We start from the raw sequence: 71,122 nt of genomic DNA on the forward strand, positions 1-71,122 counted from the left end.
GCCTGCTGTACCTCTGCAGCATCTTGCACCCCAATCTTGCTGTCCTCCTGTGGCCCCTCCCTGCCCTGGCTACTGCCACCGTATCCAGGCTGGGTTCTTGGCTGCTGTAGCTTCCATTTCCAGCTCCAGCGATGACCGGCTCCGGTCAGGGCGGTCTTGTCAGTGGCTCTGGGCTTCTGGGTCTCTGTGAGGTCTGCTGTCCGGCTAACCAGCTTTCCTTGTGTCTTTCAGCTGCAGTCTCTCTATTTTTATGCTTCTCTGAAATACACTTTGGATATTTTGTTTTGAGTTTTACTCTGAAGGATTTATTTTCTGTGTGCGAGCGTTTTGTCTGACTGTTATGTACGTCTCTGACCTGTGTGCCTGGTGCCCTCAGAGATCAGAAGAGAGCGTCAGATCCCTTTGATCTGGAATTGTAGATGGCTCTGAGCTGTCATGTGAGTTGCTGGGAACCTCATCTGAGTCTTCCTCAAGAGCACCAAGTGCTCCTCACAGCCGAGCCATCTCTTCAGCGCATAAGAATTCCGAAACGTTCTCACATGCCTACTGTACATGTGTAGACCAGAGTCAGTCCTCTCTTGCGGGAGACCATTCTCTCCTTTAACCATGTAGGTGTCTTGGGCTGAACCTCGGCAGCCAAGCTTGGCGGCAAGCATCTTTATCATATGAGCCGTATCCCAGGACCTGCATATTTTCTTTTCACCTATCTTCTTTTAACCTAATTCTTTCTTTGGCTGAATTGAATCCATTCTCCAACCATCCCGGGAATATCTTTTCATTCCTTGTTTTAATCCCTTATTACTGAGGGAGGGAGAGAGAGAGAGAGAGAGAGAGAGAGAGAGAGAGAGAGAGAGAGAGAGGAGGGCGGGAGGATGTGAGTCACAAGGGGAACAGCCCACAGATGTCACAGGAGTGAGCAACACTGAAGGTGGCAGAGCAGGTGGTCCCCAAAGCTTTGCGTCTCCAATTTCAAAGACTGCCGGGAGGCCGGGAGGGGAGGCCGGGGAGACTTCCCTCTTGAGTAAAAAAAGTCTCTGAGTTCTTAAGTGGCAGTGTTGTGTGGCTCTGGATGTGCAGTCCTGAAGGCAGATGGAACACAGGCCCATGAGCACATCTACAAAGAGCTAATGTTGTGAGCACACTGCTCTGCAGTTTAATAATTAGACGCCCAAGTCCACATGCACACAGCACCATCACCACTGGGTCAGAAGTAAAGTCTCAGGGTACTGATTTGTTTACACACGACGGACTGTATCTCCGGGGAGCACATGCAGGCACTTGGATATGCAAGGCTGGTGCTCTACCATTCGGCTGCATCGTTGGCCTCTGAATTTCTTCATTCTAAACTTCACTCTCTGTCAGAATCATTTCTAGCACTCATTATTATTATTATTATTATTATTATTATTATTATTATTATTATTATTACTACTACTACTACTATTACTATTACTTCTACTACTACCTCTACTACTACTATTATTATTATTATTGGTTTTTCGAGAGACAGGGTTCCTCTGTGTAGCCTTGGCTGTCCTGAACTCACTCTGTAGACCAGGTTGGCCTCAAACTCACAGAGATCTGCCCTCCTTTGCCTCTTTCAGTGCTGAGATTACAAGGTGTGCACTACAGCACCCAGCTTCTTATTTATTTATAATGTTATATCTTTATTTACTTTTATTGTTTGACTGTTTTGCCTACAATGTCTGTCTGTCTTTTCACTATGTGTGTGCCTGGTCCTCGTGGGGGTCAGACTAAGGTATCAGGTCCCCTGGAACTGGAGTTCCAGAAGGTTGTGAGTCACTGCATGGGTGCTAGGAATTGATTCTGGGTCCTCTGCAAGAGCAGCCAGTGTTCTTCATCACTGACCGTCTCTCCAGGCCACCTCTATTCTGTTCTTTTATGAGTTTGTTGTATTGCCTTTTATAGCATTTAAAAAATTTTTAATATGTACACATTTTGAGGCAGGAACTTGTTATGTAGCCTGTAAACTGGCCTTGACCTCATGATCTATCTGCCTCAGCCTCTCACGTCACCACACCTGGCTAATCTTTTGTTGCTTTGTGTTCACTTCTGATAGAGCAAACTTGCCTTTCATTGTATTTATTTATTTGTTTGAAAATCTTTAGCCAGGCGTGGTAGCTCACACCTGCAATCCCAGTACTGGGAAGGCTATGATAGGAAGATTGCCATGAGTTCAAGGCCAGCCTAGGTTAGGAAGTGACATCCTGTCTTAAAAACAAAACAAAGAGTAGGGGAGGCTTCAGGGTACATGTGTTTGCTAGGAAGCCTCATAGCAGGAGTTTAATGCCTGGGGCCCACATGGTGAAAGCAGGGAACAGACCCCCACAAGTAAACGGACCTCTGTACACATGTTGTGGTACACACACACACACATACACACACACACACACACAAAGTCAATGTTTAAGAAAAAGGTCTGGCAAGATGGTTCAGTGGATGCATGAGTTACTCTCTGTTGCTGTGATAAAGCACCATGCCCCAAAGCAACTTCTAGATGGGAGAGACTATTTTGGCTCACAGGTCCAGAGGAGGAGTCTGTGGTTGTGAGGAAGTCAAGTCAGAGCAGAAGCTGGGAGGTCACATCTTTATCCACACAGTAAGAGAGGGAACTGAAAATGGTGGTAGACTAAACCTTTGGTGTTCATCCGTTATCCTCCAGGAAGGTGCACCACCAGTCAGGGACCAAGAATTCAAATACCTGAGCCTGTGGGAGACAATTTTGTTGTCAGTAGTGGTGGTGGTTTGCTTCCTGAGATAAGGTGTGTGTATGTATGTATATATATATATATATATATATATATATATATATATATATATATATATATATATATCTCGGGCTGGCCTCGAACTCGCAGAGATCCACCTGCCTCTGCTTCCCAAGTGCTGGGATTAAAGGAGTGCACAACCACCACCCAGGCTCAATATTTCAACTTTTATTTTTTTATTCTATTTTATTTATTTATTTATTTATTTATTTATTATTATTATTATTATTATTTTTTTGGTTTTTCGAGACAGGGTCTCTCTGTGTAGCCTTGGCTGTCCTGGACTCAACTTTGTAGACCAGGCTGGTCTCGAACTCACAGCGATCCGCCTGCCTCTGCCTCCCAAGTGCTAGGATTAAAGGCATGCGCCACCACGCCCGGCCTCGATATTTCAACTTTTAAAGCTCTCTTTATCTCTTTAGTTTGGTCAGAATAACCCAGCATTGTCACAAGAACCCTGTAGCGACCTGACCAGGAAATCCGGCTGCTCCTCATCTGTGTGAGTCCAGGTGGCCCATCGGTGTGGTGTCTTCCCAGGCCCTGGTAGGTCTGGCCTGGACACTTCTCTCCCAGCCTTACTGTTCCTTCACACACAGCCATCTTGCCCCTGAGACGCCGCTCTTGTTTCTGGGTGTGAGCGGGTGCTGAGACAGCAGCCTGGTGCTGAGGTCTGTTTGCTTCAGGTTGGCAACCACCTCCTCCAGGAAGCCTCCCTGGAAGAAATCTTCATTATAAATGTCAGGGGAGGCATAGAAGTGTACAGTCCTGAGCGCAACAGGGCTTCCTCTGGAGGAAGCTGAGAGAGTAGAGCCAGGGAAGCCGGTGAGGCTGGGGCCCAGGAGGAGGCCACAGACACGGAGACCAGGGAAGACTTTGGAGGGAGTCCAGGAGTTGATGGGCAGAGCTGAGAGCAGGGAGGAGTTGAGTCTCTGTTGGGACTGTTGGGGGATGACAGGACATCTTTGTAGATGGAAGGAGGAACTAGCCTGATGGGGTGCCGGAGGGCGGGGCGTCAGGAGCTCCAACTTGAGCCACGGTGTCTCTGGGTCAGCCAAGTGGATATATGGTCAGCTTCCATGAAGGCGGCTGGGATTGAGAGGCCAGGACCGACACAGCTGTAGCCACTCACACGCCCCAGGCTCCAGCTTCAGCAGGCGCTGGGGGTTCTCTGGGGATCCTCTTGGAGGGACTTAGGGTGGGACACTGTTTGTCTCCAGATAGTGGGCAGGTTGTTACCCGGCTGCTTATGTGCAGCTGTTTCTCAACACTGACCACTCAATGAAGCAGTCAGTCAGTGGTCAGGAGCCGGGACCTGCCTTAGTGTCTCTGCCTGTCTTGGGAATCCGGTCAGACTCCCAGCAGGAGCAAAGAGGGTGTAGGCCATGGGGCTCACGCTGGCCCCACTTGCTTTCCCCAACTTGTCCTTCACAATATGCTCCAGGTGGAAAAGACTGAGGCTCGCTGTGTCCCCTTAGGTGTCCCTAGGAGCGTTTACTCCCTCTCTGTGTACCCACCACAGGGATGGGAGCCTTCAAGGTAGGAATCTGAAATGCCTAGAGCAGTGCCTGGATATTAAACTTCTAGAACCTTCTGTTTCTTTGCGCTTCTAACCAAGGGCTGCGCTGGTCTTGCCATGAAAAAGAGCCAGGGACAACTTAAGTCTTCAACCAGATCTGCCATCTAAAACCGCCACGGTGAATGACCCCCCAGTGTCGCCCCACTGTAAAGTGCCTTAACGTATAGCAGACCACTCCTGTGTGTCCACGCGCTCAGGTGCAGAGCACTTAACTGAACAGAGAAGCACAGAGACTGAAGTCCCAGAGTCACTTCTGCTCTGTAGTTCAAGAGCGGGGAGGGCTAGTCTGTTTGCCCACAAGCTTTCCTGAATGTTGGCCTTGGACATAACCTGAGGCTCCATAGACTTTCACATCTGTGGAAGAAGCAGACACGCTTGGAGTGCAGATGTCTATCCTGGGGTTCGGCCTTCACTCTGCAACCTTGAGCCCACCTGCTTTTCCCTTCTTCCTCGACGTCACGTCAAAACCACAAACTCTTGGCTCTATCCGTGTCTTTCTGTGTGTGCCCAAGGCTGCCATCTTGCCTGTGGCCTTACCATCCCACCTGGTAGACTCCACAGAGCAGCCCACTGGTACCCCACGTGAGTCTCCAGTACCTGGCCTTACTACCTCCCGCAGGCCTCTTTTGCCCCTGCCTACCTCACTCAGGTACATGGGCCTCCGGTCCAAATGCGCTCTGAACGGCCAGCTCTTTCCTAACTTTTAGCTCTCAGTTCAGACCAGACTCAGCTCCTTAACTATTTCTGCCTTTCTCTTGAGAGCCCCTTTCTCTTGAGAAAAAGTACAGAACCCCAGGTGTATAAGGTTGGTATTTAAGTCACCGATACATTTGTAGGGAAATTAATTTAAAAACAGGGCTTTGGCTGGGTGGTGGTGGCACATACCTTTAACCTCAGCCGTCAGAGGCAGAGACAGGTAGATCTCCATGACTTTGAGGCCAGCCTGGACTACAGAGCAAGTTCCAGGACAGCCAGGGCTACACAGAGAAGCTTGTCTCAAAAACAAACAAACAAACAACAACAACAACAACAACAACAACACCCCAACCAATGTTTTGGCATACATAGAAGCTTACTGTTTATTAAAGGTGAAAGCAAATTTGCATTTTCAGGAGATGATGGTGCCTGCTTGTCCCACATAGAGTTAAATGTTCCCTGGCTGACCCTGCAGGAAAGAAAGCACCTTCAACATTTTTCAGAGTTGATAACAATTTTTCTTTTGTTTTGTTTTTTGTTTTTTGAGACAGGGTCTCTCTGTGTAGCCTTGGCTATCCTGGACTTGCTTTGTATACCAGGCTGGAACTCACAAAGATCTGCCTGCCTTTGCCTCCCAAGTGCTGGGATTAAAGGCATGTATCACTACGCCTGGCTTGATCAAGATTTTTTTTAATTTTTATTTTTCTTATTATTTATTTATTTATTTATTTATTTATTTTTTAAATTGTATGTGTGTGGGGGCTGAGGCTGGGTGTCTGCACATGTGGGTGCAGATTCTTGTGGAGGCCAGAAGAGGGCGTCAGATTCCCTGGCACTGGAGTCACAGGCAGTTGCGAACCGTCCTGTATTAGTTGCCTTCCTTCCTTCCCCTCCCCCTCCTTCTCCCACCCCCTCTTCTTTCTTTCTTTCTTTTCTTTTTCTTTTTTGTTGTTGTTATTTGTTTTGTTTTGTTTTTGAAACAGGGTTTCTCTGTGCAGCCTTGGCTGTCCTGCACTTGCTTTGAAGACCAGGCTGGCCTCAAACTCACAGCGATCCACCTGCCTCTGCCTCCTGAGTGCGCCACCACACCCAGCCTGGCTAGTGTTCTGTTACAGTGATAAGATAGCACAGCCAAGGCAGCTTACAGAAAGAAGGGTTCGTGTGGGCTTATGGTTCCGAAGGGATAAGAGTATGCCATGATGGAGAAGGGGCCGAGCCAGAGGGCACGGTGCCAGGAACAGCTGAGAGCTTACATCTCAAACAACAAGAAGGAAACAAAGTAAACAAAGAACGTTCCAAGTTTTAGAAACCTCAGAGCTGGGCCACGGTGACATACCTCCTCTCGCAAGGCCACACCACATGGTCATCCCAAATAGTGTCACCCACTAGGAAGCAAGAACTGAAACATCCAAGCCCTGGGGACATTCTCATTCAAACCATCACCACAAGGTGCATGCTGGGAACAGGGTCTGCATGCGCACACACACACACACACACACACACACACACACGCGCGCACGCGCACGCGCACGCGCACGCACACACACACGCACACACCTATGCCACAAGAGCAGTATGTGTTCTTAGGTGTTGAGCCATCTCTCTACTCCCCATTGATCAACATTTTAATTTTGTATTTATCAGTGCTAAGGACACAGCAAAGCAGTGTGTAAACTCATAGTATAAAACGGCAGAGCAGTGCTTAGAGTCATTTCAGCAACTGCTAGAAATTCTGTCTTAATCTCAAGTCAAAATTCATTTAAGCTTTTTTTTTTTTTAATTGAAAATCGGGTGGGGGAAGAGCGTGTATGGTGGCACACATGCCTTTAATCCCAGCACTTGGGAGGCAGAGGCAGGTGGATCTCTGTGAGTTCGAGGACAGCCTGGTCTACAAAACGAGTCTAGGACAGCCAAGACTACACAGAGAAACCCTGACTAGAAAAACAAACAAACAAACAAAAAAAGAAAGAAAGAAAGAAATGAAAGTCATCAGCAGCTCAGTGTTTTGTTTTTAAACCAGGCATTCTAACGCAGCCCAAAACACAGGTATACCAATGCATGCTGAGAAGTGATTGTGGAAAAATATTATATGCGGTTGTTTTCTGTAATTAAATCATGTTTCTATAAGGACAATCAATGCTGTACAAATAATCAAACTGTACCTTGGTAACTTCAAAACAGGCTTGGGTCTGGGCTGAGGTGTTTCTGGTGGCGTTCACAGGCACATTGTGACGAGGCCAGGCCCAGGGCACTATGTTCCTGTCATGTGCCCAGACCTGGGTTACAGCGAGGTTACACAATGCCCCGTGATGCCAACACCTTGCCTCTAATTCATGACCTGTTGTTGATTTGGAGCTCATATTTGGTCAGTCATTCTGCCTTCAGGAACTTTTACTGTGGCCACATTTGTTTTTTGTGACCCCACACTTAGTTATAAAGCCCCGTGTGGGGTCACAGCCACAGTCTCCCAAGCTGTGGTTTAGATGTTGCCTCCTAAAACAGGACAGTCCAGTTTGATGCTGAGCCCTCTGTCCAGTAGGTTCATCCTCTCCTGAGCACCTGAGACCCCGCCCCTTCTCTCTTCCTGTCTTTGTGTTTTCTGCCTCAGAAAGGACATCTTCCAAAGAGCAGGGCAGGCGATGTCTGCACAGGGTGTTTTCAGCCCCTTGGGGGTGCATGTGGAAGCTAAATTGTTCGTTCATGAAACCTTGTGGACTGTCTCTCCATGGGATGGTGCCTGAGGTCACTAGCGCTAACCTCTGCCACAAAGGGCAGCTTATGTCCCAGCCCCCACTTGAGGACCCAGGAAACAGATTTCTGTTGTGTGGGGGCATATTTTGGCCACACACTGCCTGATGCTTTAACAAGTACTTGGAAACCCAGAAATAGGGTCCCCCTGCTGTCCTTGCCCCCCCCCCCCCAGCCCCACTAAGGTTCCTTGGAGCTCTTGTCCTTGGAGGTAACTGCTTAGGGGGAGACGAAAGAGCAAGTCACTGTCCTGGTGGAGGGCTCTGCGGTGCAGGCAGAGGGAGCAGGGAGCAGGGCAGGCCTCTCAGTGTTCTGGAACCCAGGTGGAGGAGGCCCTGGCTCCTCAGTTAGGCAGATGACAATTTTTTTTTTCTGTGATCCACTGGGTACAGGAGCTCACAGTAGTGAGGCGCTTGCCTCCAAAGCCACTGAAAGGGTGAGAAAACAGGACCTAACAGTGGCACCTAGAAGCTCCCAGGGCCTCATATTGACCACAGCTCAGTAGGCAGCCCAGGAGGCTGTCCAGAGCAGATGTCTGCGCCACAGACCCTGAGAGTCCAACAAGGTACCTCAGTCACTCCTGGTCCTGTCATCCTGATGTCCCTGAGTAGGATCCCAGGGCCCATGTGGTGGAAGGAAAGACCCAAGTCCCTTAGGTTGTCCTCTGACCTCTGACCTCTGCACGCGCACTGTGGTATGCGTGTTCCTCCTCAAGTGAAGAAAAGTTTAAATGTAGTTTGTTTGTTTTTTAAATGAGGAGCCAGTAAGATGGCTCAGCAGTTAAGAAGAGGTCTCAGCTCTTGCAGAGGACATGAGTTCAGTTCCCAGCACTCATGTGGAGTGGCTTGCAGCCAACTGTAACTCAGCTCTGGGGAGAGGGGGGGTTCCAAAGCCAAAGGGACTGTGAATAACTGCATTCACTTGCACACATTCACACACACACACACACACACACACACACACACACACACACAATTTAAAAAAATAAAATGTTTAAAGGGTTAGAGATATAGCTCAATGTGATAATGTTTGCTTACCTGGGGTTCTCAGAGCCCTAGGTTCAGGTCTTAGGGCTCTCTCCTGGTGAGTTTTTGGCAAACTAGGACCACATAGGAAGAGGAGCTTCAACTGAGAAAATGTGTCACACACACACACACACACACACACACACACACACACACCCCACCCCACCCCAGGGGTCTGCCCATATGGTGTAATTTCTTGATTTATAACTGATTCAGGAGGCCCAGCTCCCTTGGGGGAGGCACCACCCCTGGCCAGGTGATCCTGGCTGTGGTACCAAATCAGGCTGAGCAAGCGATGAGGAGCAAGCCAGTGAGCGGTGGAGGCTTTGAGCTGTTCAGACCTACTGTATTTGGGGTTCTTTAACGCCTATGCCTCCCTCCCAACCCACCTGCCCTAGGCAGGAGAGGAAGGAGGTTAGTGGGGACAGGAGAAGTAGAGCTTCTTAGACTCGGTTCTAAGTGGATTCCACTCTTCATCGTCAGGATTGTAGAAAACCCGTTAAACAGCAAACCAGCCATTCAGCAAAGGTGGCTGCAAGCGCAGCAGCTGGAACCCGGAGCCTCAGAGCGTTCTCTGGAGCATTTCTTTCTACGAGTGTCTTGAAGGGGAGCGATGAACAGCCAAGCGACAGGGAATGATGCCAAGACCAAAACGCCCAGCCTCTGGTTTTGGACATATATACATATGTGTGTGTGTAGGTATATGTATATTTATATGTATATGTATATATGTATGTATATTCTCAGAATCACTACCAGGATGTTTATCAGTTGGCAAAAACCATGGCCCCGCAAGAGGCGGTTCCTCTTCTAGTGGACAAACACCATCTGTTCTCTCACAAGTCTCTTCCCCATCCTACACTTGGGATCAAAACAAAAACATGTTTACCTGGCCTCTGCATCAGCTCCTGCCTCCAGGTTCCTGCTTTGACTTCCCTTCATAATGGACTCTGATGGGGACGTTTAAGATGAAATAAACTCTTTCTTTCCCACACTACTTTTGGTCCTGGTGTTTTTCACAGCAACAGAATGAAACTAAGATGTTGTGTGTGTGTGTGTGTGTGTGTGTGTGTGTGTGTGTGTGTGTGTAAGCTATGTTGATTCTATTTCATTAGCACCAACAAGAACAAAGCATTGAGAAATTAATTTAACATAGAAGTGTAAGATGGGGCATATGATAAAGTTGTAAGCTCTCCGTAAAGTAGCCTTGATAATGGATTTTTTTTTTTTTTAAACTTATAAGCTAGAGTGGCTTGCATGACTCCTGTCCGGAATCCTCACTGGGATAAGGCTTGGCAGAGGTGGCTCCCATCCCAGCAAGCCAACCTAAGTATGCAGCAAACACGCCTTTAATCCCAGCGCTCGGGAGACAGAGGCAGGTGAATCGCTGTGAGTTCGAGGCCAGCCTAGTCTACAAAGTGAGTCCAGGACAGCCAAGATAACATAGAGAAACCTTGTCTCAAAAGAAACAAAACAAAACAAAACAAAACAAAACAAAACAAAACAAAAAAACCAGTATGCAGCAAGCATCAGGTCTCAGGTGTGAGGGGCTCAGGCTAAAGATTCAGAGAGGTTGGCCTGCCTTGGTGGTGCATTAGGAGACAGAGGCAGGTATATTTTGTGAGTTCTAGGACAGTCAGTCTGATCTACAAAGGGAATTCCAGGCCGGCCAGGGTTATACGGTAAGGAGAGGGAGAGGGAAAGGGAGAGAGGAGGGAGAGAGAGAGGGAGAGAGAGAGAGAGAGGGAGGGACACTGTGCTACTCGGAGCCCTTCACACAGACACTGCCCTCTCATCCTTACCAGGACCTGGGGCTGAACCCTGTCGTATCTCTATTTCACAGGTGGGAAGACTCAGCAGGGAGGTGAAGTGACTTGCCCAAGGTCACCTTGTGGTTCACGGTAGGGGAGGGAGAGACTCCACCCCAGTCTCTGCTCTCAACCTCCCCACTTCTTGATTCTCTTTTGTCCTTGTTGCTCCTGAGCGTGGGGTGGCAGCCCCTCATGTTTCTTCTTTAACTTTCTAAGGCTTCAGGGTGTCGGGGACAACTAGCACTCAGCTGTCCCTAGCTCGGCTGGGCCACCTGACCCTCACAGTCCAACTCAAGTGCTTAAGGTCGTCGGTTTTCTTTATGAGTCATACGCAGCACAGCTTTATTTTGCAAACAGAATGGATCAAGATGGTCAATTGAAACTTCCAGACAGGTCTCATGTAGCTCAGGCTATCTATCTTTGAGTTCATTATGTAGCCAAGGCTGGCTCCACTCCCCGCCACCCCCCCACCCCCCTGCTAGTGTTATTATGTAGCCAAGGTTGGCTCTACTTCCTCCCCCACTCCCCAGCGCTAGTGTTATGTATAGCCAAGGCTGGCTCCACCCCCTATCCCCCCTGCACTAGTGTTATTATGTAGCCAGGGCTGGCTCTACCTCCCTAGTGTTAGTATTACAGGCATACAGACCCATACCTGGCCAGGCCTTTTTTTAAGGTACCTGGTGTTGGGCTGTACTTGAACTTGGGCCTGATACTTCCTCCAGAGCTGTCTCCTCTCTAGTCTGGCTCGTGGCCATCTGGAGAAGGGCCCAGCGTTTTCTCTTTCCTTACAATCTGTGTTATCCTTGATCTTTGCTTACCACCAGGATGTGGCCTTGGTGCGCTCTCTCTCTCTCTCTCTCTCTCTCTCTCTCTCTCTCTCTTTCTCCTGTGTGTGTGTGTGTGTATGCATGTATATAGTAAACCATGTGTATGGAGACTAGAGGACAGCCTCAAATAGCATTCCCAAAGCCCTGTATGTCTTCTATTTTTAATTTTTAATTTTTTTATTTTTGAGACAAGGTCTCTCCCTGGCCTGAGCCTCACCACGTGGGCTGGCTGGGCATTGTGCCCCAGGGTCCCGCCTCTCTTTGCCTCCGCAGTGTTGACATTACAAGTGCATGCAGCAATGCTCAGCCCTGAGTGTGTTCAGAGGATCCTACCCAAATCTCCACGCTTGTGTGGCAAGCTCTTTACCAACCAAGCTCTCTCACTGGTGCTTACCCCCTAAGTCTTTATCATTTTATCCTTTAATGGCTGACAGATGTATGAAACTCTAGGTTTTACTTTTTCTTCTTCTTCTTCTTCTTCTTCTTCTTCTTCTTCTTCTTCTTCTTCTTCTTCTTCTTCTTCTTCTTCTTCTTCTTCTTCTTCCTTCCAATTCCTTGGGTCTAAAAAAAAAAAAAAGAAAAAAGAAAAAAAGAAAATCCTCCCAGGCCTTTCCTTGTCAGGATGTAGGATTTAGTGTATTCTTAGGAACAGAGTAAAAGAAAGCCACCAGCTTGTACTAGCATCCTGGCTGGCGAGCTGTGACCTGACTGTCTTTAGAGAAGTGGCCTCAGCCATCCCTCCTGGCCAAATTCCAGTGGGATGTTTATTTGAATCCTCTCCCTACATAGCCCCTTGACCAGGCTACTCTTCTTGCTTCCCAGGACTAGGAAAATAAGGTTTAAGTGCCTGTTAGATCTAGATTAGAGTGATTGGGTTACTTTGAAAATATTAAATGGACCACAGTATTAAACCTTAGAGCTCGACACCGTTAAACTCTTGGAAAGAAGGGAAGGTAAGATGGAGAAGCTGAGTAAGTCTGACAACATGAGCTCACTTCTGGGACCCACATGATGGACAGACAGAACTGATTCCTGCCACCTGTGTCTGTGCATGAGTGCGGCCCCTGTAAATAAAATGTAATAAAAACCCCAAAATGTTTAAAAGATAGGTAAGAAGACAACGTAATAATGAGGAAAGGATTCGATTGGAAATTCCTCCAAAAAAAAAAATCTCTACGAATTGTCCAGTCCCTTTGTCACTAGGGAAAAGCAGATCAAAACTACTCTAGGACAGTGCTTCACCAGCTGGGGTGACCAGCACAGAAGAGAGCAGGTGTTGGCGAGATTCTGGGGAAATGAGCCCTGGTGTCTTCTGGTGGGGCTGTAAAATGATGGCATTGCTTTGAAGAGCTCGGCAGTTCCCCAAAGTGGTCCACAGGAAGTGAGCCATCACAGTCTGGCCATCCCACTCCCGCGGATGGATCTGTATCAGTCACTTTTCTCTTTGAGGCGAGAAAATCCTGACAAGCACCAACTTAAGTCAGGAAGAGCTTATTTTGACCCATGGTTTCCGTCCCTCACGGTGGGGAAGGCGTGGGACAGAAACACAGGGCAGCGGGTCATGTTGCGTACTCAGTCAAGGGGAAGACCACAAGGTCTGCAGGTATAAAGCTGCCTGCTCTTTCAGAGAATAGGAGGGAATCATAACTGCATGTTACTCAGACTCCAGGGGATCTGACGCCCTCTTCTGGCATTCATGAGCACCTGCACACATGTGTGAATACACACACACACACACACACACACACACACACACACACACACACACTAAAATAAACCTTACAAAAGCCAAACAAGGTGGCTGGATTCTGAGAAGCAACACCTGAGGCTGGCCTCTGGTCTCCACACACTTGGACACCTACGCACTGCATGCATACCTACACACTGACACATGCACACACACAAAAGGGTGAACTTTATGGTGTGTGAACTAAACTATGGGCTTGACTCCCACCCTCAGGAAGCCTAGGGATAGAGGAATGAAGGACATGACACCATGCAGCAGTGCGGACACAGGCCTGGCTGTGGCTCTTCCCTACCACGGCCCACTGGCTTCTTCAGCAAAGCCAAAAATGTGATCACAGAAGTCCGAAAAGTAACAGGCTGCAACAGCAGTGTGCGACATAAAGGGTATAGGTCCTAGTTTGAGTGAATTCTTTAGACTGGCCTGTGGAGTTTCTCTAGAATTAATTGTGTCTGACCATTAGATGGTATAGTAGGGTCTCTGAGCTGTGTTCTCCCATGCTTCCTGTGGCCATGTGGCTGCCTCCCCTTACACACACACACACACACACACACACACACAGAGAGAGAGAGAGAGAGAGACAGACAGACAGACAGACAGACAGACAAACAGACAGAGACACAGAGAGAGAGAGCGTGCACAAGTGTGCGCTCACACACACACTGGGGCGAGCTTGCTCTCCGTCACCCCAGCATCCCATCCTGCAGTGAATGCAGTGAAGTCTTTTTTTCTTCCTTTTGAGACCATAGTGGACACTGGGCTATCCCTGCCTTGGCCACAGTCTCACACAGTCCAAAGTCAGTTCTCCACTTCTGCCCAGGTCACCTTCTGCCCCGACTCCGGATATCCAGGAGCCAGACTCAGCTGCCTGGGAAGGCAGACAATGGGACTCTTGGAAGCCAGCTGGGCTGGCCAGCTTGGGTCAGGCCTGAGTAGTGGGTCGTGGCTCAGGTCCCCACAGAAGGCTGCTTGTGACTAGTCCTGGCAATGGAAAGAGCAAGGCCCTGCTCAGGTCAGCTCCTGAGGACCCCGCCTTGGGCTCAGCCCCGTCACAGTGCCTTTGTGCAGCTAAAAGGAAAGCGTCATTAGGAAAGCAAGTCTATTTTGAGGCCCAATGAAGCAGAGAAGGCAATGAATTCCCAGCTTTTACCCACATCTTTTCTATTTTGTTTTGCTTTTGCTTTTTATTTATTTATTTAATTTTGGCTTTTTTGTTGTTGTTGTTTTTAAATTTTTGTTGTTGTTGTTGTTGTTTTGTTTTGTTTTTGTATTTTAAGACAAGGTTTCTCTGTGTAGCCTTGGCTATCCTGGACTCGCTTTGTAGACCAGGCTGGCCTTGAACTCACAGAGATCTGCAGGCTGCCTGTCTCTGCCTCCCCGAGTGCTGGCATTACAGGCATATGACACCAAGGCTGGCCTTTGTTTTTTGTTTTTTAGACAGGGTTTAAAAAAAAAAAAACTGAATAGCCCTGGCTGGCCTGAACATTGCTCTGTAGACCAGGTTGGCCTTGAACTCACAGAGATCTACCTCTGCCTTCCAAGTGTTCATTTTAAACTATATGTCACCACCCCATCTCTTAAGTCCCCACACTAACTGTGAGCCCTGGGCATCATGGGGCCACTTAGCTGTGCCTACTCATCTGTACAGCGAGGACATAGGGTTCGAGGGGACTATGAGAGAACGCTCTCAGCACTGGATACACAGATGGTGCCTGCTCTCTGGTCGCTCTCACCCCCACCCCCTCCAGCCCCCAACATACACACACACACACACACACACACACACACACACACACACACGAGGGCCCATCCCTCAGGCTGCTGGGCCTGGAAGGCTGACCTGTGTCACATGCAAGTCTCACCATTGTGTGGGAAAGGAGACCTGACAGAGTCCAGCAAGGCCCCTGCTTTTGGGCAACAGCCTCCTTGGTCTGGCCCACGGTCCCCTCCCTGGTCCCCAGAAAGGCTCTCCAGCTGGCTCTGAACCCCAGCCTTCACACCAGGGCTCTGAGGCAATCTTCGAGCTGGCACTGGCAGTGGGAGGGATCTCAGCCTCCCTTTGCCTGAATCTGGAATCAGAGAGATGGCCTGTTGACTGAGGCTGCCTCTGCCTGCAGTCTGCAGGGAGGCACAGACCTGGGTCAGCTGTTAACTGTACCCGTGGCAGGGGGCCCTAGGAGACGAGAGAAAGGAGTCTGCCTACCTGGTTCTCTTGGAAGCTAAGGGACCAGGTCTCCCTGTCCCTGTCCCCTGGATGTCCTTGAAGCTATTTTTATGTGTTGCTGGAAACCAGAATTACAGCCAGAGCTGAGGTGCTCGGAGGTTTCCCCCGGCACTCTCTGGGTTTGGCCTTTATGGGAAGGCTGGTGGAGGTGGGCCAGGAATCCACAGTGCAGGTGGGAGCGTGGGTCTCGGTCAGTGGCAGCCATTATTAGCTGGCCCCTGATTGGCACACAGGTGAGAAACATACAGACTGCGGTGCCTATGTCACTCAGTCAATCACCTTTGGCCTCTGCCCCCCAGTCCCCCCCCCTTTTTTTTTTTTGACAGTATTGCACTCTGTAGCCCTAGGAACTCTCTAAGCAGAGCAAGCTGGCCTCACATTTAGAGATCAGCTCGTCTCCTGCTTCCAGAGTGCTTGGATTGAAGGCGTGCATCACCACCTCAGGCATGGCCTCCTTTTATAATTTACATGTATTTATCTATTTTGTGTGCAGGGTGACTTGACAGCACACACTTGTGAAGGTCAGGCGACAACTGGCGGGAACGGGTTCCCTGCTCCCGCCGTGTGGCTCCTAGGAGTCCCACTCAGATAAGCTTGGTGGCAAGCACCTTTGCCCACTGCACCATCTTGCCAGCCCCGACCCCTAGCGCCCTTGGGCACTGAAAAAAGAGTCCTCCCACGGAGCAGGAAGCAGGGGAATGGGGGGGTGGGGTGTTGTCCAAAAGCAGGTGCTTCTTGGGCTCTGCCATGTCTAGGTACAGGATAAGGGTCACCCACAAAACAGAGCCCTATGTTCCAGGCACCCACACACTCATGCTTGGCCTCAGAACCCCTCGCAGGGGTCCCCGCTGCCCAGCGGAGGCACACATCGCATTCCTCTAGACCACAGGTCTGAGAAGTTTGTCCTTGCTTGCCAGTGCTCACCCCCCCCCCCCCCTTCTCAGCCTGGCTAGCACCTTCTAAGGAGCAGAGAGCAGACTGAGAGGAGGGACCCAAGAGCAGGAGGGTGCACACTGGATGGGCCAGCGGCAGGTTCTGCTTTGCTGGGATCTCTGGGGAAACAAGAAGCAAAACAGCTAGAGCAGCAAAGGTCCTGGAACTGCACGGGGAGAGAGCGAACAGAGAGGTGTGTGCAGGAGCAGTGAGTGGCAGAGTGGGGGGAGGGGAGAGGGGAGAGGGCGTGGTCAGGGCAGAAGCCTTGAGCTACTCAGGGTGCATAACTCAGACTCCCCTTAGTACTGTTTGTAGGACACTGGGAAGGCCTATGGAGAGTTCTTGGCTGCTGCCCCAAACTTTTTTTTTTTAATTAATTTATTCAGATTACAACTCAATTGTTATCCCATCACTTGTCTCCTCCCATTCCTCCCTCCCTCTCTCCTTCTTTCACCCTATTCCCCTCCCCTAGGTCTGTGACTGAGGGGGACCTCCTCCCCGACTATATGGTCATAGGCTATCAAGTCTCATCTTGGTAGCCTGCTTATTCTTTCTTTGAGCTGTCTGAAACTTTAAAGAGGTCACGCAGCAACAGCTCGTAGGCGACAGGAATCATGGGTTATACAGTTCATGGTCAAGGGTGTGCCTGCCCGAAGCTGAGATCCTCAGTCTTTCAGTTTGCATTTCCTTTTTCAGGGATTCTTCCAGGTCCCAGTTCCCCAGTTCCCCTGTCTTAATGGCTGTCCCCAAGGTGTTTTGTTTCCCAAGCTCCCAGCTCCTCATCCTTGTCACTTGCTCATACTTGATGTGGTGTGTGTGTGTGAGTGTGTGTGTGTGGTGTGTATGAGGTATGTTTGTTTATTGTGTATTTGTGTGTATATATGTGTGGTGTGTGGGGGGGTATGTGGTATGTTTGGGTGTGATGTGCGGTGTGTATGTATGATAATGTTTGTGTGTGGGGGTAGTGTGTGTGTGTGGTGTGTGGGTATGTGGTATGTTTGGGCGTGAGTGTGGTGTGTGTATGTGTGTGTATGTATGTGTGTGTGTAGGAATGTTTGTGGGGGGGTAGTATGTGTGTGTGGTGTTTGTGGTGTGTGTGGGGTGTGTGTGTGTGTGTGGTAATGTGGGGGGGTAGTGTGTGTGTGTGTATGGTGTGTGGGTATGTGGTATGTTTGGGTGTGAGTGTGGTGTGTGTATGTATGGTAATGTTTGTGTGGGGGGTAGTGTGTGTGTGTGGTGTGTGGTGTGGTGTGGTGTGTGGTGTGTGTGTGTCTCCTTGGTGCAGGGATCATGGGTGTGTGGCCCCGTGCCTGCTTTCTTTCTATCACAGAGTCTGTGGATCAAAGTCAGGTCCTGGTGCTGGTGCGGCTCGCACTTTACCACCGGAAGCTTTCTCCCCAGCCTCCAATTTCTGTTTCCTACCTTGGTTTTAGTTCCATCTTAGAAGAATATAAAATGTGTGCATGGGGAAGTTTTACCAGCTTGTTTACTCTGAGAGCAAAACGCAGACAGATCGCCACAGTACCCCGGGCAGTGAGGTTCACAACGAGATAGGGATTCATTAATTAAAAAAAAGAAAAGAAAAATCCAAGCTGGGTGTGGCAGTGCACATGTCTGTGGTCCTAGCATTTGGGATTAGCAGGATGATCCAAGGGTTTGAAGGCAACCTTGTCTACACTGTAAGACCTGGTCCCAAAGCAATAGGCAAAAATCCCTCGGCACCCATTGGCCTGCTGATGTGGTGCCCCAGGGATATGGATGTACTCAGGAGAACCCAAATGTCCTGATCCCAAATCCCAGAGAAACCTAGACCCACAGTGACCCCAATCCTACCAACACCAAAGCAACAAAACCAAGTCTAACTACAGCCTCAACCCCAGCTGTACCCACACAGGTTCATATCAGCCTCCGCAGTGACGCTGGATCTGTGAATGCGTCAGAGGAGTTGACTAAGCAAAGGTAAAAATCAGTGTGTGTGTGTGTGTGTGTGTGTGTGTGTGTGTGTGTGTGCTTGTTTGTTCATGTATGTGAGGTTCACAATGTGTGCATACGTGAGGGTGAGAGAGCAACCTTGAGTGTTGGCCCTCAGGCTCTACACACCTTTTGGGAGAGAGAATGTCGCTGTGTGTACATGGGTTTAAGCGTGTGGGGGTCCACGTGGAATCCAGGACACACTCAGGCTTGGCTTTGAGGCAGGGTCTCTCACTGGCTTGGGCTCGCTGATTCAGCTAGGCAGAAGCTGAGGCTTCTCAGGGCTGGCATTACACGCCTGCAGCACCACACCTGGCTGTCTAATGCTCGCTCTGGCTGGCGAGCTCCAGGGTTCTCCTGACTCTGGCTTCTCAGGGCTGGCGTTATGTGCCTGCAGCACCACGCCTGGCTTCCTAACACGTGCGGGCTCTGAAGACGGAATTCATGTCTTCAAGCTTGCAAGGCAAGCACTTTACCACACGAGCCATCTCCCCAGCCTGGAGACTCGTTTCTGACTCCAGGGCACTCTGTGTCTCTCTGAGGGAAGAGGTGGAAGAGGTGGAAGAGGGGAAGGTCAGCTACCTGCCCCAGCCAGGGGATGACAGGGAAACCAGGAGTGGGTGAGCATTTTAATCTTGCTCTCTGAAGGTCAATGCGGGGGCTGTTTTCTTTTCTTTTAAAAAAATAATTTATTTTTATTTTATGTGCATTGGAGTTTTGTCTGCATGTGTGTCTGTGTGAAGGCGTCAGTTGCAGTTACAGACAGTTGTGAGCTGCCATGTGGGTGCTGGGAATTGAGCCCAGGTCCTCTGGAAGAACAGTAAGTGCTCTTAACCACTGAGCCATCTCTCCAGCCCGTGGGGGGCCGTTTTCTAAAGGGAATCCAGATCGCTAACTGTTGTCTGCTGACTCACACCCTTGCTGGCCTCTGGGGCTACAGATCTCCCGCGTCATGCAGCTGAGCTTCTGACTCCAGGCTCCACGGTGCCTGTGTGAGACTCACGTCAGTCTCCTGCTCGGTTCACAGGAGCCTCTTCAATGTCACTTCCCAGTAGAGTGCACCCCCACTTTCTTACTTGCTGAGTGTTATGGCTTCTGTCCTTTTCTTCCCAGGGGCCTCCTGGGTGCTTGAGGCTTGTATTGGTTTGCATGTGTATTTCTTTAATGTCTGTCTCCCCAGCCAGATAGTGGCCTCTTGCAGCCAGCAATTTCTTTGGTCACTTCTGCAGCCCAGTTCTTAGCAGAGCACCCAGCATCCAGCTGACCTGTGGAAAAACTTGGCGGGATGAATGAGTGGATGGACTTCTCACTTGTTAGCAGAGGTGACAGATTCCGGCTAACACTCCTGCCCTGGAGGATGTTTGTCCCTGGCCCTGTGCTGGACTCGGGGAACCTGCCTCAGCCGACTGCGCTGTTTTTTTGTCTGCTTCTGCTGCCGCTGAACGTTCTTGGGCCTCCTCAGAAGAATCCGTATCACCATGTCTCAGATTCTCAGTTACAGTTTTGACTCAGGGGCAAAATTGCTATCATGGGTCCCTGGCTGATGGGCAGTGATGCCCACCCTTGTCCTGACTCCCAGGTCTGGTCCCTGGGACTTTCTGCTCCCTGCACTGAGATGCTTAGCTGTGCATCTGCCTCCAGACCTCCCGCCTGACAGTTGCAATGGGGACGGACTGCCTTGACTGACAGGTTCCGGTCTTGTCCTCCCACTTTGTTGACAGGCACACTGAGCCCATCCCTGGGTGCCTTCTTGTGCAGTGCAGTCAGAAATCAGAGTCCCAGGGTCTCCTCCATCCTGAGAAGATGGGTTCCCTTCCTTAGAATGAGTACCTCCTTCCTGGGGAGTGTGTGTGGGGGGACCTTGGTCATAAGGGCATCTGCGGTGAGTCACCACTAGTGTCGGGCTGGGACTTTTCGTAGCCCCAGGTTTACAGATAACCAAGCTGAAGAACAGAAGGGTCTGGTCAGATGCCCATGGCTCAGGGTGGGTGGTGGCTGGTGGCATGGAGCCTGGGTCCGTAGAATTCTTGAATCTTAACCTTAGAGTTTACAGGCAAAGCAATTCCCAGTACCCAAAGGATGTCATCAAAACCGTGTGGTGCAGGACTTGGCCTGGTGGGCGTCCACCGCACTGCGGACTACCACAGGCCAGGTCCTCTTTTGAATGACGCACAAACCACACCCAAATATGCCTCCTCCCCCAACTCCCTCCCCCCCCCCCCCCCCCCGCGCCCCGCTCTTTAGTCTCCTGGCCACGCCCCAGTCCAGCCTCCCCGCGCTATAGGCTCCGCCCTCACGGGCAGCGCGGACCTCCCATTGGCCTCCGTTTCCATGGTTACACGGGACCTGCGGCGCTGCTGGCTTTCGGACACGTGTCCCACGGAGCCGCCCGGAATTTGACAGGGGACCATGTGCGCGGCAGCGCGGGAGCCAGACAAAGGCGGGGAAGCGGTGGGGGACGAAGCCAGGCGGAGAGGCTGGGAGCAGCGCGCCTCCAGCCTGCTGGACACCTCGCTTGTCTCTTTATATTTTGAAGGGGGAATTAAACAAACAAAAAATAATGGGAGAGTGAGGTGGGAGAGGATCAGAACCAGCCCCACCTGCTGTCTCTTCACTAGGAAAAACCCGTAGGCGAGCATCTTTTATGACTAGGAACACGGATTCACTGCTTATACCTCCTGGCCCTGGGCGTCTCAGCCTACCTTGACTTCAACCCTTTGAGGTTCAAAATCTGTTGGTTTTGCCTGACTAGTTCTAGTAAAGCTTTGGCGGCGTGGTTGTTTTGATACTTGAGTTCCAAGCCATTGTGGGGAACCACTCACCAAGACCTCTAAGGTCCATCCATCCTCCGCGGCTCTTTCTGCCGTCGTATGTTCTCTCGAGAGACCACGAGGTGCTCGTGGGTTCTGGCCCCAGCGATGTGGGGCGTGGGCTTGTGTCTTCTCACACCCCCATTTCTCTTGCAGCCCTTCATGGTCAGTGGCATGTTCTTCCAGCCCCCAGCTCAGAGGCCCCGCCCCTTTCTTCAGCTGATCCCACCTTGTCCCTGATATCAGTTCCTTACTGCCACTGTAGCAAATCACTCCAGACTTGGTGCCATAAAACAGCGACAGAGTTATACAGGTCAGAGGGCCAACCTGACTGAATTCAAGGTGTGCAGCAGTGCTGGGTTCCTCCTGCAGGCTGTGTGTGTGTGTGTGTGTATGTGTGTGTGAGAGAGAGAGAGAGAGAGAGAGAGAGAGAGAGAGAGAGAGAGAGAGAGAGAGAGAGAGAGAGAGAGAGAGAGAGAGAGAACTGGGTTCTTTCTGCAGGTTCTCTGTCTCTGTCTCTCTCTGTGTCTCTGTCTTTGTCTCTCTCTGTGTCTCTGTCTCTGTCTCTCTCTGTGTCTCTGTCTTTGTCTCTCTCTGTGTCTCTGTCTCTCTCTGTCTCTCTCTCGTGTGTGTGTGTGTGTGTGTGTGTGTGTGTGTGTGTGTGTGTGTGTGTACTGGAAGGGTCAGCTTTCTTGTATTTTTTTCAAGCAAAGAGCCCATCCACTGAGTACCTGGCTTTTCTGTTACCTGCTTCCACATTTTGGAATCCCCCCCCCCCCCCATTCAGATAATCTAGAATAAACTCTCAGCTCAAAGGCTGACGAGCAGCCTCTGTTCCTGCCTCTGGAGTTCTCTGCCATAAAGCAAGCTGTCTGTGTGAGCGTGAGCCAGGGCTTAGGCTGGCGACATTGTTCTGCTGGCCGGGTCACCTCTGGATCCCCCTCCATCACTCCCCCAGCCTCTTTCTGTTCCAGGCCTTTCTCCCAAGATGGCTACAGTGGGGCCAGCATACACAGGTCTCCTCTGACCATAGACTCCGGGCTATTACTCATAAGTATATATGCAGCTGCTTCCACCTGCAATGAGAGCCTGAATGCCACTTGGAGACATACAACCCTTGATCTGCCCTAACCCATTCAGCTCCCTGAGACCCTTCCCTCTCCTACCCTGTACCCTTTGGCCCCTGAATTCCAAATCACTTCCTGTTTTCTTTTCTCTCTCTCTCTCTTTCTGTTTTTTGTTTTTGTTTGTTTGTTTGTTTTGATTTTTTCGAAACAGGGTTTCCCTGTGTAGCCCTGGCTGTCCTGAACTCACTTTGTAGACCAGGCTGGCCTCGAACTCACAGAGCTCCACCTGCCTCTGCCTCCCGAGTGCTGGATTAAAGGCGTGCACCACCATGCCCAGCTTCACTTCCTGTTTTCTGTATATGCCAGGGTGTTTGCTACCCCTGGCCTTTGCCTGCTGCTTCCACTCTGGATCTTTCTGTTTGTCCTTTATGTGTGTCCCCTAGGAAGCCAGGAGGCCTTTTCTGACCTTTACTTGCTTCTTTCATCATCCTTCCCCAGCGTATTATTTATTGACCTGGCCCTGAGACCCTGCCTGTCCCCTCTCCTCTTTGACGGCCCTGAGGATGGAGCAGTATCTTGTTTGATTGTTTGGCCAAAGAGCCCACCATGGGCTGGTCCCAGTGCTATCATTCAAAAATATATAGGGAGACACCACAGATCTGATATGGAGAGATTTGTTTGGAGGAAGGAAAGGAAAGAAGTGTTAGGGCCTGAGGGTAGAAAAAAACAGAGGCAGAGAGACAGTGTGTGTGAGAGGGGTGAGGGGGCACATTTTAGGGAGTCACAGAGGGGAAGGCCAAGGAACTTAGAGTGCAAGAGAAGGAGACAAGGTGGCAGGTTGGTCCTTTTATACTTTGGCACACACCTCTTGGCCCGTGATGATGTCAGAGGTTGCTAAGCAACCTAGAGGTAAGCTAGTGGATCTGCTTGTGAACTAACACCCAGAGCCTTGGAACCTTGGGAACTTGTCGTGAGGCTCAAGGACTTGGTCTAGGAATGCTGAAGAGACCCCCTGGGCATGAAGGGTGAAGGTAGGTGGGAGAGCCTTCCCTTGACAGAACAGGCTCCATGCAGACCAGAATAACAACAACAGAGACAGCACCAGCAGCCACTGACACAGGAAGCCCCCTGTCGTAAGCTCCGAGCTTGCATTACATATGTTCTCAGAATGGGCTGGGGAATCCAACTCCCACCTGCTCCCCGTTTACGGATGAGGACCCCAGGCTCTTTGGGTTGACCATATCTGGGGTTTAAAAAAATTATTATTAGTTTATTCAGATTACAACTCAATTGCTCTCCCATCACTTGTATCCTCCCGGTCCTCCTTCCCCCATATCTGGCTTTTAAATACACCGCGGGGCAGGGGTGGGGGTGAGGGGCAGGGAAGTTTCTGATAGTTTCTGCTTGCAGGGAGGGGTGGTGGGAGCTGGCCCCAGATGCTGTAGAGGCTAGGAAGCCCAGGCTGGTCAGGACTTGGGTGGGGCTGGGCGAGCCACTGGGAAGCCACTTCCTGCATGCTCTTCCCCAGGACAGCTTCCTTCCTGAGCCTTCCTGTTTCCTTTTCCTCATTGTTCAACCAGGCAATTGTCATCCTCACCCTGCCCTGGGCCTGCCCAGGCAGGATGTGGAGGCAGGAGGTTTGGTTTTCAAAAGTCAAGTGTAGATTAAACACCTTGAGCTGCAGGCTCAATTCGGCTAAACAGTAACTTTTGTGTTATGTGTGTTTTACCAAAATAAAAAGAATTTAAGGGCCAATGAGATGGCTCAGTGAGTAAAGGTGCTTGCTGCCAAGCCCGAGGATTTCAGAGGAATTCAGCCTCTGGATCACACATGGTGCAAGGAAGGAAACAGCTCCTGCACCCTGTCCTCCGGCCTCCACGCGGGGTCTGCAGTGTGCGCGCTCACCGCCCCCCGCCCTCCCCCCAAAGACACTAATGATTGTAAAATGAAAATTGTAAAATGAGAGGAAAGCCAATGGGAGGCTTCACCACCACAAAGCGTTTGCTGTTTTCCACGTGCAGTCTCAATCTCATCTTATTCTAGGGACTGGTGACGGGGTTGAAGAGCTGGGGCCGGGCAGAGGGCATGCCTCCGCCTCTGAGGAGCTGTGGGCCGGGCAGAGGGCATGCCTCCGCCTCTGAGGAGCTGTGGGCCGGGCAGAGGGCATGCCTCCGCCTCTGAGGAGCTGTGGCAAGGAGGTATTAGGAGTTTGGGTCCTAGATGAGCCCTCCCTGCTCACTGCTTTGAGCCTTGAGAGTCACAGGTTGTTTCCTGTCTCCCCTTTCCTCTTTGTTTTTCTTTTTGTTGTTTGTTTGTTTGTTTTTGGTTTTGTTTCTTTGGGTTTTTTTGAGACAGGGTTTCTTTGTGTAGCCTTGACTGTTCTGGACTCACTTTATAGACCAGGCTGGCCTCGAACTCACAGCAGCGATCCACCTTGCCTCTGCCTCCCAAGTGCTGGGATTAAAGGCGTGCGCCACCACCGCCCAGCAAACAAAGTGTTCCTTTCCTCTTTGAACAACCAGGATTAGTGAAGACTTCTCCCCCGTGGCTGGGAGCCCTCCATCGGCACATTCACTACACTGGGGTGTGTGACTCTCATGACAAACAGACTCTTGTGTTTTTAAGATTTATTTCTGGTTTGTGAGTGTGTGCCTGCACATACGTATGGATTTCTAGGCGGTCGTGGGTTGTGAGCTGCCGTGCAGGGGCTGAGACCCAAGCCAAGGTCTTCTGCAAGAGCAGCAAGTGCCCTTAACCACGGAGCCACCTCTCCAGCCCCCTGCATCCTGTCCTTACCACTCCGTCATGCTCAGTGGACAGAGGGCTGGGTGTGAGAGAGACTGCAAAAGGCCTTCGCCTCCCGACTTGCCCTGTGTCCTAGGCACGCCGTCTCTCCTGGCTGCATCCAGGTCCTGCTCTGTAAGTGAGACCAGTAGAGCCATGTCCTGCCCACCTCTGGCCAGGGCGCTGTGTCTGTTTCCAGGACCACCTTCGTCTTCTCATCTCAAATGCCTCCAGGGCCCCCATGGAAGAGGAAGAAGCAGAGGATGACGCCGTCCCAGGGTCTGAACCTTTGGGACTTTCTCAGACCCTGGCAGCCCCCACTCTGGATTTTACCCGTTCTTGCTGGTGGCGGAAGTTGTGCCCCTTACCCCCGCCCTTGTCATTATGGGAACAAACCCCCTACCATGTCTGTCTCCAGATCTCAGAAACAGGCATCACTTTCCCAAGTCTCCCACAGGACTGGGCCCACAGGAGCCTTCCCAACACCTCAGAGTCCTAAGGGGGTAGTTTATCTGCCCTGAGAGCCAAGGCAGAAAGGAAGATAGAAACTCCAAGCTCTGGGTTCCGGAGGAAAAGTTCTCAGGAGGCTGTGTGAGACACCCGAATGCTTCACAGGCAGAAAGTGGGCTATGATGTCACCATTGTGGCCCATAAATAATAATGCTGACTGGCAGGCCTCCGATCAACCATGGCTGTAGAAAGGCAGGTGCTTTGAGAAACCATCTCGAAGTCTGCCCATACACAGTTACTGCTGGGCACATAGGGGCAAATTTCATTTGCCAGTGAGGAGGAGGGGTGACCATTGGTTCCTTCATGTCACAAATGGGGACACTGAGAGCTGGAGAAGCACCCAGGCTCATAAGGTTAACGAGGGGTGGCCCAGGGTGAGACTGAGACCTCTGGGACCAAGTGGGCATAGCCAGTTACACCACGTGTGACAGTTGCCATAGTCAACTCAACAGTCTTGAACCCCGAGGGAGCCGGGCCTCTGGCTTGCTTGATTGTCTTGATTACGTTAATTGATGCGAAGAAATCCATCTTGAGTGTGGGTGGGACCACTTCCCAGGTCAGAGAGAGAGCAAGTGGTGCATGGGTGTGCGTGCACTCGTCTCTCTGTGTTTCTTGATTACGGGTCCCACGTGATGAGCTGCTCCGAGCTCCTGCTGCCTCGCCTTCCCTGCTGTGAAGAACTTGTGCTCCAAATCGTGAGCTAGAACACACCGTTGGTCCATTTGAGTTGTTTCTTGCCACAGTTATTTTTCTTTGCTTGTTTGAGACAGGGTCTCACTACGAAGCCCAGGCTGGCCTTGAACTCACAGAGATCCTCCTGCCTCTGCCTCCCCTGAGCGCTAGGTTAAAGGCGTGTGCCACCCTGCTTTGCACTTCATAGTGTTTTGTCACTGCAACAGGAGAGCACATGGAGACACCAGGGATTGAACGAAACCCCCCGTATTAGTGGCTCTTCAGCGTGGGGTTCAGAGGCAGTGAGCACAGTTTCATTGTTGCCATGGCTCCCATTGTCCCAAGACCTGTTTCCCCCCAACTTCTTGGAAACCCCCAATCTGCCTTTTCTCTGAATCTGATGACCCTAACAGGAGCATAGAATGACATCTGTCCCTTAGTGAGTCTAGCTTATTTCACTTTGCATAATGTCCTTAAGGTTTGTTCGTGATGTTTCATGGAACGCGATGTCCTTCTTTGTAAGGCTGAGCGATATTCCCGGACATGTCAGGGCGGAGCAGGGCTGCCCGGATGAGTCTTGGCGACTCCAGTGTTAACTCATAGGCACTGGAAGGAAGTGACACAGAAGGTTGTGGAAGACACGGTGAGATTGGGTGAACCGGGCGAGTGTTTACGGATCTGAGGAAGAACGTGTCGGCCTTTGCCAAGGGCTACCCTTGGGCAATGAGGATGGAGTCTGATTTCTGGGTCCCCAACTGACAGATCATGTTGACCCTGGCCTGAGTGATTGTGGAAGGAGGGGGCCGTCTGGACCTGGGAGAGGCAGAGGAGAAGCCGTAGGTAGGCGATACTGCTGGGCAACAAAATGGAGGGAACAGGAAGAGCTTGGAAGATGGTGACGCTGCGGGCAGCCTGACACATTCTCATCCGTGATGACACTCTGGCTGGGGGAGGAACTGACAGGGGGCTGATGGGAGGTGGGCAGGAGCACCTCTGAGGAAGTGAGATACGTTCTCCTCATTGTCTTATCTCTGTGAAATAGGAAGCAGGGAGCTCAGGAGAGTGAGCGGGGCCAGGTCTGAGGATCCGGAGGAGGCACAGGACAGCGTAGACCAGGACAGGATGTAGAGACAGCCGCTGTGTGCTCGCTGTGCTGCAGCTCTGAGCCAGACACCAGGAGTCTGAGCACACATGCTCAGTGAAGTCTCTGTTCTTTATTTTCATTCTGCTTATTATCTGTGTGTGTGCACACATGTGCCCATGCATGTGCATGTGCCAGGGTGGGTGCATACATACAATGTGTGGTATCCATGTGGAGGTCAGAAAATAACTTGAAAAGTTGGCTCTCCCCTTCCACCGTGGGCTAGAGGAATCAGACTTGGGTTATCAGGTTTCCCGGGCAAGTGGTTTTATCCACCAAGCCATTTCTCCATCCTTTCGATTTTTTTTGGTTTTTTTTTCTTTTGTTTGTTTTGTTTTTCAAGTCAGAAACTCTCTGTGTATCTTTGGTTGTCCAGGAACTCACTCCATAGACCAGGCTGGCCTCGAACTCACAGCGATCCTGCTGCCTCTGCCTCCTGAGGGCTGGGATTAAAGGCGTGCGCCACCACGCCCAGCACCATCCTCTATTTTTAGCTATCATTTGATTTGCTTATTTATTTATTTATTTATTTTTGAGATCGAGTCTCTGGTGGCCTAGGCTTGCTATGTAGCTGAAGATGAGTTGGAACCCCTGATCCTCCTGCCTCCACACTTGGTTTTATGCCATGCCGGGGCTGGGACTCAGGGCTTCCTGCACTCTGGCCAAACACTGCCAGCTGCACTGCATCCTCAGCCTGGGTTTTCGTCCAGTTGATGAAATGACAATGACAGCAACCCCCAGACATCGCCCAGACATCGAAAACAGTCCTCTAAAGCAGTGGCCCTCAACCTTCCTAACACTGCGACCCTTTAATACAGCACCTCATGTTGTGGTGACCCCAACCATAAAAGTTTGTTTTTTTTGTTTTTTTTAAGATTTTTACTTTGAGGTGGGGTGGTGGCACACGTTTTTAATCCCATCAATCGGGAGGCAGAGGCAGGTGGATCACTGTGAGTTCAAGGCCAGCTGGGTCTACAAAGTGAGTCCAGGACAGTCAAAGCTACACAGAGAAATTCTGTCTCGGAAAAAACAAAAAACACAAACAAAAACAAATTTTTTTTTACTTTTGTTTTCTGCCGTGTTGGTGTTTTGTCTGCCTGCATGTCTGTGAGGATGTCAGATCACTCTGAACTGGAGCTACAGACAGTTGTGTGCTGCCGTGTGGGTGCTGGGAATTGAACCCGGGTCCTCTTAACCACTGAGCCCCATAAGAGTATTTCGTTGCTACTTCATAACTGTAATTTTGCTACTGTTATGAGTTGTAATGTAATATCTGGTATTGCCCCACCCCCACACCCCATCCCGGGAATCGTGACCCCCATGTTGAGAAACACCACTTTAGAGGCTGTTGCTGATAGGCGGGGCCTGTGGGAGGTGGTGAAAGCGGAGGGCAGGGCCCCTGCAATGCTCTTACTACTTTTGGTGATGCTGTGGATGTGGACGGTACCAGGGCCTTGCGGAATTAGGCAAGTGCTCTGTGCTGAGCCGCATCTCAGCCCTATGGGGAAGCCTTCTAGGAGAGGCCTGGAGCTTTCTCGGTCATCCACCACTGCAAAGCAGCCATGAAAAGGCACAGGAAACCGTGGGATTCGCCAGGCTCCTGGATGGAGCCTGCACAGCTATGAGACGCGAGTCTCTGTGCTTTCTCTTTCTCTGCTCTTCCTGGTGCTGGGAATTGAACTTAGGACCTCCCACAGGCCAAGCAAGCGCTTTACCACTCAGCTATATTCCCAGGCCAGCTTTAGCTGATTGTAAACCCGGTGATCTATGGCATCTGTTGAAGTCACCCGGCAGGCGGAGATGGAAGGTGTTTCCATCGCTGTCCCTCGGGTGACCTGCGGGTCTCACCCCAAAGCTGGGCCACTAAGAAGCCTGTCAGGGTCTGGGGAGATGGCCCAACTGCTGAAGCGCCTGCTGCGGAAGTATAAGGATCTGAATTTGGATTCTTGGCACCCACATAAAAAGTGGGGTGTCACGGTGCAGTCCTGCAATTCTACCGCCCTAGGGGCTCGCTGAGCAGCTCCCAATCTGGGAGACCTAGGGGTCTCAAAAAAAAAAGACATCCAACTTCAACTTCTGGCCTCCAAGTCCCCACCCCCACCCCAACCCCAGCCTGAAGGTTATTTTGTTTATTTTTAAATCCTGTCCTTGGGAGATGTAGCTGTGCAAAGTCCTCAGCGCTTATGAATCCACTGCCCAGCGAGAACTCACTTCGCCAGCCTGCCTGCTGTGGCAGGTGGAGCTGCCTGCCCATCAGCTCCTCTGCTGTCTCTGAAAACAGTTGGACTACATTTCCCAGCCTTCCCTGGAGAGAGAGAGAGAGAGAGAGAGAGAGAGAGAGAGAGAGAGAGAGAGAGAGAGAGAGAGAGAGAGAGAGAGAGAGAGGCAACATGACTCAGCTCTCACCAATGCGATGTGGGAGAGAGTGAAGTCACCCACTTCTGGGGCTCAGCCCCTAAGATTTATGAGGCTTTGAGGGGATCCTAGGCCTGCTGGCACCTTGACCTCTGACCTCTGTCCTCTAGAACTGTAAGGAAATGTGTGTTCTTACTGTATTAAAGCCCAGTTGTCCTTGTGTCCTGTGTCGTGTGTCAGGCGCCCCCCCCCCCAGGGCTCCTGTGGATCGGCCTCTCCCTCCCCTCCTCAGCCTCCACACAGTGTCTGAAGGCATGGAGAGCCTCATCAATCACACTCATCTCCTTATGGGCTGGGATCATACTTGCACACCCTGTTGGGATGACATTGGCTGTTAGTCCTGTGACTTCGCATGCCCCTATGCCAACAGACAGTTCTGACTACATAGCTTCAGTGGGGGCGTGGCGGCCGGTCACAGCTACTTACGGTTGGACAGTAGGCTGTTTCCACAGTTTGCTCCTATCAACAGCACCCCCGTGAATATCCTCAGGAGGAAGTGGGTCACCCCAACTCAGTTGCCAGCGTCAGCCTCACCTCCATTTATGGAGGCTGCCCTAAAGAGAAAGAGAGAGAAAGAGAGAGAAAGAGAGAGAAAGGGAGAGAGGGAGAGAGGGAGGGAAGGAGGGAGGGAGGGAGAGAGAGATTCGGGGGGAGAGATTTTGTGGAGTCTCACTCTCACAGCTATTTCTGATGTGGTCTCTTTCTTGTGTTCCCCATAGGTCTTGTTTGTGTTTGGCGTCTATGTAGCTATGTACTTCATGATGACCTTGAACTCCCAGCTCTCCGGTCACTGTCTCCCAAGTGCTGGGATTACAGGCAAGGCTGGCGTGGCCACTATACACACACAGCGCTAGGGACGGAACCCAGGGCCCCTGCATGCCAGATGGGGGTACGTTGAGGGACATCCCCAGCCCTTTTCATGTGTTTTCTGAAGCAGGGTTAGCCCTGGCGTTGCCCCCCACTCAAGCGGAGCTTCTTCCCAATTCCACCTTAAGAATGAGGTGTTGGCCAACTGAGCTTTACTACAACGAGAATGCAATTCCTCACAGTTCTAGAGGCCAGAGGTCAGAGGTCAAGGTGTCATCAGTCCTAGGATCTCTCAAAGCCTCATAAAGACATCCGTTTAAATAAGTATATCCACCCTCCCCCCATTTATTTATTTATTTACTTACTTACTTACTAATTTTTGTAGAGTCTCACTATGTAGCCTTGTCTGGCCTAAAACTTCCTCTGTAGACCATCCTGGCCTTAAGCTCACTGAGATCCACTTGCCTCAGGTGAGCCCACGCAGGTGTTGTACACATGTTCAGGGGTCAGAACATGTGTACACGTGGGTTGTTTTCTTCAGCTCCTTCCTCCCTTTGTTGGAGACGAGCTCTCTCACTGGCCTGGGAGAAGGCCCACTAGCTCCAGGCTCTGCCTATCTCTCATTCCCATCAATGCTCCTGGACCACAGGCATGTGTCCCTGTTCCCAGCTTTCTTTTCTGCAGTGGCCCCGGGTCCTCACCTATGTGAGGCGGTTGCTTTGCCAACCACGACATCTTCTCACTGCTATGAGGATGCAGTTCAGTTGGCAATCACATCCCTGGACCCCTGGGTCCCTCACATCTGACCTACAATTTCTCCATCTCTGTATTCCCACCCTTTAAGCACCCCCTCGCTGTTCACCTTTGGGCCCTGCCCTTAGCTCCCCTAACTTTGGCCCACAAGTTATCCTCCTGGCTCTTCTCCCGGCTTAAGTTTCACTGGTGGTGGGAGTTGGCAGGGAGGAAATAACTCCCTGTGGTCAGCCAGCTCCCTGCCCCGCCCCCCGCCCTGCCCCCACATTCTCCATGCCCAGATGCTCGACCCTCATGCGTCTTGTCTGGAGCAGCCTGGAGACTGACCACTGTTGCAAGCAGGACAGAGCAGCACTAAAGAGCGGCAGCTGTGGAGTCACACTGCCTCCAAGGGGGGGGGCCTGGCACACAGTAGGTGCTTCATAAGTGTTTCCAGAATGAGGGAAACAGAAGGGGCTTTGCATCTCAGCTCAGCCACTGTGTGGCTTTGAGAACTTCAGTGAGTTGTATTCTCTGGGCCTTGGTTTCCTCATCTCTGCACTGCTGTCCACGTGTACAGAGACCAGGTACAACAGAGACTGGAGGTAGTGGACGGGAGCCTCTCTCTCCTTCCAGACTGTTCTCCGCTGCTCTTACTTATCCAGCTCTGCAGACCCTCATTTTTCCCTTCCAGACGCTGTGTCCCGGAACGCTTAGCCCATGTCTTGCTGCGACCCTGCTGTGTTCTAATCTGCAGCCAGCCCTGCAGGAACTCCGGTCACCTCCCAGGTTGTCTAGGGCTCTTGTGTCAGCCTCCCCCTGCCTCATCTCCAACTCCAACTCCTGTGCCTGCTCAAAGAGCTGCTTGCTGCCCCCACGCCTGCCTCAGCATCTCCCAGCACCGTTGCTCCTCTCAAGTGGCCCTTCCTATGTGGAATGGCCTCTCTTTGCCAGAACCCGCATAGGAAACCTGGGGGTGGGGCTGGGCACGGTGGCGTAATCCCAGCACCCCTAGGGCAAGATGGAAGGCAGAGACAGCAACAGCAGCAGCAGCAGCATTGGTGGCAGAGGCTCACAGGTCTGCCAGCCTGGACCACACAGCACAGCAGAAACAAGAGGTCCTGCCTCAGAAACCCACGAAACCCACCAAGGTGAAAAGAGAAAGGTGTTAGGCAGCTCCTCTTACTGCCACACATGTGCAGATGCATGTACACACACACACACACACACACACACACACACACACACACACACTTTTAAAAACCAAGGAGACGAGAAGATGGCACTGTTAAAATACTTGTGACAAAAGCATGAAGAATGGAGTTTGATCCTCAGTGCCCAGGTAAAAATCCAGGCACGGTGGTGACACATGCATTTGTCATCCCAGTGCTGGGGAGGCGGAGACTCAGCCATGCGCCTGTGAGCGTGAACCAGAGAGGACTGAGTAAGGGGACCCTAATGCGAGCTGGGTCCCTGGATGGAATGAGGAAATCATGAAGGCCAGCTGGCATAGTCTCCCCCTCCCCCACTTCCCCCCTTCTCCCTTCCCTGCCCTCTCTCCTTCCTGACACCGCGATGAATCAAACTTCTGAAACCACAGCCCAGATAGACCCTCCCTCCCTCAAGTCGCCTTGTCAGACACTTTGTCACAATACACAATGTCACACACCTCCTCCTGGGCGTGCTCTTAGAGGAACTGGGTCTCAGAGGCGTCCTCGCCACCACCACCACCCCCTATGCTCATAGCCGCAGGGTTCCGAAGAACCTTAAGTTAGAAATCTCTAAGTGGCCGATGGGCAGACGAACAGAGAGACAGTGGGTGTCCTCTCCGTGCGGTGGGAATTTGCCAGCTACCTGAACGCCCCCTCAGCCTTAGCACAGTCTCATCTCTCCTGCACCCCCAGCCATCCCCTCCTCTGGGTCACTGCACACAGCCAGCAGGCTAGAACGTCACCTCGAGGCCCCACAGTCCCTCGTGGCTTCTGCCCACTCCTGACACTTCCCTGGCGAGGCTCTCTGCCCACCTACCTCCACTCCACCCAAACTGCTCTGCCTCGTGGGTGTCGACCCCGACCAGCTCATCAAGGACCCCAAGGCTGACCTTGGCTCTCATCTGGCATGGCCACAGTGAGGGCTTTGCCCTCTTTTTTCCTGCTTGCCTTGTCCCTGAAGGTGTTCCGCTATCCCTGGGGCTGAGCACCTCGACCTTGGCCACACAGCACACAGACTCCCCAGTCCTTTGCGAGAGGGGGAACACCGGCTTTCTAACACAAGGCTGCAGACCGTGCCCCTGCCACAGCCTGCCACCTCACCTGTTCTTCCCAGGGTAAATGGCAACTTGTTCCTGTTTGTCACAGGCAAGTTTCCTAGAAAGGCTCGGCTCTTCACCATCTGACGATGAACACAGCTTTAACATGGACGGACACCCAGAAGTCCACTCCTGCCCTGGTCCAACCACAGCCTCATAACCCACACATCTCCCGACCTCACCCTCTCTCTCCTCCAGCCCACCCCCATACAAAACCAACTCAACGCCATAAACATCAGAGGTCGCGAGACAAAGCGGCATGGCCCCATGGGTCAACGTGCTTGCTGCCAAACCCAGCAAGTCAGTTTCCTCCCCAGAATCCACACAGGACAAGGAGAGAAGTGACCCTTAGAAGTTGTCTCCTGACCTCCACACGCACATGGTGACGCGCACGCGTGAACACACACACACACACACACACACACACACACACACACACACACACACATACTCTGACACACACACAAAATAAATATAAGACATAGCTTTCAAAATGCTGGCTAGAGGGCAGCTCTTGGCACACGGGAAGCCTCCAGCTTGTCACCAGGTCCCCAGTGCAGCCCACCTGGCCTGCTGGATCCCACCTCCCTGTTACCTGGCAGAGCCCATTGTGGGCCTGTGCTGTGCCTGGTCTTGCCGTCTCCCCTGGCGTGGTGACTGGCACGTGGGCCAGCTTGTATTTGAAGGCTATGTGATAGGTGAGTGACTGAACCCCTGGCATTCTCCACCCTGCTTAGAGCCCAGCCCAGTCTCTGCCTGTCCCAGCCTCCTTTGCCTGCACCTGGCTGCCCCACCTTCCAGGTGTACAGCCTCAGGGGCAGGTGGCTCCTGTTGCAACTCTCCTAGTGTGTGCGTGTTCTTACATGTGGTGTGGGGTTTGTATATGTGTGTGGTGTTGTGTGTATGTGGGGGGGGGGTTGAGGAGTGTAGGTGTTTGTGTGTACATGTGTATGTGGTATGTGTGTGTGGTATGTGTATGCGTGTGTGGTGTGTGTTTATGTGTGTGTGTATGTTGTATGTATAAGCATATGTGTGTTGTATATGTGTGGTATGTATGTGTGTGTTTGTGTGTATGTGCGTGTGTGAGTGTGTATATCTATTGTATGTATGTATGTGTGTGTGTGGTATGTGTGCATGTGAGTGTGTGTGTGCGAGTGTGTACGTGAGTGTGTGTATGTGTATGTGTTTATGTGAATGTGTGTGTGTGTGTGGTATGTGTGCATGTGAGTGTGTGTGCGAGTGTGTACGTGAGAGTGTGTGTGTGTATGTGTTTATGTGAATGTGTGTGTGTGTGTGTATGTGTATGTGTGTGTGTGTGTGTTGGGGGAGGTCAAGGGTTCTATTTCTGCAGAATCTTCCCATGCTGCCCTGGTCCTCTCCTGGCTCAGATTCCTCTCCTTCTGCTATTCCTCCCCTGAGACTGGGGTGTAGACCCTGCCCACAGCCTGACTGTAGCCCCCTTCTAGCCAAACCAGTCCCAGGAAACCCAGGCTGGCAGAGCAGGTGACCTGGAGCTGTCTCCTCAGACTCCTCACTCTGCTCAGGGAAGTGTGGCCTCTAGTTGAGGCTGGGAGAAGCGGTTCTGGATTCACACCCAGCTCCCGAGAGGAACCAGGCCGCAGGTCACAGATCCACCGTAGGCATCCAGTCAGCCCCAGTTCAGTCCACACCCTGGCAGGGTCATGTGGTGAGGACAGGGATGCCGAGGCCCCAGGCCCTTTTCTGGCAACTTGCGCGTTCTCTCAGGAAATATGCTCTCAGTACCAGTACTCCCTTGGTCGAGCCAGCTGCCAAGAGCCAGGGGCCTAGGACCAAAGCTCCCATTGGCGTGGCTTTGTTCTGTCCCGACCCCAGGCAACTGTTGTCTGGGGGTGCCCTCTGAACTGAAACCTTACCTCCTAGAAGAAAGAGGAGGCCCCTTAGACTCAGAAGAGGAAGCTTCTGGAGTCTACAAAATCCCTAAGGTTACAGACGCTGTAAGGGCTGCTGCCTAGACTGAGGAGTGCAGCTTTCCTCCAGAGCCTTCCCGTGAGCTGGCCGCCTCTGGGCCGGCTCTTGTCAGGCACCTCAGCAGACACGCTGGCTAACTGTTAGGCTTGGGTGGAAGTGATGGGTGAGTGTTCACATCTGCGCGGTCCTCCCCATCAGGGACACCATATTTTGCATTACAACACCTGCATGGGGTGTTTTGGGGGAACCCAGGGAGATAGTGGGTTCTGCCAAAAGTGTTTCCCAATGGCTGTGGACAGAGGCTCCTGAGCCCCCTGTGTCTTCCAGGCCAGCTTAGGTGGGCAGGAATCAGCTCCACAAGGCAGGATGGTGCTCCAGGAAGAACTCATGGTCGACCAGGTATGTGTCTTCTTTAGCCCTCAAGAGTAGGCATGGGTGTCCTGTTTTGTTTTTAGACAGGGTTTCCTTATGTAGCTCTGGCTGGCCTGGAATTTACTGGGTAGATCAGGCTGGAACTCAGAGAGACCTGCTTGCTTCTGTCTTTCAAGTGTTGGGGGTTCAAGGCGTCCTAAATTGTCTTCTCTTATAAAGGGAAAGCGGTGGTGCACACCTTAACCCCAGCACTCGGGAGGCAGAGGCAGGCAGATCGCTGTGAGTTTGATACCAGCCTGGTCTACAAAGCAAGTCTAGGCAGCCAAGACTACACAGAGAAACCCTGTCTTGAAAAAACAAAAACAAAAACAAACAGAAAGGAAAACAGGCCCAGAGAGGTACAGACACTCACCCAAGGTTACACAGCTGGCCAGGGAGGTACACACAAAACAAACAAACAAACAAACGTTAAAAACGTAAAGAAAAATAAAATTTATATCTCTTCCTCCTCTTCCTCCTCCTCCTCCTCTTCTTCTTCTTGTTTTTTTTTTTTTTGGGATTTTTGAGACAGGGTTTCTCTGTGCAGCCCTGGCTGTCCTGAAACTCACTATAGACCAGACTGGTCTCAAACTCAAGAAATTCACCCGTCTCTGCCTCCCAAGTGCTGGGATTAAAGGCATGCACCACTACTGCTAGGCTCAAGTTTTCTTTCTTAAAATATAAAAGTACACAGCCAGGTATGTGGTGCAGGTCTACAATCCCAGCACTCAGGAGGTGAAGGCAGGAAAATCAGGAGTTCAGGGTTATTCTCAGCTATATAGTGAGTTTAAGGCTAGCACAGGCTATATGAAACTCTTATCTCAAAAGACAAAAAGGAAAAGAAAGAAACCGTGTGTGTGTGTGTGTGTGTGTGTGTGTGTGTGTGTGTGTGTGTGTGTGCGCGCTCGCGCGCGCGCACGCGCGCATGCATGACCCCCAGCACATTCATGTGTCACAGTGTTCTCTAGTGACCAGCACATATCCCAGGTAGACTGAACACTGAGTACTGTCATAAGATTCACAGAAAACCTGTCCTTGGTGGCTCCTGGATCAGGCCCAAAGGTCAGACTATTAAGATGAGGCTTAAAGGGAAAGAAAGAGCTGAGCCGGACCCCCTGCCTGGACACCCTGTGTCCAGCTCCCCTGCTCCCCTCCCCTGACCCCCAGCCTGGACGCCCTGTGCCCAGCTCCCCTGCTCCCCTCCCCTGACCCCCAGCCTGGACGCCCTGTGCCCAGCTCCCCTGCTCCCCTCCCCTGACCCCCAGCCTGGACGCCCTGTGCCCAGCTCCCCTGCTCCCCCTCCCCTGACCCCCAGCCTGGACGCCCTGTGCCCAGCTTCCCTGCTCCCCCTCCCCTGACCCCCAGCCTGGACGCCCTGTGCCCAGCTCCCCTGCTCCCCATCCTCTGGCTCCTGTTAGTACCAGGGCTTCACATTGTCCAAGGAATCTCTCTGGGTACCACTTGTGTTTCCTGGTGATGGCACTGAGACTCCTTTGGAGTGGGGGTCCTGTTTCTTTTCCCTATTTGTGGCCCGGGGTCTCAGATCCAGGAATCAAGGTCAGATTGTGTTGCAAAGCCCCATGGGGTAGGAATCTGCCTACCATTCTCTGACCAAAGCAGGAAGACCCCAAGGCTCCTGGGGGTGAGCTGCCAGGAGCTTGTGTGAACGTGTGTGGTGAGGGGACTGCGTGTAGGCCTGAGGCTGCCCAGGCGACTTGGCCAGGCCCTGCTCTGAGCTGCGAAGGGCTAGCCTCATCTCTTATTTAACCCTTCTGGTGAGATCCCGCGGAGGCTCTCTCTGCAAGGCCCTTAGCCCCCAAAAAGAGTCATCTGTATGTCACCTTCTCCCCACCAAGGGTTCACACACTCTGTGTCTGCGGGTTGGGTATGGGTGGGCTGGGAACCCCGGGGCTGAGCAGCATATCCAGGCCCCCGTTCCCCAAGGATAACAGCATTATGGGTTCCGCAGGTTTTGGCAAAGGTGGTGCCCATGTAAACAGAGACCTCGCTGCTCTGTGGGACACAGAGAGCCTTGTGGCTAAGAGACAGACCTGGGACATTTGTCCCAGGCCTGTGTGTTTGTGCCCTTGGCACAGCTGGCTGGCCCAGGGTGCCAGGACCACTTGTGTGGGGATTCGGCAAGGGGCTTTCAGGTCTTTCCAGTGGGGCATCTGCACCTATCACAGCTGGCCTCTGTCCAACAGGGTCCTCAGGGACCAGGGGGTGACACCCAGCCACTCTTCTTTGAACTTGCCTACTTTTTATTTCACACATTCCTTTCTGAGTGAAATGGCTGCCTCTCAAATAAAGAAACTGTACAGCATGGGGCTGACTGGAGCTGACTCTGTCTGTGAAGGCCTTTCATTTTATTTGTTTAGTGTGCACGAGTGTGTGGCGTGGGGAGACAGCCTGTTGGGGTGGGTTCTCTCCCTCTGCCATGTGGGTACCAGGACTCAAACTATCCAGGATTGTCAAGCAAGCACCACTAAAGCCCCACCCCCACCCTGGCAGCCACCTCACTGGCTGGGAGGATGGATTTTGGTGGGGGGTGGGGGATGGGGGGTGGGGGATGGGGGGTGGACGGGGTGTGGTACCTTGGTCTAGGCCCTGGGCTGCAACGAAGAATAGTGCTTGTTGGACCCTGCAGGCAGAGGCACCAGCCCTGAGTGGCAAAACAGCTTGGTGACACCACAGCCATCAGTGAGGTCACTGCAGGCCAGTGGAAGTGGGCAGAGTTGGTGGTGGTGTGGCAGGAAAGGAAAAAGTATGGAGCCGGGACCAGACACTAGTGCACGGTGCAGAAGGCTGAAGGCTGCCTGTGTCTAGAAGAACCCACGGACCAGCCCTTTGGTCCCCAGGCCTTGAACATCCTCATCAGTCATGCTGCCTCTTGCCTGGGAGGTATTCCAGGCTTGTCAGGTTTTTTTTTTTGTTTATTTGTTTGTTTGTTTGTTTGTTTTGTGTGTGTGTGTGTGTGTGTGTGTGTGTGTGTGTTTCGAGACAGGGTTTCTCTGTGTAGCCTTAGTTGTCCTGGACTCACTTTGTAGACCAGGCTGGCCTTGAACTCACAGAGATCCACCTGCCTCTGCCTCCCGAGCGCTGGGATTAAAGGTGTGCGCCACCACTGCTTGGCCCAGACCCTGTCAGCTTTAAGTGAGGTCTGAGCCCTGTTTTTTAGGGGGCCCCGTGTCTTAGTTCACCAGCCTGGGGGGAGCCTGCTGTCTGGTCCAAGTTTCCTCAGTGTGACCAGGGACTTTAGGAGTCCTCTAGACTGACACCCTGGGAATGATGGTCCATTTTCCCACAGTCCTCTGCTTCCCTGAGGGGTGGGGTTGGTCTTACCTCCTTAGACCTTTAGTATCAAAAACTGCTGTGGCCACCCACACGTCAAGAGCCTTCAATAACATTATTTATTTTAACTGCAATTTATTGCTTTCACTTTCTGTTTATGGCCTGAGATCGAGTTTTTCTCTTAACAGTGGCTGCATACAGCTCATGTCTGGATACATTTATTCAAGTAAAGATAGTTTATTAGCTAGATGGAAATTAGCCGGGACCAGATAAGAGGCAGTGCAGGGGAGCTTTGTCACCCACCAGGCCAGGCCAGGTGCTACAGCCCCAGAGTCAAAGGATGCACACCTGGGTACTACATGGACATCAAGGTGACACACTTGTGAGCCTGTGGCTAGGGCTGAGTGTGTCTTTACACATACAACAGCCCATCCCCAGTCGTGCCACGGGCACAGTGTGACCCTGCTGTTGTAGGCCAGGAAGCTGAGCCTCGGAGAACACGTAGCCAGGGAGTTCAGCCATGGGTGTCTCGTGCTTAGAAGGGAAGGGTGTGAATTGACGTGAGTGTGCGTGATGATGAGGGAAACAGGTCTCTCGGAGGCCAGGCTGGCCTCGAACGTCATGTGTAACTGAGGATGACCTTGAACTTCCGAGCCTCCTGAGGGCTGGGCTGACAGGTGTGGACCACCATATCCGGTCTGTGCTGGCCTAGGATGGGACACAGAGCTTGTGCGGGGGCAGGCAGGCAAACATTCTATATTATGCACACCCTCAGCCCATGGTCACCTCTTTGAAACAGCCCCCGACCCCTGCCCACCCTCTGGAGTTTTCTTATGGGCTGTGCCTCTGTTTTCCACCTGGACAGCCCCGTGGGAACACATGAGCCAGGAAATCCCAGGACGTTCTGCTACGCCACCCACACTTCTGCTGGGGCATCTGCAAGGGGAATTCTCCAGAAACCTTTGTGAGTGAACGCTTCTCGCTTTTTCACTGCGACCTGGCCCGGTGAGTTACAGGAAGAGATCTGGCTGGAGAGGGTAGGCTGCTTACCCTGGGGCCACACAGGAGTGGCACTGTGGGCTGCAACACCTGCCTGCCTCACAGCAACTCTTTAGGCCCGACTGGGCTTGGGTGTCAAGCTGACCGCTCCTGCTGTGCTCGGTGGGAGGCCAGGCCGGGGCCCCTGAGCTGCCAGGCATCAAGCAATCACGGGCAAGGATGGATGGTGCCTCCCACGATGATGGGCAAGCATGGTGCCTCCCACGGGCCAGGGAAGGTGCACTTTTCTCTTTGCTTTATAACCTTCTTAGGGTGGAGACAGCAGTTTCTGGATAGAACCTCATTCACTAACTCACTCACTCAGTCAACAAAATACCCCAATAAAACAAATAAATAAAGCAAGTCTTTTTGTTTGTTTTGACTGTAACGGACTACCAGAGGCAAACTGCCTTATAAAGAAAAGAGGTGGATTTTGTTTGTTTTTTGTTTTGCTTTGTTTTAGGTTCTGGAGAAGCAGGGTCAAAGGGCCTCAGGGACAGTGCCGAGGCAGCTCAGTCAGTGTTCTTTAGTGAAAGGGACAGAGTGTTTGCGTGTATCTGTGTCTATTTGTTCTCTCTCTTTCTTGCGGAGTCATCGGGGATCTCCTTTTCTTTTTTAAGGTTTATTTATTTTGTGTATATGAGTGTTCTATCTGCAGACCAGAACAGGGCACCAGATCTCATTATAGATGGCTGTGAGCCACCATGTGGTTGCTGGGAATTGAACTCAGGACTTCTGGAAGAGCAGACAGTGTTCATAACCCCTGAGCCATCTCTTCAGCCCGACTTGGCGTTTTATAACTCATCTGGCAACTTTGGCACCCCTTGCCCTTGTGGCTTCCCTGTAGGATGGGCTCAACCATAGACTCCAAGCCCCTGTGGGCCTGGACCCTATCCAGCCGAGGCACGCACAGTATGTTCAGGAAACCCACAGCAGAAGGCAGACAGCAAGCAGTCACTAGGAACCAAATGCCTACTAGCAGGAGGGAGGGTCGGTCCTGCTCCAGCCAGGTGGGGAGTGCTGTGGCAGCCCCCATCTCTAAAAACTCAGTGGGTTTCTGAGCTGGATGGGGTGTCACTCTGAGTCACAGGGTCTTGTGAGGTGGCTGACTTACTGGTTAAGCTGGAACTGGCAACCTGACAACACTGAGACTCACCTGAAAGAAGACCCTCAGTTGAGGACTTGCCTGGATCAGACTGGGCTGTGAGCCTGTCCATGGGAAACTGTCTTGATTATTAGTGTAGGAGGGCCCAGCCCACTATGGGCGGCACCATCCCTAGGCAGATGGTCCTATAAGCAAGTCTAAGGAAGCTGGCTGAGTACAAGTCAGGCTGAGAGCCAGCCAGCCAGCAAGCATCCTCCTCCAGGCTTTCTGCTGTACTTCTTCATCTGTGAGGTGAGTTCCTTGGTCAGAGGTCCCGCTGCGTGGAACAGTAAGGGGCCCGCCTCCAAGTGCCTGCCTTTAGTTTCGGCCTTGACTTTCCTGATGATGGATGGAGAGCTGGAATTGTAAGCTGAGCAAACCTTTGCCTTCCCTAAGTTGATTTTGGTCAGAGTGCTTTATCACAGCAGCAGAAAGGAAACTAGGGCACTGGCCTCACTGATTTCAAACGTGTCACCTCTCCCAGCAACAGTGCGGGCGAGCCATTCTTCTACTGTCAATGGGGCTCAGGGTGGGCCACACCTGGTCGCAGACCCCAAGGCTACACACGGGTCCCTCTTCCAGGCTGTGGTGGCACCTCCCTCAGATGGCAGCAGGAAGCCTTCAGGATGCACTCCATTGCTGTTCTTTGAATCGAGTGCTCAAGTTTGCAGGCCGACTGCAGCTGTCTCCTTGGTTCTGCGTATCCGGCTCACATGACCAGTTAGCCTGGTTTCCTCGGCTTTTCCGGCTTTTCCGTGCAGAGAGAATCCCCCACCCCACCAGGGAACCCCAAACTGAGGAGAGGGGAGCTGAGTTTGAGCAGACAGGACAGAGAGGCCATCAAACACTGACCTGACCCCCCCCCCCCGCCCCGCCTCATTTCTTCTTAACTTTGTGACTTGGGCCAAGCGTCTTTCGTTTTCCTGGCTGTGCTGGGGACGGAAGCCAGCACCTCTATTTATAAGCGTTACTCTCCAGCCCTTTTGAATTCTCTGATTCTCAAGGAGTGGGCTCTGTGAGCTAAGGCACTCCAGTGCCCCCCCAAGAAATGCCAATTGCTATACCTCTGTACACTCATGTCTTATGGGTCCTCCAAAGAGAGAAGATGGAACTGCCTCTCAGGCCTGAGCCTTCTCTGACCTTTACCCCCTGTCTCCAAGCTGCTGGTGTGTGTGTGTGTGCGTGTGTGTGTGTATAAGAAGCCATGTGTGTTGTATGTGTGCACATGTGCATATGCTTGCATGTATTGGTGCATGTGAGTGTGTTGTGCCTGCACCTATGTGTGCATGTGTGTGTATCATGTAAGGGGTATGTGTGCACCTGTGCTATATGTATATGCATGTGCACATGTTATATGCATTGTGCATGTGTGTGTACATGTGCATATATCTGTGTGCCTGTGTTGGTGTTTGTGTGCTTGTGGAATGCACAAGCCGATGCATGTGTGCTGTGCATATGCTGGTGTGTGATGAAGGTGGGGCTATGCTCTAGGGTGGGATATTTCAAGGTCATCACCTGTAGGGGGGCTGGGGGGGGCAGGGGAGGGGGAAGAGCGGCTGGCCTACAGAAGTGACTGCGCAGATTGACATCTCTTTCCTTCGCATGCGCTCGGAACAAAACTCCAAGTCCCTCAAGGCTCTCCAGGGACCAAAGCTGTCTGCTGTCCATGGCACCCCTCAGCCCAGGGCCTCAAGCCATCTCTGCTCTTCCTGGCCAGGGCTGTGACCTCCAACTGACCTTTCCCCCAGCCCCCATCCCGCACTGGCTCACTCCCCAGCTTCTGCCTCCAAGCTCCCAGATCTCCTGACATCCTTCAGACACGGCTGTCCTCAAGGGCCCCCTCCCCTTGGTCCCTCAGCCCACAGGAACTGTCCTCTGGCTGAGCCCTTATCTCTTGCTGGCTGATTCCTGGCACGGAGGCAGCATGCAGCACCCACCCACCCCCCAACTTCTTTGAGCTTGGGAAAGCCACATTTGTGCCTGTTAAATTTCACAGCCACTGCAACACAGAGGCCCTGGGAGGCTCAGAGAGCACCCAGGAGCAGTCCTGTTCACCTTTGCCAGTCCCCAGCCGCAGGGGTGTGGGAGGGGACATGAGACAGACACCCTACCACCAAGGCCATCTCTGACCTCCTGGATTCCTGGCTGTTTCTCCCACACTTCTCTCTCCTTCTGGAAGTTAAGAGATTAATATGCAAACACTCCTTTCCAATGGCAGTGTCGGCCTGAACCCTGTGGATTAACTTACTTGATTTAAATACGTATTTCTCCCCCCCCCCACACACCTCCCAGCATATACAAGAATAAATCCTAACCGCTAAATAAAATCCCCTCGCTCCCCACGTGCTGCTTGGCTTCTAATCCCGAGTCCTGCGGGCATGCAACAGTGAAGAGGCTCCTGGGGCCGTGCTGCTTCCTGTGGAATATCAAGTACCCAGGAGCCCAAGCTCTTGTGTAGGGTTTGTCAGGGCCAGCCGAAGGGGTCCAGGCCTGGCTGGAGATGCAACGGGAAAGCTCTCAGGAGAGAAGACCCGCTGGCAAGGGACAAAGGGATTGGGGAATGGCGGACATGCATTTGACACAACAAAGTCCTAGAGAGATCATGGCACAGGGGAGCATAGAATGCAAGTGACCAAGACAATTCTTTCCAAAACTCCGGCACTGGCCAGAAGTACTCCTGACACTGGGCAAAGCTACGGGGTCCTGGTATGGGCCAGGGGGTCAAGGGCAGTGGGGCCCTCTTTGCCGCAAGCCCCATTTGCCCTAAGTCCTGCCAAACTCCTGCTACCCTATGTGCCTCCTTGTGCAGAGAGGGCCCAGTCTCCTGCCCATCAGGAGAGCGAGGGACAGCCTGGCATTTAAGTCCCAGTAACTTGCTCATTGTGGCCTCCCTAGAGTGGGTAGCCTGGGAACACCCACCTCTGTGATGCTTCTGGAACCTTCCTGCCCTCCTCTGAGCTCTTCTGTAAGCCTAGGTTCAGCGTCGCCACCTTGCTAAGGCACCTACCAGCCTGGCACCCACCCTCACTCCTTCACCAGCTTTGTTGCAAAGGATGGGTCTCTCTGGCACTTCGTAATTTAACTTTGGCGCTTTGCTTATATATTTTTTTTTAACAGCATTTTATGTAGCCCAGGTTGGCCTCGAACTCCCGATCCTCCTGCCTCCACCTCCCAAGTGCTAGGATGACAGGAGTGTGCCATGTTGCTTGGTTGTCATTTTCTCTTACGATAGTTACCACTTGCTATCTTTTCCCTTCTCACCCATCTGAACCCTTAGCAGACGAGATCAGACGGGATCCTGGACAGAGGAGTAAGTTGGGGTGCTGGCTGACTTGGGGTGCTTGCCTAGAAGACGGTTGGGCAACACCTTATGTAGATGAACTCAGCCAGTATCCTTGTCAGACTCTCATCAGGAGCCGGTACCAAGGCTGGCACAGCCAACGGGCTGGGTAAGCCTAGCCTGGACCAATGCGCTTTGGCAGATGTTATCTGAGCACCACCTGTATACCTGACACAGGTCCTGTAGCCCTGACTGTCAGGGAGGTGACAGCAGAGGAGATCCCTGAGGGATGTCCTCTTAGTTTAAATATTTCTTCGTGCTGTGAATTGAACCTGGGGTCTTGGGTAGGCTAGGCAAGCACTTTACCCCGACCCCTTCCGTCTTTAGCTCTCACTGCGGAGCCCAGCCTAGCCTGGAATTCTGGATTCTCTTGTCTTTGCCTAAGTGCTGTGATTACAGGTGGAGACCGCCTCAGTCAGCGTCTCTGTGCTACTTTTGAAGCTGAGAATCGGAAGTTATTTTAAATCTAAAAGTCATAAACAAAGAAGAAAATGGAAAAAATACTTCAGCCCAAGGAGTTTATATCCAGCAAAAATATTCTGTAAGAACAAAGGCAATGATTATTTTCAGAGACTTGTTTTCTTTTGGTTTTTCAAAACAGGGTTTCTCTGTGTGGCCTTGGCTGTCCTGGGCTGGTGTTTTAGATCAGGCTGGCCTCAAACTCACAAAGATCCGCCTGCCTCTGCCTCCCCAAGTGCTGGGATTACAGTTGTGTACCACTGTGTCTGGTGTCAGATATATATTTTTTGGTTTTCTGAGACAGGGTTTCTCTGTGCAGCCTTGCCTGTTAGCTGACCTGGACTCACTTTGTAGATCAGGCTGGCCTTGAACTCACAGAGACACAACTGTATCTGCCTCCCTGAGTGCTGGGATTACAGGCATGTGCTACCCTCCGCAGGCAGAGATTTTTTAAAATCAAGTATATTTTTCATGAAAAGATGTGTACCACAGGAAAGGCTCCGGTGTTTCCCCACTGAGAAGATGTTTCTCTTTAACTAAACTTCCAGCTCACGTTATTACAAATAAAGTTCCACGGGGCGGTGGTGGCGCACGCCTTTAATCCCAGCACTCAGGAGGCAGAGGCAGGCGGATCGCTGTGAATTCGAGGCCAGCCTGGTCTACAAAGCAAGTCCAGGACAGCCAAGGCTACACAGAGAAACCCTGTCTCAAAAAAAAAAAAAAAAAGAAAAGAAAAAAGAAAAAAGTTCCTATGTAAAGTTTGTTTTTTTTCCTTTTCTTTAAACTGCATGTGTAGGTTTTCTTCTCTCTCTCTCTCTCTCTCTCTCTCTCTCTCTCTCTCTGTGTGTGTGTGTGTGTGTGTGTGTGTGTGTGTGTGTGTGTGTGTATGAGAGAGAGGGTGGGGAGGGTCAGAAGACAATTTCAGCTGTGAGGTTTTGCCTTCCGTCTTGTTGTTTAGCACTGCTATGCCCCACATCAGAGTTGCACTGGGACTCCAGACACATGCTGCTGTGTCAACTTCTCCATGGCTGCTGGGGCTCCAAACTCAGGTCCCCATGCTGATGTGGCAGTCCCTTGGCACACTGAGCCCGGGGCTGTAGAATGGCTAAGGGCTGGGGTATTTGGTTACATGGTAGTTGTAGGCTTTGCTTTTCCCAAACCTACCAGTCTCCTGACACACGTGGAGAGTTTTCCATTCCTACCGCACATGTGACCAGTTTCCCTGCATCCTTGCCAGCACTGGGTGTTATTCCTTTTTCTCTCGCTGTTGCTGCTGTTGATTGGCTCTATTTGAGCAGTTCCATAGGCGAGCAGCCATGTCTATATCATGGCCTCTGCTTGAATTCACCCATTGGATGACTGAACGTGTTTTCTGTGCATCTTCCATGGTGAAATATTTCTTCATGCATGTATCCATTTTTAAAAGATATTTTAAACTTATGTCTATGCACTACATATATGCAGTGCCCAAGGAGACCAGAAGAGGACATCAGATCCCCTGGAACTGGAGTGACAGATGGATGTGAGTCACCATACTGGTGCTGGGAATCAAAATCAGGTCCTCGCAGGAGGAACTCTTAGCCACTGGGCCATCCCCAAGTCCTGCTCTGACCATCTTCTAAGAGGACTATTGTGGGTCATGATAATTCCAGTTCTTGGTTTGATGACATCTTCAGTGACCGACAAGAACAGTTGGCTCTCTGTCTCCAGACCTTCGGCATCCTGGGAGTCACCTGACTGCGGATTGAAGATGTTTGAGGAGATTATGCTGAATATGTTTGGAATTTTTTTTTCTTGCCATTCTTCCTCTAAACAACACAGCATAACTATTACTCATATAGGGTTCGTGTTTTGAGGGTGTGGGGGAGGCACCCAGAGGGGATTTGGGGGTGTTTGGGTTCTACGCTAACACCGGCCATGTTGTGTGAGGGATTTGGGCCTCCATGGATTTTGCCGTCTGAGGTCTCTTGCAGCCAATCCCCACCACACACTAAGGGACAAAGGCATTCTCCCCTCAGCCATGACTCTTTGCACCGCCTCTGAACTGAATTTTTAAGCAGAGTGCATTTTTTGTACAAAGGTTTACTTTTGCATATGTGTGGGTGGGGGGATGGTGCACAGCTCTCCATGGAGACCGGAAGAGGCCATCAGATCTCTTGGGTTTGGAGTTACAGGCGGTTATGAGCCACCACGTGGTGCTGGGAACTGAGCCTGGGTCCTTTGCAAAATCAGCCAGTGCTCTCAACTGTTAAAATTATCTTTCTACCCCAAGTTTTCAGATTTTGATGGTGTTCAATTTTTTTTTTTTTTGGCTTTTTTCCTGTGTTCACTCTAAGACCTTTCTGCCTCGTGTAGACCCTGAAATCTCTCTGCCTCTCCCTCCTGAAAGGTTTTACAACTTTGCATCGTATACTTAAGTCTGCCATCCATTGCGGGATATGGTGGTGCACATCCATAACTCCAGCAATTGGGAAACAAACAGAAGGGTCGCAGAAGACAACCTGGTCTGGGGGCGGGGGCGGGGGGGGGGCGGAAGCCTGTGCCACTTACCTTGCTTGTCGCAAGAAGCAACACCCATAGGAGGAAGGGCTTGTTCTGGCTCATGTTTTGAGAGGGCACAGGGGCTCATGATGGGGGGAGGGGGGAGGAAGGGCCCAGGGTGGGGTGGGGAGGGGGGCTGGGGGAGTCTCCGTGGTAGCAGAAACCCAAGGCTGGATTCTTTATCTCCAGCACAGCTCAAGAAGCAGAGACAGAGAAGAGCGGAACTGTACCGCTCAAGGCCCGCCCCCAGGGGCCACCTGCTCCAGCGCTCAAGGCCCGCCCCCAGGGGCCACCTGCTCCAGCGCTCAAGGCCCGCCCCCAGGGGCCACCTGCTCCAGCGCTCAAGGCCCGCCCCCAGGGGCCACCTGTTCCAGCAAGGTTCCTAAAGCTTATTCCACTTGCCCACACAGCACCACCAGCTGTGGACCAGGTGTTCAAACACAGGAGCCTGCGGGGACGTTTCTCCTTCAAACCGTTAGACCCTGACTCATCCCTGCCCCATAAAGGTCCGCTGTGCGTCCTGAGTCAATTTCACAGGAGGCTCGACTCAAAGTTGGGCCCCTTCGCACCAGCATCATCCACTGGAAGTGCCGCTCCTCCTCTCGGTCCAAATTTGTTCTGGAGGCAGCATCAGTCTGATGTACTTGTCTCTCTCTGACTCCTCGGTGCATTACTGACGTCTGTCACTCAACCTCTACCGCTGGCGGGATGACTCCTCCCGCTTCATAGTTAGTTTTCAAACTCGATATTAAATATTTTACTTCCTTTGATTTTTTCCCCCATGCTAATTTTGAAATAAGATTTTTTTTTTAATGTTACTCAAACGTCTTGCTTGGATTTTGATAGACATTATGTTAAAAGTTTGCAGAGCTAGCCGGGATGGTGGTGGCGCACGCCTTTTATTATTCCAGCACTCGGGAGGCAGAGGCAGGTGGATCTCTGTGAGTTCGAGGCCAGCCTGGTCTACAGTGTGAGTTCCAGGAGAGCCAAGGGCTTACAGAGTCTTAATTGAGAGCAAACTGGGCTATGGAGTGAGTTGCCTGGACCAGTTAATAATACCACGTCCCAAAATAAGACAGAAGAAAAGTCTGAGAATACAGCCCAGTGGTCGAGCACTCACCTAACGGGTTCAAGCCTCCAGACTCCATCTCTGAGACCCCTGAACAGCATCAGCTAAAAGCGGGCTGTTGGCAGCTGACTCCTTACCTTGCCTCCAGTCCTAGGGAGAAAGCTTTCAGTCTTTCACCACTGAGAATAAATTGCACATTTTTTGAGTAGACATTTTTTTATCCAGTAGAGAAGTTCTCCTACTTTCCTAGTTTTCTTAAAGACTTAAAAAGCTATTAATTGGTTAATTAATTGTTTATGTGTGGTGTGCCTGCCTGTGTGAAGGAGCCCAAGGAGGTCAGAGGACGGTGTTAGATCCCTCTGGAGTTAGACATGGCTGTGAGCGGCCATGTGGGTTGTGGGAATCGAACTCAGGTCCTTTGCAAAATCTGCCAGCCACGTCTGCTGACCCATCTCTCCAGCCCCTCCCTTCCTTTCGCACTTCTGATGTCTTCAGGGTCCATGGAGGTGTCTGATCTCACTGCTGATGTTAACTGTGTCTTCTCTCTCACGCCCAGTGCCAGTCTTTTGAGGTGTTTCTTTTACCTCTTTTTTTTTCTTTTTCAAACAGCTAGCTTTTCATTTCATTGATTTTTCTCCATTTTGCAGATTTAAACTTTTATTGACTGTTGCTTTTATATTGATTATGTCCTTCTGTTTGTTTCACTTTAGTTTGAGCCTTTTTTCTTGTTTTGGAAGGAGGGCGATTAGGCTGCCGGCTTGGATTTTGCTTTGCTGGTTTCGTGACCAGGGCCCAGCGCTTCTGTTAGAAACGTCCCCTCCCTATGGTGCTGCAGCTCCCTTCACCTGGCCTCGCCTGCAGTCTGCGCCCCTGTTTCCTTTCCATGCTGGGGTTTTTAAAGTGTGTTTTGAGGTACAAGCAGCTGCCTCAGCTGGGAAAGCAGCGCTTGCTGTCAAGCCTCACAGCCTGAGTTCAATCCCTGGGCTCTACATAAACAAAGTCAAGATCTGACAGCACATGACCCTCTGACCTTTATATATGCCCACCACACACACATACATACACATACACACACATATACCACACACACATACATACACACAGCACACACAGACACACCACACACATACACACACAGATACACACCACACACACACATACACACCACACACATACACACACAGATACACACCACATACGTACACACACACATACATACACACACAGATACACACACAGATACACACCACATACATACACACACACACACACCACACATATAAACACACAGATACACACCACACACATACACACACAGATACACACCACACACATACACACACCACACACATACACACACAGATACACACCACACACAAACACACACAGATACACACCACACACATATACATACACACACCATACACATACACACCACACACACACACACACACACACACACACACACACACTGACAATAATGACAAATGAATTTTGCTGGTGTTGACTGTCTTTAATCCTAGCACTTGGGAGGCACAGGCAAGGCAGAGCTATGTGTTCCTGTATCTTGGTCAATACAGGGATTTCCAGAACAACCAAGGCTACATAGTAAAACCCTGCCTCAAAAACCAAAACCAAAGCCCAAAAACCAACCAAACGAAAAGCCTAAACTAAACCAAACTTTGTCTGTTTGTTTTTTGAGATAGGGGTTCTCTGTGTAGCCTTGGCTGTCCTGGACTCACTTTGTAGACCATGCTGGCCTCAAACTCACAGCGATCTGCCTGACTCTGTCTCTCTAGTGCTGGGATTAAAGGCGTGCACCACCACACCCAGACCTTTAAAAACAAAAACTTTTTTAAGGTTCACTGACCCACAGAATACTTGGGAAGGTCTTGCTTCTGTTCTGAGTCTTGGGAGCGCGTCCTGGTGGTGTTTCTACTCAGAGCCTGTTGCATCAAAGAACACACTCTGTACGGTTTCATGCCTTTCAAACAGACAGAGACTTACCTGAGGCTGGGATGTAGCCTTTAAAAACACGTATTTATTTGTTTACTTGGGGATCTGCACCATGGCACACGTGGAAGTGAAGACAACACAGGTGTCAGGCTTGGCCATCTGGCCAGTCCAACGTAAGCCCATTTTAATGAATGTCCTGTATGCCCTTGGGAATAGCGCTGCTCTGTGGCTGACAGAAAGTTCCCTAAGTGACAGCGAAGACTGCAGCTGGTGGGAGGTTCTGTGTCCCTGGTCGGTTGTGTGGCACTGTCCTTTGAGTTGAGAGAAGATTTTGCAGCAATACATTGATTCATCTCTCTCTCTCTCTCTCTCTCTCTCTCTCTCTCTCATTCTCTCTCTCTGTTGGTTTTTCCTGACACTGTCTCAGGCATGAGATTACCGCCTTCTTGATGGGTGAGGCTGTCATCTCTCCCCCTTGTCCCTCTTTGTCTCTATAATCTCCTTGCTTGTGAACCCACCTGAGTCCTCCAGCGATAGCAAAGCCACGCCCACTCTCCTGATTACATTTTGCAGTGTTGTAGTTTGGATGGCAAGTGTCTTCACGAGGCATGTGTGTTCGAACACGTGACCCTCAGCTGGTGCGACCTTTAGGGGTGGAGGGAGTGGGTCAGGAGGAGGTGGGCCTCAAGGTTTTACAGTCTAACCTAACTTCCTGCTCCCCTTACCGCTGCAGGTGTAGGTGAGCAGCTAGCCTCCTGCTCCCGCAACCATGGCTTCCTGTCCAGCTGTCACATCTTTCAGCTATGATAGAGTGACTCCCTCAAACCGTGAGTCGTCACATTAACCTTAATCTCTGTTTGCTGGGGTATTCCCCCCTGCGCCCCCCCAAGCTTCAGTAAGTGAAACTATGATATATATGCTATACAATATTTTCATCCATGCTTTTATTTTCAGTCTGTCTTTCCTAAACAGGCAGTTCCAAATTTGCAGTGGTTTGACTCGGCAATTTTTACCCCCCTAATGGCATGAAAGTCTCCCGCATTCCACAGAAGCCACGCCTTGGACTCTGCGCTTTTCTTGGGTTGGTGATATGCGCTAGGGGACTCTCCCACAGTCAGCAGGACAGGGCCGGCAGGCTGGTCTCTGCAGTGCACTGTGAGACCAGCTGTAATGTTCAGCCACTTAGTCCAGGAGGTGTGTTTTAAAATAGCGGCATTTTCAGTTGACGGTGTTTGTAAACTGAGGCATATCTGTATTTAAGTAATTTTCTTTCCTTCTATTTTTGCTGTCATCATCATCATTTTCATCATCTCATACAACACATCTCAACTGCAGTTTCCCTTCCCCCCACTTTCCCAGTTCCCCACCCACCTCCCATCTCCCCCAGATCCACTCCTCCTCCATGTCCCTTCAGAAAAGAGCAGGCCTCCCAGGGACGTCAACCGAACACGGCATGACGAGTTACAATAAGACTAGGCACAAACCCTAATATCAAAGCTGGGCGAGGGAGCCTAGGAAGTGGAAAGGGATCCCCAGAGCAGGTGAAAGAGTCAAAGACAGCCCCCCTCCACTCCCGCTGTGACTCCCACAGGAACACCAAGCTCACAGCTATAACGTATTCGCCGAGGAGCTACAGCCAACCCATGCAGGCTCTGTGGTTGCTGCTTGGGTCTCTGTGAGCCCTGGTGAGCCCCTGTGGGCTGTGTTCTGGTGGACTCCCCCCTCTGCCTCCTACAGTCCTTGCTCCTCCTCTTCTGAGCGGCTCCCTTACCTAACATTTGGCTGTGGGTCTCTGCATGTGCCCCCGTCAGTTGCTGGATGAAACCTCTCTGGTGACCATTGGGCTACACACTGAGAAATCTATGAGTAGAGCAGGGCGACATTAGGGATCATGGCATGGATTATTTTCCTTCTTTCTGTTTTTGGCCAGTCGTGTTTGGTTTTTACCTAGGTCCCTGGTAGTAAGTTAAGGCATATCTGGCCGTTGTTGTTGTTGTTGTTGCTGCTGCTGCTGTTGTTGTTGTTATTGTTGTTTGAGACAGGGTTTCTCCGTGATCCAGAGCCTGGCTGTCCTGCACTCTCTCTGTAGACCAGGCTGGCCTCGAACTCACAGAGATCTGCCTGCCTCTGCCTCCCAAGTACTGGGGTTGAAAGTGTGCGCCACCACACCTGGCAAGACATATCTGTATTTAAATAGGTTTCTTCCTTCCTTTCTCTCTCTCTCTCTCTCTCTCTCTCTCTCTCTCTCTCTCTCTCTCTCTCTTTCCTCTAAGACAAGGTTTCTCTATGTGTCCCTGGCTCTCTTGAAACTCATTATGTAGACTATGCTGGCTTCAAACTCACAGAACTCTGCTTGCCTCTGCCTCCTAAGTGCTGGGGTTAAAGGTATGTGCCACCATGTCCAGGTTTAAGTGGGTTTCTTGTAGTTATATTTAAGTTATTTAAAAAGTCTACTACGGCTGACCAGTGGTGGCTCACACCTTTAATCTCAGCACTCAGGAGGCAGAGGCAGGCAGATCTCTGAGATCAAGGCCAGCCTGGTCTACAGAGTGAGTTCCAGGACAGCCAGAACTACATAGAGAAACCTTGTCTTGAAAAACAAACAAAACGAAAAACCAAAAAGAGGGAGAAGGAGAATAAGAAGGAGGAGGAGGAGGAGGAGGAGGAGGAGGAGGAGGAGGAGGAGGAGGAGACATCTACTCTGGAGGCCTGCAAGATGGCTCAGTGGATAAGCACACTTGCTACTGTATCAGATGACCTGACATCAATCTTAGGTCACATGGTGGAAGGAGAGAACTGACTTCTGTAAGCATAAAACACACACACACACACACACACACACACACACACACACACACACACACGATGCATGCATAAAACACACATGATTGGTACAGAAATACAGTAAAAATTTTAAAATCTATTCTGTAGGGGCTTAAGAAATGGCTCAGCCATTAAGAGCACTTGCTGCCATTTCAGGGGACCTAGGTTCAATTCTCAGCACCCACATCAAGCAGCCTATTGCTGCCTACAACTCAAGTTCTAGGGATCTTATTACCTCTTCTGTGTTCCAAGGGTGCATTCATGTACATGGTGCATATACATAATCTTAGACATATACACATAAAATAATTTTAAAAAAAGTCGAGGTGTGGTAGCACAGACAAAAGTGCTAGCACTCAAAGGCAGAGTCACAGGATCTCTCTGAATATGAGGCCAGTCTGGTCTACAAAGCAAGTTCCAGACCAGCCAAGGCTACATAGAGAGACCCTGTCTTAAACAAACAAACAAACAAACAAACAAAATCCTTTCTACAAATCTGTGGGGTTTTGTTTTGTTTTGTTTTTGTCTTTCGAGACAGGGTTTCTTTGTGTAGCCTTGGCTGTCCTAGACTCACTTGGTAGACCAGGCTAGCTTCAAACTCACAGAGATCTGCCTGTCTCTGCCTCTCAAGTGCTGGGGTTAAAGGCATGTGCCACTACCGCCCAGCCATCTGTGTTTTTAATTAATGAATTTAGGTCATTTGTATTTAGTGTAATTGTTAATGTGTTAGGGTTTAAGACTGGCATTGTTTTTTTTATTTTATGTTTGTTCCCTCTTTCTCTTTCTTTTTATCCTGGCCAGAAGAGGGTGTTGGATCCCCTGGAGCTGGAGTTACAGGTGATTTTCAGCCACCTGACATGGTGTTATGAATGGAACTTGGGTCCTCTGTAAGACATTATATGCTCTTAACTAGTAAGCCACTTCTCCATCCAAGTCTGTTGTTTCTACTCATTTTTGTTTGTGTTTAGTAATATTACAGGGGCTACAGGCACCTGTACTCACATTCACATACCCACATTCAGACAGACATATCTACACATAATTAAAAACAATGAAAATAAATCTTTAAAAATAAAATAAAATTTTATTAGTCCTTTGAGACTTTCATACAAAGTATTTTGATCATATTTATCCCCCACTCCCACAATTCCTACCAGAGCCACTTTGTCCACCCTCCCCTCCCTCTACACCTAAACTTAACAAGTCATCTCCTCCTCCTCTTCTTCTTTTTTCTGAGTTTTTTTGTTTGTTTGTTTATATCTATGGAGTCTAATTTGTGCTGCCCAAATACTCTTGGGGGCAGATCCTGTCCTGGAATGCAGTTGACCTACTAGAGGCCACATCATTAAAGAAACGGGCTCTCCCTCCTCTGGGAAGGACTGCAAGCTTTGTCACAGGTGAAAGCAATCTTGGCGGGCTTTACCCTCGGACACACCACGGGTACTCCCTTAGATTAACCTTGAGATAGACTGGGTGGAGCCATCCTGGGCCTGGAATTCAGAAATCGCACCTGGGGACTCCACCTGGACTATTGTTTTTCTAATTGACCCTCAATGGGAGAAGGAGACCGCCCTTCGCACGTGAGACAGACAGGCAAAGAGAGGGGCAGCAGGGTCAGACCAGGCTTGAGGGCACATGGATCAGAAGGAGGATCAGCGAACAGGACGGACCAGCGTGTAGGCCAGAGACACCTAAGGACCCGTCCCATGGAACGGATACTGGAAAGTTCACTCTTTTTTCCCTTTAACCCTTTTTGCCTCTCGTGTAAACTAGTTGGGTTGTATAATAAAGTTTAATTGTTTAAAAAAAAGAGCCAACACCCTCCCCCAGCAGCTACCAAGTGACAACAGTTCCTCAGATAGTCCTGCTATTTTGTGCCCACCTTCTTCCCTCCTCACTGGGGTCTTTGCTTAAGTTTGCACATCTTGTTCATGCTGTTATAACTGCTGTGAGTTCATATGTGCACCCACCCTGCTGTGCCTGTAAAACATTGTTTCCTTGGAGTCATCTACCACCTGTGGCTCTAGTAATCCTTTCTACACTCTCTTCAGTGAAGGTGTGTTGTTACAGTTATTTTTATAAAACTGTATTTGTTGTTGGGCAGTGGTGGCACAAGCCTTTAATCCCAGCACTCAGGGAGGCAGAGGCAGGTGGATCTCTGTGAGTTCGAGGCCAGCCTGGGCTACAAAGGGAGTCCAGGACAGCCAAGACTACATAGAGAAACCGTGTCTCGAAAAACCAAAACAAGCCGGGCGTGGTGGCACTTGGAAGGGAGAGGCAGGCGGATCTCTGTGAGTTCGAGGCCAGCCTGGGCTACAAAGGGAGTCCAGGACAGCCAAGGCTACACAGAGAAACCCTGTCTCGAAAAACCAAAAAAACAAAAACAAAAACAAAACAAAAAGAACCCAAACAAACAAAAAACCCTGTATACGCTTCTCTTAGTTTCTCCTTTAGCCCAGCTATCACACAAATAATTGAGACTCTTTTATATTTGTTTATAAAGCCTTACAACACAATCTTGAGCCGTTTTAGTCTGTTTTTAACCCTCTATGTTATCCTGACTCCATCTTTGCCAAAATCCCCAAATTGCTTGCTTTTTAGTTGTTTCTTTACTCCAGCTCAATCTTCATCTCCCCTGCACCTCTTCTCTTGGCTGTATCCCCGGCTTCCTCCTCTAACTCCTCCTGCCCTGGATGTCAGGAAGTCCAGCCCTATTCTCTCCTCTGCTCAGTGATTGGCTATAAGCTGCTTTACTGGCATACAAAGGGGCAGAGTTTTTACAACATTGACACAGGAGATTCCCAGAACAAGGTTTTGCAGCCTGATATGGGGGATACAAAAATCACCATCTGAATAGGACAGTATAACCTTATGCCAACAGTGTGTGTTATGGACGTCCCATTAAGGCTAAGCACCTACCGTCTCGTGTTCTCGCCACACTGACCAGTTATGGGTCTCGGTGCTAGTTGCCGTATCCTGCATGAAGACATTTCCCTGATGGGCACTGAGAGATCCTCTAGTCCAAAATTCTCAGCAGACTCCACTTCATTCTTCAAGGCAAGGTCTTGCTCTGTAGCTCACATTAGCCTTGAACTCAGACCAACCCTCTTGCCGCAGCCTCCTGAGGGCTGGGATTACTGGTGTGAGGTATAATACCTGGCAGATTTTTTTTTCAAACCTATAATTATTTTCCTTCACGCAAATTTTATTTCTTCTCTAAGAGTGACTTTATTTATTTATTTATTTTTGTTTTGTTTTGTTTTGTTTTGAGATAAGGTCTCTCTGTGTTCCTGGACTCACTTTGTAGACCAGGCTGGCCTCGAACTCACAGCGATCCGCCTGCCTCTGCCACCCGAGTGCTGGGATTACAGGCATGTGCCACCACGCCCGGCTAGAGTGACTTTATTTTACATTGGCTTGTTTTGTGTGCTGTGGAGGATGGGGTAGGGAGGACTGTGTGCATCCCACAGTGCCCATATGTCCGTCAGAGGACAACCAGGAATTGGGTCTCACCTTGTATGTTCCTTAGGGTAGAATTCAGGTCGACAGACTTAGCAGCCAGCACCTTCCCCCACGGAGCCATCTTGCTAGCCCAAATCTCATCTTTTATTATTTCCTTTCAGCTTCAAGAACTTCCTTTAGCTCCTTTTTTTTTGGGGGGGGGGGGAACAGCCTGCTAGTGATTCTCAGTTTTTCTACATCTGAGAATGCCTTCCTTTCTTCTCTCCTGATGGCTGTCTCCCCTGGGTGTGGCACAGTCCTTCCCTTTCAGACTTAGCACACGGTGTGCCACTTCCTCCCACCGTAGTCTCTGATAAGAAAGCTACCAGCCAGAATTCTCAAAGAACTAAGAAAATAGGGGGTGAAAGCTATTAAAACTGTTTATAAAGCTCTCAGAGAACTAATAGTTAAAAAAGAAAGTTAACTAATATTCCAAGAATTTCTATAGACAAGATACAGTGTCTCCTGTAAACTCAGAGGCTATGGTTTGAGGGTGACCTGGGAAGGTCGAAGGAGGCAGCTCCCTCCACGGTACATGCTGAAAGGTGGAAACTTCAAGAGGTCCTTGTTAGGAGACAGCGTCAGAAGGCTGGCCTTGAACTCACTCCTGACTCTCTTCTTGCCTCTGCCTGCCAAGGGCTCAGATAACAACTATCGGCAGGTTGTCAGGGTGAGTCTAGCCCTTTCGAGTGGCTGCCACTATCCTGGGAGTAAGTTAGCTACCTAGGGTGGGCTCCTGGCAGAAAGATGAGCTGCGCTTCCCTCCTTCCCTCTTTGCCTCCGACCATGTGGCATTCAGTGGAGTAAAATCACCTCCCCCACAAGCCAATGTCAACCCCCTGGGGTTCACAGCTCCAAGAACCACCAGCCAATCAACTCCCGCTCTCTCTCAGTTACCCCAGCTCAGGTGCCCTGTTATAGCCACTAAGCTACTCATAACATTTACAAAACCGGATCCACTTGTGTCTTTGCACAAGTCTTTTTGCTAAAAAACAGAACAAACAAACAAAGCCAAAACCAAAACAAGCAAACAAACAAACAACAACAACACAGGAACTGAAGGGATGGCTGAACAATTCTGAGCCCTGGTTGTTCTTGCAAACAACCTAGGTTTGATTCCCAGCGCTCACCTGGAAGTTCACAACCGTCACTCCAGTTCCAGAGGACATAACACCCCTTTCTGGCCTGTGCGGAGGGGGCCACCTGCCTCACAGCTGAACCAGAGCCTGACTCTGTGGAGACTCTCCAGCCAGCTGCTTCTTGACTAGCTGCCCTGCATCTCTGACTGGGCAGAGCCCTCTGCCACCATGACACTGTGGGAAGGATTGTAAGCTTTGTCACAGGTGAAAGCAGTCTTGGCAGGCTTTGCCCTTGGACACACCACGGATACTCCCTGAGATTAACCTTGAGATGGACTGGGTGGAGCCATCCTGGGCCTGGAATTCAGGAAGGGGACCTGGGGACTCCACCTGGACTATTGTGTTTCTAATCAACCCTCAATGGGAGAGGGAGACCACCCCTTGCACGTGAGAGACAGGCAGGTGGAGAGGACAGAGAGGAGCAGCAGGTTCAGACCGGGCTTGAGCACATGTGGATCGGGAAGAGGATCAGATCAGTGAACAGGCCGGACCAGCAGGCAGGCCAGAGACACCTAGGGACCCGTCCCGTGGAACGGATACCGGAAGGTTCACTCTTGTTTCCCTTTAACCTTTTTTCCCTTTTGTGTAAGTTAGTTGGGTTGTATAATAAAGTTTAACTGTTAAGAAACAGAGCCAACACTGACACAGTCTTGCTTCCAGCACCACGGGCCAGAGCTCCACCCATCCAAGAGTTCCCCTGGCAAGGCTACCCATTTCTTTGACACCCAGTAGCTGGTCAGTGGCTCCCTTGGCTCCTGCATATCTCCTGTACATAATGTATAATCACGGGGCTGTCTTCAACGGAACCAAGACAATTGCTCTGCCTCAGTGTCCCCTCCCTTGGGACCTGCAGGCCCAGTCAGCAAGTGGCCTTGGGCTGCTCTCCTCACCGAGTAGAGAAACATGGCCCCAGAGTTCTTTTATTTTGATTGGCTTTTCAAGATAGAGTTTCTCTGTGTAGCCCAGGCTGTCCCGGAACTCACTTAGTAGACCAGGCTGGCCTCGAACTCACAGAGCTCCACTTCCCTCTGACTCCCGAGTACAGAATTCTTGAGGGAATTCTATGAAATCAGGGCCCCTTACACCCTCAGCATCATGAATCACTAAGAGTTTATGGAATCTCTACTGTGTGCCAGACTCTGCCTGGGTGTCTGGGGGAGCTGAGTGTAGGAGACCGAAAACCTGCCTCTTCCCAAAGGAGCCCTCTGTCTAGTCCCTGCAGCCTGGGAGTTTGCTGACTTAGGTCTCGGAAGGACTTGGCAGATGTGTGAGGCTAACCCAAGGGTTCTGAGGTGGGGGATACTGTAGAGTGACCTGGATGGGCTCACAGGTCCTTCACAAAGGGGAGGCAAAGTCTGAGGTACAGAAACAGGTGAGGAAGATGTGCGTGTGGGAGGAGCCATGAAGAATGTGAATGACAGTTGGAGGAGGGAGAGGAAATGGGCCTAACCAAGGAGCCTCCAGAGTTTCTGTCAGCTGTTAGAGAAAAGCTGAGACAGCCTTAATCCACACTTGCTATGGTGGTTTGAATGGGAGTGCCCCCATAGGCTCATCTATTTGAATGCTTAGTCATCAGGGAGTGGAACTACTTGAGAAGGAGTAGGGGGTGTGGCCTTGTTGGGTGGGTGTGGCCTTCTTGGGGGTGGGCGTGGCTTTGTCGGGGTGGGTGTGCCACTGGCATAGGCTCTGAGGTTTCAAACGCCCAAGTCAAGCCCAGCATCCCTCTCTTTCTGCTGCCTGTAGATCTAGATGGAGAACTCCCAGCTACTTCCCCAGTGTCATGGCTGTTTGTGCTGCCATGCTCCCCACCAAGATGATAACAGACTAAACTCTGAGACTGTAAACCAGCCCCAATTCAATGTTTTCCTTTCTACGAGTTGCTGTGGTCATGGTGTCTCTTCACAGCAACAGGACAGTGACTAAGACACAGGAGCAGAAGGCCCCTCAGTGTTGCAAAGGCAATAGCTGCAGACTGTCAGTCACCTCGGAGACAAGTGGCCACCGGAATGACAGTCGCCTTGCACATATTGTGAAAGGCGAGGTCTGGGTCATCTTAGAAGAAACAAGAGGTGGTAGACAGAGGCTAGGGGCACATCCCGAGGGTCTCTTGTTTCTCATGTAGGCTCTCACCTGGGTTAATATGGACCAGTGTCTGTATGCAAGAAAATCCTATTTCCAAGATGGAGAAACTGAGGCAGGAGAACGAAGGCTCCTCAAAGGACTCGTTCTAGAGAACCAGAGAGGCCTCTGGCTGTCCCCAGGCTGGCTGTCAAGGCTGAGTGCCCTCACATAGAGAGATGCCACGTCTGTTGGCATAGAAACCTGAACACCCAAGATCCCCACCTGTACTTAAGAACAGACAATGGGGCCACGGGGCACCCTTGCTGCACGCCTTCTCCTGCTGTGACCGCCCCACTGACTCCAGGGCACCTTGGCTGCATGCCTCTCCTGCCATAACCTCCCCACCGAACGGCTGCTCTTCCTCTGAGAGGAAGCTTCTTCCTCCCCCCTCCCCCCTCTGAGACGCTGGCTGCAGTATGTGACGTGCAGCTGATACTGGCCTCATCACAAATGATGACAACAACAAAACCCTGGGCATCACGGTGACTGCTCAGTGTGACACTGTTCGGGTGCTGTGACAAAAATGCCAAAAGCAGCATCCTGAACAAGACGACCAGTCCCAGAGAGCATGACGGAGCCAGTGTCCAGGAGCGTGGTCTGTTGTTTGGTGGCTGAGGGCTCAGCAAAAAGAAGACATTTTTTTGTTTTGTTTTGTTTTTGTTTTTTGAGACAGGGTTTCTCTGTGTAGCCTTGGCCATCCTGGACTGACTTTGTAGACCAGGCTGGCCTTGAACTCACAGCGATCCACCTGCCTCTGCCTCCCGAGTGCTGGGATTAAAGGTGTGCGCCACCACGCCCGGCAAGAAAACATTTTTTTAAGGTTTATGTTTAACTCTGTCTCTCTCTGTCTGTCTCTGTCTCTGTCTCTCTCTGTCTGTGTGTGTGTGTGTGTGTGTGTGTGTGTGTGTGTGTGTGTGTACAGGTGTCTGCAGAGAGGTCAGAGGCATCGGATCCCTTTGAAGATGGCGTTTCAGGTGGTTGTGAATGCCTCTGTGTGGTGCTAGGAATTAACTTGGGTTTTCTGCACAAGCCATATATGCTTTAACTCCAGCCTCCAACAATCTTTTTTTTTTCTTTTTCTTTCTTTCTTTTCTTTTTTTTTTTTTTTTTGAGGCCAGGTCCCATGTATTGTAGGCTAGCCTTAAAGTTGCTCTGTAGCCAAGGATACCCTCGAACGCCTGCCCCTCCTGCCTCCATCCCCTGCATGTTGGGACTATGGGGGTGGGGGGGCAAGCACTCTCAGTTTGTGTGGTACTGGGCATTGAATGTGGGGCTTCAAAAGCTAGGCAAGCACTCTTATCAACTGGTCCATGCCCCTAGCCCAGGAATTTCTGAGGTCCACGGAAACAACCTAGCTTTAGTTAATCTCACATCCCTAGTGTTGCAAGAACGTGCTCCCTGGAGGGGGCAACTAGACAGTGTCAACCCCCTCCTTCTAAGGCCCTAACGGCAATCTAAAGTTCACCTCTACCAAACGTCCCCCTGGTGAGCCAGTGTATCGGGTTTAATTTACAGAGCACGAGTGAGGAGTTGCTTACAGGAGTATGGGGGTGAGGGAACCCCAAAGCAGCCAGAACGGATGATGGCTCTCCCATAGCTGCGTAGATGGAGCCTCTCAACCCCCCCCCGCCCCCTCACCCGCCCCCACCCTCCCCATCCTTCCTGGATCATGTAATCTAGCTCCTCCCAGAGATCCCAAGGTGAGAGGTGACCAGGGCAACCGGATGAGGAGTGACTAAGCCCTCAGGTAAGGGTCCCATGGTCTCCCCTGCCTCTGTGAGGGGACCCAGCAGTCAACAGTACCAGCTGTGAACAGCTTCCGCAAGCAGACATAAACGGGCACCTGAAGATGGTGTCTGCTTGGCTTAGGGGACAGTCCTGTACAGCAAGCCTCTGACCACAGACTCCAGCCTCAAGGTCAGCTCTGTGCACTAGGTGACACCAGGGATTAGGAGAATGCTGCTCCACTGGGCAGGGCCACCAAGGGACCAACAAAGCACATCAGGCCTGGAGGCCTGGACAGGTCCCTGCCCATCTCTGAGGGCCTGCCAGTGGCTGGGGCAGAACGAGGAGTGGGTGCCTGGTCAGGAATAGCAGGCAGCTGGCGTCCCCCAAAGGACATGTGTGAGGGATGGGACAGTGACAGAGTCCTGGGCTTAAGACCCAAGCCAAGATCTGCAAAGCTGCACTGGGTGAAGAAGACACGGTCTTGCCCTGCTCTGAGCTGCCCACCCTGTAGCCCACAGCAAGGACGATACACTGTACGGAAGAAGAAATGTGAAGGCCTTATGGCTTCCAAACTTTGCACATAATGGGGTGGGGGGTGGGGCGAAGAGGACCTTAAAGACTCAATTGCCAGTGGAAACAAGCGTAGGGCCCCGGAACTGTCAGAGAGGACAACACGGTGTTTGCGTGTGGGGCCAAAGTAGGACAGGGCTGTTCCCCGGCCCGTGGGAGGACTGTGAAAGATTGGGGCTGAGAAGTGGACTGAGCCAGAATAGGGAAGTGGTAGGTGGGGCTTGGAAAATCACTTGAGAGGGTGGGGCCAGAGAACAAGAAATCTCCACCTCTGAAGGAAGCTCAGGGTCTTCGCAAAGAGCTACACCCTCCTTGTCTGCTTTGTGCAGTGATGTGGTGAGGTAAAACTGGTTACCTGGTCCCCAAGGGAGCCTTCAGCTCTTGGAGCAAAGCCTGATGCTGGCTGGGCTCTGTGTTCATGCTCCATCAATAAATCCTTGTAACTGTCACACCCTGCCCTCGCGGGCATCCATGCATCCACGCGTCGCCCCATGCAGGCTTTAGCATTTTGGCCACACCTACACCTCAGCTCCTGCAGGTTGTCCCTTTTGTCCCCAGGGAGAAGGTTCTGAGCATAGCCGACCTCGGCTTACCCGAGGACATTCTGGGTGGACAGTGGTTACCCACCGAAGCTCCGCCTGGGGTTTCTAGGGAGCATGGGATTGGGGTGGGGGGGAGAGACTGTTGGACACCCTTGGAGATGGAGAAGTGCGGCTAGGAGCAATGGGCCCACCTCTGTCAGGTCCCTCCTCTCCCCTCCCCTGAAAACAACCAGTCAAGCAGGGATGTGTGTTTGTGCATAGGGCCTAAAGCCACCTTCCCTGTGGTTCCCTCAGATCCAGGGCTGAGCTCAGGGGTCCCACAAACCATGGGCTCCTGAGCATCTGCTCACGCCATAGAGCAGTGGGTAATCCAGTCCCCTCACTGGTCCTCAGGGACTGAGCTGTCTCCTCCCTGAGCCCAATCTTCTGAAGAGTTAAAGTCTCTTTAGGGCTATGTGATGACTGCACACCTTTGATCCTGGCACTTGGAAAATAGAGGCAAGCGGATCCCTGTGAGTTCCAGGCCAGCCAGAGCTATGTAGTGAAAACCCTGTCTGAAAAGCAAATAAATAGCCTGGCAGTGGTGATGCACTCAGAAGGCAGAAGCAGATGGATCTCTGTGAATTCAAGGCCAGCCTGGTCTACGGCGTGAGCTCCAGGATAGCCAGGGTTCCATGGAGAAATCCTGTTTCAAAAAACAAAGGTGGGGGTGGGTGGGGGAGGGAGGGAGGGAGAGAGAGAGAGAGAGAGAGAGAGAGAGAGAGAGAGAGAGAGAGAGAGAGAGAGAGAGAGAAGAAAGAGCAGCTCACAACTCCACACATGCACCTGCTGCTACAGTGGCAGCAAGGGTCAGGTGGATGAGGTGGGGGACGATGGACCGTCCTACCTTAGTGCTGTGAGCTAACACCCACTGGCTGTGCAGCCCTCACGTCTCAGCTGCACAAGCACACATGATGTTTGACCTGGCCAGTGCACATTGGTAAAGGTCCCTCTCTCTCCAGGGAGAAGGCTTCCTTCACCCAGCCCGGCTTTCCCTCTTCCTACAGAGCCTGAGTGGCCTGTACTTCCGGACCCTAGGGAAGGGGGTGGCTAGGCAAGTTTGGCCCCGGAAGGAGGAGAAGACAGCTTGGCTATCCAGCTGGCTGCTGCTATCCACCGGCAGAGACTCAGGGCCTGTCCTCAGACCCACTAGGTCTGACCCACACAGGTTATCCAGACCTCCAACCTTAGGTACTCAGAACCTGCCCATCCTAGATTTTTTTATTTTAATTTTTAGGTTCCCCCCCCTTTTTTTTTAAAGACAGGGTTTCTCTGTGTAACAGTCCTGGCTTTCCTGGACTACTCACTTTGTAGACCAGGCTGGCCTCGAACTCACAGCAATCCGCTTGCCTCTGCCTCCTGAGTGCTGGGATTAAAGGCATGCGCCTCCATCTTGGATCTTACTCACATCAACAAAGTACCATCAGGCCAACACAGAAGAAGTTAGGGCTTGACAGAAGAAGTGGGTGCCGTGGCCTCCCTGGGTTGGCACAGGAGACCGACCATCACCCACCCCTACTCCCTGGAGACATGGAGTCTGCTTTTTCCTTTTTTCCCTTGCAAGGTTTGGAGAGGCCTTCCAGGCCCCCCGCCGTGTTTGCTCACTCCCAGCCCCCATCCCACTGGAGAGTAAGGAACTCTTGCCAGGACCCTCAGCCCTTGGCTCCGTTCCCCCTCCAGCTGTGTATCTCTGGCCTGTGACACTCGGTGAAGTGGCCCGGACAGCTCCAATGCAGACCCCAGCTTAGGGTGAGGTGGCCAGGCTGTTTTGCAGTCTCTGGGACACAGAGCCCAGAACGCGGCTTCCAGGTTGGCAGGGTACACTAGGCACCATCCTCTCTCCCTGGATCCCTGCCTGGGCTTCTGCTTGATTCCCTGGTTAGCTCAGGCCACAGCCTGGGCTGCAGGAAAACAGCCTGTGGTTCTCTGGCTTTGATTGCACAACCCTGATGCAGGAGGCCACAGCAGACATCTGTTCTTGAGGTCCGCTGAGCACCCATATCTCCCCTCCCTGACAAAAGCCCCCGTGATGACCCGACGGGGGTACTCCCCAATGTGGACAGCCTGGGAGGGGTCCTGCCTCCACAGATGCTGTGGCCTTCCTTGTTTGCAGCTTTGCTTGGTCACCAGCCATTCCCTGAGCACCGAGGAGCACTCCAGGTCTTGATGGATGGTGTCTGAGGCCTGCCTCTTTGCTTCTCTTTCTCTGAGTGCCCCCTTCAAAGGCGAGGAAATCTTTTCTCAAAAAGGTAAACGGATTCCCTTTCTTGCAGTGGCAGACACTAGCTGGTTTGATCCTCAGCCTGGCTCCCTCTCACTAGAGCAGAATGGCTGTCTCTGGGCCTCATTTGCATATAGGCACATCAGAGCTTGTCAGTTCCTTACCACACCCCTACACCCCCCACCCCACCCCTGCCGCCCAGATGCCTCAGTGCACTGCCTGTAGCCCGTGCCTGCTCTGACCGTTAAGGCCACATAGTTAAGAATGTCCACTGCCCAGGGCCTTTGTGCCCTGACCCCAGAGGTCTAAGTCTAGGAGAATGGCTGAGGATGCCTTCGTGACATCCTGTAATGTGCTGGGGTCATGGGGACCAGAGTATTGTACCTCAGCCTATGTAAGGCCAGCACAGCTGTGACTTCATAGATTAACTGTCTCCTCTTGAAGCCAGTGGATGCCACACTTGTTGACTTTTATTTTCCTTTTGCAGGGTTAGGGACAGAACCTATGGCCTCAAGCGTCATAGGCAAGCACTCCAAAGCTAAGTTACAAACCAAACAAGCCTTTTTTCCTTTTCTTTATGTTTTTTGCTACATTTGTTTGTTTGTGGTGTGTGTGTGTGTGTGTGTGTGTGTGTGTGTGTACTTGTACCAAGCTACTCAACTATAGGGGCTAGAGTACCACTTGGGGTAGTTTGTTTTTGCCTTCCACCAATTGCATCCTGGAAACTGAACTCATGCCTGGCAGAAAGAACCTTTATCCAAGGGTTACTTAGCTGGATGAAAGCCTTTTAAAGAGAATCTCAGTTACCCAAACTAGCTGTAACATTGTTATAGGCTTGTGAAACCAGGCCTGGTTTTTTATTTATTTTATTTTTTACAATTTTATTAAAACTTTTCGATGTTGCCGGGCAGTGGTGGCACACATCTTTAATCTCAGCATTCAGGAGGCAGAGGCAGGAGGATCTCTGTGAGTTTGAGGACAGCCTGGACTACAGAGTAAGTTCCAGGACAATCAAGGCTACAAAAAGAAACCCTGTCTTGAAAAACTAATAATACCTAAATATCTTCTCTTGTTTCTCTTACACACACACACACACACACACACACACACACACACACACACACACACACACACACACACACACACACCAGCTACAAGGTGGAGGGCCAAAAAAAAAAAAGCAGCTTTGCATGACTGACCGCCCACACAAGGCCACTAACCCTCAAATATCTGGAATGGTCACTGGACTCCACATTCAGGTTCCACAGCCCTGCAGTGCTTCATTAGCACTAACTCAGCTCAGCTCATCCACCCCAAGAGGACAGTATCTACAACAGAAATGTCAGGGTGTTCCCCCAAGGGCTGCAGTCATGGCTTTCCAGGGCGAATTTAAGTGGACTACACTTCCCAGCATGCTTTGCATTTTAGGCGTGACCACATGGCTCAGCTCTGGCCAATGGATTTGGTCAGGGAGGGAAGTGTATAGTCCCTCCCCTTTTATCCAGGAAATAAACATCCTTCCATGCTGTCCTCCACAGTCTCTTTCCCTCCTCTATCCAGCTCATGCAGAGAAGTCCCTAAGAACCGCAGGGCCACAGGGAGCTCGGCCCTGCCCCTCCCTCTGCCAGCCCAGAGCTGTCCATAACGGAAGCAATAGATGTGCTTTTGTTTGGCGTTTGTCTTAGTTTCTTTTCCTGTTGCTGTGATAAAATACACTGACAAAGGGAACCTATGCCTGGTACTATAAGCCTGGCCAAGAATCTGTAGCTGGGAGTTTATAGGCCTCGGTGAGAATCCACTGCACTGTTCACCAAAAGGGACATGGTATAAAACTGCCTTCGTCAGCGAAGCTTCTAGTGGAGGACAGTTACCAAGAGTCATGACTGGTCGAAGTGCAGGCACGCGCGCGCACGCATGCACGCATGCACACACGCACGCACACATCTGTGCCCTTGACATGAATGTTGGAAAGATTTATCATGAAAATGGGGGGGGACCAAGGGGGGCAGTGGGGGGTGTGAAAAGGATTAAAATTCATGACGCACGTGTATGAAACTGACAAAGAAGAAAAAACAAAAAATAAAAAAAACCTAAAACCGCTCCGTGATAAAACCAACTTAACCGAGAAAGGTTTATTTCAGCTCACAGTTCAAGGGACAGCCCATCAGAGTTGGGGAAGTCAAGGCAGGAGGCGCTTGAAGCTGCTGGTCCGATCTCATCCACAAGCTAGTGTGCAAATCCGCGTCCATTTTGTGCAGTCCGGGAGGGGTTCCACCCACAAAGCCCTGAGTTTTCCCATCTCAGGTAAAGGGTGTGTGTGTGGGGGGGGAATCACGTTAATCCCCATGCTCTTTCCTCCAGGAGACTCTTGTGTCTTGTCAGGTTAACAGTAACCATTGGCTAAGGCTAACCAGTCCAGAGTCATTTGCTGCAGCCATTGCCACTGGCAATGGTCTTTATTGTCTCTATCCAAGGAAGGTCCTTGTTTCTTTTTGTAGAAGGAACCCATTTTAGGCTCTCTGGAAGCTAACGGGCGGAGATCTGAAGCCACAGAGGGTCCTAGCCTTCAGAAACCCACAGGCTTCTTCTCCAGGGTGGCTAATTCACAGTGAGGGACTTCATCCTTGCCCCGCCCCTCCCCCATCCTCCCCCGACCCCCATGCTTTTAACACGGCTCTGTGCCAGGAGCCCCTAGCTGTCTTTGGTCATTCTGTTATCTCTCATTTCTTTGGTTGCTGTCTGGGACCAAAAGGCTGTCATTCAGGGGTCGGAGATGTGGTCGGGTTTTTTTTTTTTTTCCCCTTCCTGACAAGTAACTCCCAGCCTGGGGCAGGCTTTCTCCTGCAGGAGGTATCGAGGGCCTGCCTCTGAGTGGCCAGCCTTTGAGGGCTCCTGCATCGGGTGGGCGGGCGGGGCTGTTCCTGGGACACCAGAATTCCAGTGGAAGGGGCTGGCATCTGCCTTTCCCTCCCCAGGGCCTCGGGGGTCTGCCTAGTTCTGCACCCTGATTTCCAGCTGGGAACAGAACCTGGGCCTTGCCCTGTGGGTACCACAGTTAATTACTTGGACTGTAAATTGCTGTTGTTCTGCCACGTGACCACACAATGTCAGAGGTGTGGAGGTGGCGGTGAGACCCACTCTCCACATGGGGATGTCGGGGCCCAAAAGGCTTGAGGTGTTACTTTAGGGTTCCAGAGACAGTAAGCAGCAACTGCAGGGCATTTTGCAGAAGATGGATGCAGGTCTCCGCTCAACCCTCTCCGTGGGAAAACCTCTCCACAGCTGTGAGGACTAATGATGCCCCTCACAGGAAAGATCACTCTCTCTTTGAGGCAGGTTCTTATGTGGCCCAGGCTGCCTTTCTTTCTTTCTTTCTTCTTCTTCTTCTTCTTCTTCTTCTCCTTCTTCTTCTTCTTCTCCTTCTTCTTCTTCTTCTTCTCCTCCTCCTCCTCCTCCTCCTCCTTCTTCTTCTTCTTCTTCTTGAGACAGGGTTCCTCTGTGTAGCCTTGGCTTTGTAGATCAGGCTGGCCTCGAACTCACAGCGATCTGCCTGCCTGTGCCTCCCGAGTGCTGGGATTAAAGGCATGCACCACCACGCCCGGCCCCAGGATGGCTTTGAGTTTTCTAGGTAATCAAGGGTGAACCACCTTCCCCAGGTGCTTGACTTACAGGTGTGTGCCACCATGCCTGGTTTATTTGGTGCTGTGGATAAACCCCGGGCCTCATGTGTGCTGGATTCTAACCACTGAGCCACACCTCCCCACTTTAAATAATTAAGTGGGCCTTCCATCTGCCTTTTGCCAACCGCAGGACCCCCTTTCCCACCCCATGGTTCCTAGGAACAACCAAACCAGCAGCAATGCATGTGCAGGGCCCCATACAAGACAAGCACACTCTAGACGTCATTGGCCCCTCCCACTGGCCCATTCTACAGATGGGCATGTTGAGGTTCTCTCCTGCGAAGGGGGCAGGGACAAGAAGGCTGGCTCTCTAAAGCACTCTCCCCTGCACCCAGCTGTGGGTCCTTGACCTCCACAGCACCCCAGCCTGCAGCTCATTCCCTCCCCCACCCCCACCCCACCCCCACCACCACTCCCCCACCCCCGCAATCTCTGGTCTCAAGCACAGAAGGAAGCGGCAGTTTGGACTGCGGCGGCAGGCTCGGCGGAGCCTCTCCTGGTCTTGTCGGCATCCCTGCTTTTCTTCCGTTGTGTGTTCACTTTGCAAAACAGCAGAATTTATAGCCCAAGTAATTGATCAGGGTGTTCCTGCCTCCCTCCTTCTCGCTGGGTCTCCTAATTCCCTTCTCCTCGCTTTTCTGCCGCGTTCCTCTCAGCACACCATCTGTGGTGTCAGAGAATAGGAAGCCAAAGAGGGAGGGGAGGGTTCTAGCCCCAGATCTGCCAATTAAGAGTCAGATGAACCTCAGTTTCCCACATCCGCCAAGCGGAGGAGCTGGCGGTACTGCTCACGGGTTGCTGGACTCCCGGTGCTGGAGCAGAAGGTGACCACTTACTCCCCAGAGCCACTCCAGGGGGTGAAGGGTGAAGGCGCGACTGAGACATCCTGATTTTGAGAACTTGTTGTAGTTTAGGGTCTCAGAGCCGGTAATCAAGTGACTTGGGCTTAAATCCAGGCTCCGGGATCCTAAACCGGAAGCTACAAGGTCCTTCTGCCTCCAGAGAGTGACAGATAATAGGACCCTCGCCCTGTCCTGGCTGACTCTACTCCCCCCCTCGCCCCCCCCCCCGTTTGGTTTTTCGAGACAGGGTTTCTCTGGGTAGCCTTGGCTGTCCTAGACTCCTTTGTAGACTGGCCTTGAACTCACAGCGATCCACCTGCCTCTGCCCCCTGAATGCTGGGATAAAAGGCATGCACCACCACGCCCGGCTGACATTACCCCTCTTTATCTGTGGCCACACATGGGCATGGGGCATGTGTTGAGGCACAAGGGGAAATTTAATAGACTGTCGAGTGCTGTGTGGCATGGAAAGAAAAGTCCTAATGATTTCTATCCCTCACCTGCTGGCCTCTCCAAACTCTGCTGTATAAGCAAGGGCCTCCAGGGAGGACCACAGAGCCTTCTAGAACTATCTTTCCATAAAAAAGGACTTGGGCGCGGGGGCCACCACTGGCCTTTCCCATGGCAGGTGACCTAGGAAGGGTTGTCCAGCTTGCCTGGCCTGGCCCTCCTGAACCCTTCTGGGGCAGCCTCTGGGCCCCTTTCCGTTCAGTTTGCGGGGTGATTGCTTTTTAGGGGGTCACTACTTGTGTAATCCCTCCACTCTCCGTGTAGCTCAGCCCCTCTGTTTGTCTTTGCCTCACTCCTGGACTCCTCTGGACACCACCGACAGGATGTTTCCCTCCCAGGCCACAACCTCTCCAGGCCAAGGCCATCTTCTCTCCCGCAGCTGTGCATCCGTGGGCGCCTGGGCCCGATGCTGCAGAGGGACCTCTTCCCGGCCGGGCCACACTGGTCCTCAGCTGGGGAGGCTGTTTTGCCCCTGCTTTGGGGCTGGGCTGGAGGCTCTATCCTCAGTGGCCGCCTGCTTGCGCCTGGCTGGAGAGATGAGAGCAGGCTGCAGGGCTGCAGGCAGCGACTCTCAGAACAAACAGAATTTTTTTTTTTGCAACTAGAGGGGGAAGCAC

At 51.3% G+C, this 71,122-nt stretch overlaps 1 long non-coding RNA gene across 1 annotated transcript; it reads right to left on the bottom strand.

Annotated features, from left to right (window-relative positions):
* Positions 1-24,843: 24,843 nt before the first annotated feature.
* LOC311607866 lies at positions 24,844-34,263 on the bottom strand. Its single transcript, XR_014782773.1, has 3 exons — positions 34,186-34,263; positions 30,170-30,297; positions 24,844-26,793 (listed from the first exon to the last, which is right to left on the bottom strand). It is a non-coding gene; the product is annotated as an uncharacterized lncRNA (long non-coding RNA).
* Positions 34,264-71,122: the final 36,859 nt, after the last annotated feature.

The sequence above is a fragment of the Acomys minous genome, assembly GCF_964271855.1.
Source record: "Acomys minous genome assembly, chromosome: 10".
Lineage (NCBI taxonomy): Eukaryota > Metazoa > Chordata > Mammalia > Rodentia > Muridae > Acomys > Acomys minous.